The sequence below is a fragment of the Phoenix dactylifera genome, unplaced genomic scaffold (genome assembly GCF_009389715.1).
Source record: "Phoenix dactylifera cultivar Barhee BC4 unplaced genomic scaffold, palm_55x_up_171113_PBpolish2nd_filt_p 000834F, whole genome shotgun sequence".
Taxonomy (NCBI): domain Eukaryota; kingdom Viridiplantae; phylum Streptophyta; class Magnoliopsida; order Arecales; family Arecaceae; genus Phoenix; species Phoenix dactylifera.
Window position 1 is genome coordinate 44,650 of NW_024068199.1, and position 62,654 is coordinate 107,303.

The 62,654-nt window shown below is 40.6% G+C and overlaps 4 protein-coding genes and 1 long non-coding RNA gene across 6 annotated transcripts; 1 reads left to right on the plus strand and 4 right to left on the minus strand.

Annotated features, from left to right (window-relative positions):
• Nucleotides 1-9,764: 9,764 nt before the first annotated feature.
• On the minus strand, nt 9,765-14,192 carry LOC120107352. Its single transcript, XM_039120597.1, has 2 exons — nt 13,577-14,192; nt 9,765-10,065 (listed from the first exon to the last, which is right to left on the minus strand). The coding sequence occupies exon 1, from the start codon at nt 14,009-14,011 to the stop codon at nt 13,619-13,621; it is 393 nt and encodes a 130-aa protein (XP_038976525.1). The 5' UTR covers nt 14,012-14,192; the 3' UTR covers nt 9,765-10,065; nt 13,577-13,618.
• A 2,279-nt stretch (nt 14,193-16,471) lies between these two features.
• On the minus strand, nt 16,472-20,099 carry LOC120107351. Of its 2 annotated transcripts, XR_005509188.1 has the most exons (5): nt 18,251-20,098; nt 17,969-18,065; nt 17,787-17,872; nt 17,626-17,712; nt 16,472-17,050 (listed from the first exon to the last, which is right to left on the minus strand). It is a non-coding gene; the product is annotated as an uncharacterized LOC120107351 (long non-coding RNA). The 2 variants fall into 2 exon arrangements; XR_005509187.1 differs by having other exon boundaries at nt 17,626-17,872; nt 18,251-20,099.
• Nucleotides 20,100-21,979: 1,880 nt separating this feature from the next.
• Nucleotides 21,980-30,901, plus strand: LOC120107349 (pectinesterase-like). The gene is made up of 3 exons (XM_039120592.1): nt 21,980-22,091; nt 28,796-29,596; nt 30,042-30,901. Exons 1-3 carry the CDS (start codon nt 21,980-21,982, stop codon nt 30,731-30,733), a joined length of 1,605 nt encoding a protein of 534 aa, XP_038976520.1. The 3' UTR covers nt 30,734-30,901.
• Nucleotides 30,902-48,278: 17,377 nt separating this feature from the next.
• Nucleotides 48,279-50,561, minus strand: LOC103696168 (pectinesterase-like). Its single transcript, XM_008777708.4, has 2 exons — nt 49,587-50,561; nt 48,279-49,140 (listed from the first exon to the last, which is right to left on the minus strand). Exons 1-2 carry the CDS (start codon nt 50,440-50,442, stop codon nt 48,449-48,451), a joined length of 1,548 nt encoding a protein of 515 aa, XP_008775930.2. The 5' UTR covers nt 50,443-50,561; the 3' UTR covers nt 48,279-48,448.
• A 1,730-nt stretch (nt 50,562-52,291) lies between these two features.
• LOC113461172 (serine/threonine-protein phosphatase BSL3-like) lies at nt 52,292-54,629 on the minus strand. The gene is made up of 3 exons (XM_039120593.1): nt 54,531-54,629; nt 52,559-52,884; nt 52,292-52,376 (listed from the first exon to the last, which is right to left on the minus strand). Exons 1-3 carry the CDS (start codon nt 54,627-54,629, stop codon nt 52,292-52,294), a joined length of 510 nt encoding a protein of 169 aa, XP_038976521.1.
• Between the last annotated feature and the right edge of the window lie 8,025 nt (nt 54,630-62,654).

Sequence of the window (62,654 nt, forward strand, 5' to 3'; positions counted from 1 at the left end):
GAAATCTCCGAAGAAAAAGCTTTATTAATTCAGTGATAAAGCAAAGGTACACGAGGGTAGGGGGAGGGGGGTGTTTATAGGTTCTAGAGCTTTTACATTAATGGAAACTCATATGGACCCTTAGAACTAACCTCAAACTTGAAATAACTAAGTTTTTGAAAACTAGAATAATATATATTGCTTTAAGAATGCTTCTAAAACAAATCTCTTTCAATGGTGATAATTGCTCTATCAGCTCCTATGACTACAATTATTATGTCATTGGAGCATTCAAGTCCCGGTTGGATCAAATTCAGACAAAGTTAAGTTTGATGGTAAGTCCCTCCATTGCATAGTTCTAAAGATAGATCTTCTTCCATCCGTTTACATTTGATAGTGTTATTTTGATCATCAATTCACAGGCTAATTTTTCCTTATACTTCTCCAAAATTTTGAAAAATCTCCTTTATTTGGGCTTCGATCCATGTGATTCAAGTTCTATTGAAAAGCTAACTCAATGTCAAATGTAATGTAAATTATGTCTAATAGAGTTGGTGGAATGTAACGTAGATATCAAATATTTTATAGTTTTAATTTTACCTTGGTTTTAGAGAGATGGCAGGTATTGGGTATTCTCCATCACATACGACCTTCAATAAAGGAGGACTTTGTTTTATCCACTAGTAAATTCATAGCTGGTGTCATTCTACTAGCACGAACTTTGGTTATTAATTTGCGCCCTCCATGCCTTCAGATCATCAGAACATGGTTGGGTAGAATTTGGGTATCAACAGATTGGTGTTAGCAAAAGGATTCGAATCTCCGAACTTGTGGAAAATGATAGCATATCCCACTTTCTTTCTTTTTCAGATCTGAGTGCTTTTAGCAATAATCTCATCAATCAGATGCGTCCCTCTATGACCACCAATAAAAATGCTCTCAAGCGTAACAAGTCAAGTAGGCTATTTAATGACTCTGAGGAGGCAACACCTCCATTTGTCAATTGAGCAACTCAATAGCCCCAACTTGCATACCTTCATGCACTACAACAAATGTGAGTTTTGCCGACTGTGTTTTTCCGATGCTAGAGGAAAGCGTCGGCAAAGGTTGGCGCCCTTAGCGTCGGCAAAGGTTGGCTCAGCGCCAACCTTTGCCGACGCTTTCCCCTAGCATCAGTAAATCTCCAGAAACGACGACGCTTAATAGCGTCGTTAGAAAACATAAAACCCCCCAACCGCTCGCCTGGCCCCCTCTCCTCATCCTCTCTTGGTCGATGCCCTAGCTGCGCGACAACATCTCACCTCCATCCCGAGCCCTAGCTTCCCCGCCGCTGTCGACCTCGCCCTCGTTTGAGGTAAGCCTCCTTCTCCTCCTCCTCCTCCTCCTCTTTGTTTTGTTCTTGTTTTTAATGCTTGCTCGGCCCCCTCTCCTTATACTCTCTTGGTCGATGCCCTAGTTGCGCGCCGACATCAAACTGATCTCACCTCTATCCCTAGTCCTGATCGGCGATCGAAGATTCCGCTTCTCCGCTGCCGTCGACCTCGCTGTCGTCTGAGGTAAGCCTCCTCCTCCTCCTTCTCTTCCTCCTCCTCCTCATCCTCCTCTTTGTTTTCTTCTTGTTTTTAACGCTCGCCCAGCTCCCTCTCCTCATCCTCTCTCGGTCGATGCCCTAGCTGCGCGCCGACATCTCACCTCCATCTCGAGCCCTAGCTTCTCTACCGCCGTCGACCTCGCTGTCATCTGAGGTAAGCCTCCTCCTCCTTCATTACCGGTTTTCTAGAGTGGCATGGAGTTTGATCTCATAGTTTATCCACATTTCCCGAGTCCTTCGAAATGTTCTTCCTTATTTTAGCATTTATTAATTGCATGATCCTCATACCGTTAACATGAAGATTAGTGTCTAACATATAGACTACTCCAACCATTCCTTCTGTATACAATTTTACAAGAATATACCTGTTTAAATATATTCATGTCATTCATATATTACCTATTTGTTGTTTCTAAGGTCAACTCTGGACCATCATTAATCCGTTGCGTTTCTCATAATATCTGGTTTTTGCTGCACTCTGTATAATTAATTGCATTGGTAGATGCTAAAGTGGTGTGAATGAATGGGATGGGGGAGATAAATAAAGATATTGATATAAATTTTTTTTTAGTAATTTTTATATGTTACCCTTGATCGAGCATCAGCACATCCATCTGTGTTTTAACTTTAAAGTGAGATAAAATGAAAGGCATGGTGTGACCTACATAGTAGTCATTAGTCCATAAAATGTTCTCATTCAGATTTTTAAATAGGATGACTTTTTCTTTCTTATTACAAATAAAATACACCCTCTGGAATTCATGAGGATTAGTGGCCTTCAGAATATACCTAATTTAAAAATCTCCTGAAAAATTGGCACAAGTGAACCTACCAAACTATCTAAAATAATTCTTCTTCTTTTTTTTAATCTACAAAAGAATTGAAGACATGGTGGTGGTTAAAGCTAGACTGCAATAAAGAAGATTGGCATTGCCAATTAACCAAACAATAAACTCTTTTGACCACACCTCCATATTCCATCATGAGTTAATCACCTTAGCTTGTCTTGAGGTCAGCTCTGATGATGATCTCCTCCTCCTCTAGAATTTTTTTTAATAATTGTTTGAAAAGATTATTTAAAATGGCCTATGAGATCATTGATGCCTCTATGTTCTCATGCCGGCGTTTTTTTAGAATGACCTGTCCTTAGTGTTTGTAAATGTGAGGACCCGTGCGGGCGTGTGTTTAGTCCCACATCGGTTATTCGCTGGGTAGATCTTGGGTACTTATACAGGATTAAGGAACCCAAATAATACCTTCCGGCTAGCCATTTTGGGTGAGGTCCTGGGTTGTTACAAATGGTATCAGAGCGGACCCAGCCCATAACCTATGTGGACTAGGGGACACTGCAGCACGGATCCATCGGAACTGACCACGGGCCAATCGTGGTGTTTGTGATTAGATTTGAATAGATTTATCCTTAGCCTGACGAGGACGTCAGGGCTTGAACGGGGGGAGTATGTGAGGACCCGTGCGGGCGTGTGTTTAGTCCCACATCGGTTATTCGTTGGGTAGATCTTGGGTACTTATACAGGATTAAGGAACCCAAATAATACCTTCCGGCTAGCCATTTTGGGTGAGGTCCTGGGTTGTTACAGTAAAGGTTGATGATTCATGAGGCCTCAGGCTAAGAATTGGATTTAGTATAGCACCCTTTCACTTTAATATGACTACTTTTAGCAGCACATGCAACAATAATGCAATGGATCAATATCCCTTTTGTGTACCATGAGTTCGTATTGATAATTCATACCCTAATTTTTTTTTATTTTTTATATTAGTTGCAGTTCAATCAGTATTTTAATAGAATAGACAAAAGTTGGATAAATAAGTCGAGATCCAGTGCCGAATATTTGAATGGAGTTCAAAATTTCGTTAAATTTGCTTTTGAGAAATGTAAAATGAATGGGAATATTTTTTGTCCATGTCAAAAATGTGTAAATTGTTTTGCTATCGCTCCACAAACTGTTGAAGAACATTTGGTATGGAATGATTTTCTGAAGGGTTATACAGAATGGATATTTCATAGAGAGTCTAAATTATCGTCTTCATCTAACCAACCCTTAATTATAGAACATATGATATGAGGGGCTTACTCAGAGATGCTCTTGAACAAAATATTAAAAATTTAACAGATTTTAGTGGAGAGCAAGAAGGAGGTGGCCCGTTTTTATCCTCCAAATGTAATCTCTCATCAGTGGAGGGAGCTTGTCCACTACTGGTTTTCCGAGAGAGCTCAGGTTGTGAATATTTTTTCAATACCTTAGATTGTATTTACTATTATTATAGATTAAAAATTTATACATTGAATAAATTATATTATTTATTATTTTTGGGGAAGACATATTCCAACATTTGTAGAGCTGCTCGAGCATCGCAGACTGTTCCTCACACTTCAGGCTCCATAAGTTATGCGAGGCGTAGAGCTGAATTCGTTAGTTTTTTTGAAACTCTTTAAATTTATCTTAAATTATTCTATCATATAGGATTACTCTTGAAATATACTTTTTATTGTAGATGGATGATAATGGGAGGGAGCCTGATAGGGTGGAGTTTTATAAGATGACTCACACCCATTGAGATGGCAGCTTTGTTCGGGACGAGTCAAGAGATATAGTTGTATGTATTCATCTTTGACTTGTGCCGTATTTTTTTTGTTCTATTATTGGCATACATTAATTTGACTTTTTCTTTTGAGAGATATAGGATAGGGCAACAAATCTTATTTCAGAGTGCGTCGGGGAGTCATCATCATCCGACGCGACCAGTCATATTGAAGCTCAAGTACTCGCTGAATTGATGGGCTCAGAGCGTTATGGTCGAGTGAGGGATTACGGTGTTGGAGTTACTTCCACTCAGTTGTCTTCAGTGGGCACGTATACAAGAAATGCCAGAGAAGGTAGTAATACTGCAGAAGTTCGTCATTTTCAAGCAACTATTGAAGAGCTGAAGCAGAACCAAGCAAATTTGCAGTCTCAGCTTGTGAATATTTCATCCATGTTACAACGATTTCTTTCTTCTTAGGTAAATAACTATATAAATTTTAATACTTTACATATTATCAATTATGATATATAAGTTAATGTATCACATTATTCCTAACTTCTAAGGTTTCTCTTTAATTTTTTTTGTAGATTCACGATACTTCAAACGCTCGTAGAGATGATGATGATGATGGAGCTGAATCCCGTCCTTGATGCGTCGAGACTAATTTTAATGAGTTTGATATGCATATATTTCTTATTTTTTAGAGTACATTGTAATTCTAAACTTATTAAGTAAATTTTTAATCAGATATGACAATATTCATATTTCGAATGATCTGAGTATTTGTGTCAATGTATCAATGTAATATAGCTTCATATTGTTATAATGTATGTTTTATAATGTGTGTTTTATAATATGAATTGGTACTTTTATTTTTTTTTAAAAAATACAATTTTCGACGCTTTTAAGCGTTGGTAAAAGACGTCGTGGCACAGTCCCGGCACGCTTATGCCGACACTTCAAACGCTTACATTAGCGTCCGCAAATGCGGATCTCTCAACGCTACAAAGCGTCGGCAATTGTCGATGCTTTAAAGCATTGGGAAAAACCAGAAAGAAAATCGTGAGGAATTTGTCCGTCGGGTTATCGCCGACGCTTTATAAGCGTCGGCAAATCAAAGCGTCGACAAATCACAGTTTTTGCTGATGCTTTCGTCGTGCATTGGCAAAAAGTTTAGCCACTCCAGTATCGCCAACCCTTTAGCGATGCTTCGCGAAGCGTCGGCGGAACTTTAGCCGACGCTTATAAGCGTCGCTAAAGGTCGCAAAAAGCGCCGAGATAGCTTGGTTTTCCTATAGTGATGGCTAGGAATATTTTAGAAAAGCTTCTGTAGGGGCCTACACCTCCGCTCTACCGACCCTTGTGCCAAAAGCTTGGTGAGCTAAATGATCACTCTAGGTCGAAACAACCCAATCTCTAGGTCAAAATGGCCCGAGCGCAATTTCGACCTGAGCATTAAAAGCTTGGAAAGCTAACTGATCTCTTTAGGTCGAAACGACATAAGTAGACTTCCGACCCTCGCGCCGAAGACTTAGAGGGCTAACCGACATCTCTAGATTGAAATAGCCCAAATGGAGTTTCAACCCTCGGGCCAAAGGCTTGGTGAGCTACCGGCCTCTTTAGATCGGGACGGTCCAAGTGGAGATATTGGCTTCCAAGCCAAGGACTTGACGAGCAAGCCAACTTTCTCAGATCGGGATGACCTGGAAGATCCAAGCCATCCATCTCAGTCAAGCAAAGCTAAAAATGGTGGGGGAAGGCAAGCATCTAGTATGCCGATCGATCCAACATGCCGATCGATCTAGCAAGCCGACCTATAGTAGGATGAAAAGCCGACATCCATAGCTCTTAGCACAAAAGGTCGATTCTAGCGGCTTTCAAAACAAATAAGGGTTTAAAGGCTACCAAAAGTTTTCGCACTTGATTGCACTCTCGACTCGTGACTTTAAAAGATGGGTGAGGCAAGATCAGCCCGAACCTATCTACAGTTGGCTAGCTTAACTACTTCCCTCGCCCGAGCCGAAAAGAATGGCTCGTACTCGAAAGTGAGGGGCAACTGATGTGGCCTAAACATGATCCATCCATCATGGGTCAACACGTAGCGAGCATTTTAAAAAGATTTGAATTTCAAAATAAATTGAATTTTTGGCGGTGTCCAAATAAGGAAGGAGATTACAACAAATTTGAATCCAAATAAGGAAGAAAGTTATGGGAATTCCTTGACTTTTGCCTCCAAATCATAATGGATTCATGCTCCCTCCTCTTTATAAACAAGGCCAAGGGATTCCAAATAAAGAGAGAGCAGCCAAAGGAGGGGGAGCAGCCAGACAAGAGGATCAACTAGACGCTCCCAAGCACAGATGGTGAGAATCTCCCAAGAAGAGGCTCCCAAGCTTTCGTGGCGACAAGCTCTAGTGGCGTAAGGCTCCCACAGAGAGGCTTTCAAGCTCTCATAAAGGCTCCCACAGAGAGGCTTTCAAGCTCTCATAGCTACCACTACGCCCGACTTCTCTTCTATAGCCATTGTCGCACACTACCTCCTCTCCAGATGGGATGCACGTCCCTATAGACCAGGATACATATCCCTTGAGGCCATCCTTTCATACCAACCAAGATTGGAGCACTGTGCGTACAGGACCTGCATCTTTGCAGACCGGGATGTGAATCCTTGAAGGCCGTCCTTCCGTGTCCACCAAGCTTCGAGCACCGTATGTACAGGACCTGTATCCTTGGAGATCGGGATACAAGTCCTTACAGGCCGCCCTTCTTCGCTAGCTAAGATTCGAGCACCATGCATACAGGACACACATCCCTGGAAACCAGGATGTAAGCCCTTGGTGATCGCCCTTCCATGCCAACCGAGATTCGAGCACCATGCGTACAGGACCCGAGTCCTTGGAGACCGAGATTCGAGTCTTTAGAGGCCACCCTTCCATGCCAATCAAGATCCGAGCACCTTGCTTACAGGACCTGCATTCTTAAAGACTAGGATAAGAGTTCTTCGACGTCGTCCTTCTATGCCAGTCAAGATTCGAACACAATACGTACGGGACCTGTGTCCTTGGAGACTTTCCTTAGAGGCCACCCTTCCATGCCAGCCGAGATCTAAGCACTGTGTGTACAGGACCCGCATCCTTGGAGATCTAGATATGAGTCTCTGGAGACTGGGATGCACAACCGCTGGCCAGAGCCATGCCGATATCCCAAACCAAGCTTCCGGTCTACGATCCCAGTCCACACATCCTTGGAGATTAGGACGTAAGTTCCTAGAGACTAGGACGCGTGACCTCTAACTAGAGCCATGTCGAGCTCCCAGTCTACACTCTCAGTCCACACATCTTTAGAGATCAAGACACAAGCCCCTAGAGACCAGGACGTGCGACTGCCAACTAGACTCATGCTAAGCTCGCAATCTACGCTCCTAGTCTACACACCCTTCGAGACCACGATGCCAATCCCTAGAGACTGAAACTTGTAACTGCCGACCAGAGCCATGCTGAACCCCAGTCCACACTCTTAATCCGTGCATCCTTAGAGACCGGGATGCGAGTCTCTGGAGACTGAGATGTAAGATCTTCAACTAGAGCCATGCCGAGCTCTCAAGCTAAGCTCCTAGTCCGTGCATCCTTTGAGACCAGTACGTGAGTCCTTGGAGACCAAGATGTGTATTCGTTGACTGGAGCCATGCCGAGCTCCTAAGCCGCGAACCAATGTCGAGCTCCTAAGCCGTGCTCCAATGTCAAGCCCTCCAAGTCGTGCTCCCATGCCAAGCACTCTAGGCTAAGTACTCCAATCTAGACACTCAAGGCTTAATGATCTAGGATAATCACTCTACTCTGATATTTTTTATTCTCTTGCTATTTCATGCTATTATTTCAGAGCATTGCCTAACTTAAGCATCGGAGGAGGCCTGGCTGGAGTCATCCCAACGGCCTTTCGAGGCGGCATTTCTCTTCTCTTTGTGTGCAGATCCACGACTATCCATATCAGTTGGCATTCTGTCTTTTACCACAGTGGATCAAGCGGGTTGATATGCACCCTCCCTGCCATCATCAGAACATGGTTGGGTGGTTATCAAAATTTATGATCATCACAAAACTATGAATCAGGCTAACTGGTTGGCATTCACTAAGGTGAATGGCTGCCTCCTATGAAATGAGCATGAGGAAGGCACAATCAGATTCTCCCTAAGGACAGCAATTGCAACAAATGCATCAAATAAATCCATAAAATATGGTCTTAAGAAGTCCAAATATCTCCAGAGAAAGAACATTGGGAGGCTATTCATTCCTAGTGTTTTATCAACACCAAGAGCACAGACATCAGATTTGTGCACTCCGGTAGAAGGATTGACAAGGTTTTATTTTAATTGGCTTCCCATTGCCGATGTAACTTCTCCCAATCACCTTGAAGTTTGTGAGGAGTGACCGTTTCCAAAGTGATTCCTCAAGAAGTTTGCAAATGAGTTCCTGAGCTCTACCTAATTGGAAGTCTTTTACCCATGAATGTTCATAAAGCAATGTAGCTCCTTCACTTTATAAGAGCTAGTAGTTTTATGAAAGAAACCAATATTAAGGGGAACACGATCAAAACTATGAGTTGACAAAAGCCTTTGAATGGTCAAATTAAAGGTCGAGTCAAATTGACTCAGAAGGCATCCAACACATCAGTATGCACCGAGGGCAATATTTTCTTCGATCTTTGAATGTCCTCTCTTTCTAGCACCGGAATGCTCAAATGCAAATATTTTGGCATCCGAACCAAATTTTAAAATTTCACATGCTTCGAATCATTCACAATCTTGTAGAACATTGTAACAGTATCTAGTTTCTTGGAGACCAACCAAAAATTTGACGTCCAGACATTGGGATGCAAGGTTTCCGGTGTCTGAACTCGTCAAACTCCAGGAGGTGGATGTCAAGAGATTCGGATGCCAAGATTTTTTCATCCAAACTCCTAAAACCCCAAGTATTAACCATCAGAACCTTCTTATTGCCAGGCGCTTCGATTACACCAGAATTTTGAACTATATAAACGTTTTCAATCCCAGCAGATGGTCAAATTCCAAACCATAAATTCATTTTCTAAAAGATTCTTCGATTACAAATGACTATTCGATTACTCCAAACTCCAAATGATTCTCCCTCCAATTCCAAACCATCCAAAGATCTTTTCAAATTAATCCATAAATTCATTTTCTAAAACTCATATAAAACCGCTAATTTTTGGATTGCTAACAACACATCTACCCTCAATCCCAGAGTCATACGTACCTAAAGCTTTAACGCAAGAGAAACTATATCGAACTGGTACATAGAACGTGCTATGCTTTATAGGCGAGGAGAAGAATGGGGAGTCAATCTCTCAGCATCAGCATGGATCCCAATAAACTATAAAAGAGGGGGAAAAAAAAAAAAAAACAAGACACAGCTCCATGCAGAAGCTTCCTGGAGTCCTGCATGGTGCGCCTAACAGCTAGAGTTTCCATTTAATTATAAATTATTTACATTATGGAAGGCGAGTAGTTATAGTAGAGCTGGAAACTCGTAGGACAGGAACACAATGTCGCATGATAGATACTCTCTGTTGGAAAAAGACCATTGCAAATTCCTGCAGAAATTCATAGCAATTGAATGCCACAAGCAAATAGGACGGAGATCACTCACCACTGAAGGGAGCAACAATACGTCATCACTAAGTACCGAGGAGGTGGAGACAAATAAATTCACTAGATTTCGTCTAACATTGGAACAGACAAAGCACACGGTACACAAATTTTACATCAGCACTATATACATCATCACCACTGAAGTAAAATCACAAATTTTATTCAGAACGTCCACATTCTGTTCTAGAATCATACTCTGAAGCTCCAAGAACTGGCAGTCAAACAAATATAAGGGAGAATTTCAGGCAGACTACGAACAGGATGCTTCCAATAAGACCGCCTCTAGATTGCACAGAAAGGACGACATATTAGCAGATGCAATAGCTGTCAATAGTCAAAAGATAGGTTTTGCAGGTTATGTAGCTCTGGTTGATGAGATTAACTGGTGAAATTCTCAACTAGAATAAGGTGATTGATCAAAATTAAACATTTTTCTAGAAAAAAGAATGATCAATTGAAGACATTATATATAAAATAGAACTATGATGGGCCTCAACAAGGGCACAGATTTTGTCATAAGAAATTCCAAAATAAAATAATTCAACTAGTTTAAGATCTAAAATAAGATGGAAGAGGGAAAGAAGAAATATATAGGAAACAAACAATTGATCGGCAATAAATTGTTAGAAGACTAGGTACAGAAGGATTGCACTTTTATGTTACATTGCTAATGAAGTTTATTTTAAAGCATAAAAGAACACTAGTTCTGTATCATATTTGATTATTACATCTCAAGTAGGTTTTGTTAGTAGTGTAAAGAGAATGCCTAGCTGTGAACATGGGATCTGAAAGTCACAAAAAATTAAAGGAAGAGAGAGAGAGAGAGAGAGAGAGAGAGAGAGAGAGAATATAAATCGAATCTAAAACGGATAAACAGGTTTGCAAAGAGAATTTGATAAAGACATTGTGAGAAATTGTTTCCACGCATGCTTTTCACATGATTTGTATGACATCCAAAGAAAATTCAGAGTTTCCAAGTAAAAACAGATTAGCTCAAGATAACCTGCCCTATTAAGAAACCTTTTCTATCAGGGTAATTTAACAAAGCATCTGCTTTAAGGAACTAAGTTAACAATCTTAAGAGCACAAAATAAGAGATGTCAATGCAGTAATATATAGAAAAGAAACATCTTGTTATAAATAACTTAGACATATCTAAATTTTTTAAGTAATTCTCTGTCAAACAAAAGTAGCATAAAAGATCTGTAATACAGTTTACAGAATTACAAGCTCAGATATGAATAGACCTTTCTAATAGTAAATGTACCAAGTAGAAGGATGGGCAACATATTTGAAAATTGTTATCATAACATCCTGAAAGCTTGAATTGGAATGCACTCCAAAGCAAGGTCCTAAACTTAGGGGGGGTCCATAAAAGCTATATGTCAAACCAGTGACAAAAATACATGCGACAATTGGTTGATAAAATCTTCAGGAATCATATGCCACTACACATGATCACAATAAAAAAGTAAAAGTTGGATAGGCATCTTGATACAAGCTAAGGAGTGCTTTATATTTTGTTTACACTTTTATTATGAATATATTATTTAGAGAATTTCAGAAAAGATAAAGGAGTGAATTCCTATTAAGAAATTTGAAATGAACTGTGGGACTTCTGATTAAATGGTCATAGGTGCTAAGGTTCACATATGGTTATAGGATGACATGATGTTTAATCAGAGGAAATGACACTATAGTACACAACCCTGATAGAAGTGAAATTTCAAAAAGAATCAGTTAGATCTAGTTACTAGGGGTGCAAATGGGTCGGGTCGGGTCGGGTCCTAGGTGACCCCGATCCGACCCGGTTTTTTGTTCGGGTCCCAATTTTGGACCCGGACCCGACCCGGTTGAAGATCGGGTTGGGTCGGGTCGGGTCCGAGTCGGGTTCGGGTCGGGTCCGGGTCTGATTCGGGTCGGGTCCGGGTCCGATCGGGTCCAATTTTTTTGTGCTTTTGGGAAAAAATTTGGACAAATCTAATTTGGTCATACCATAATTATGAGGTGCTGGGTGACCCATGACTTTGAAAGACTTTGCAATTGAGCTCCAGTCAGAACAGATGACCCATGACTCACTAACTAAGTCGGTCTACAAGCCAAATTTCATATCACACTATTTTTTATCTATATGACTGATTGGACGGAACTCGGTGTCTCCCAGCTCCCCTCTCACGAGGACAAAAAAAAATCCCAGACCTTCTTCCAAAATCCAATTCCATTACAGAAAACTGGCACATGACCCATATTCAGTTGCAGTGTTCCCTCACTTTCTCCCTTCAAAAGTTAAAAGAAACAAAAACCAAAAAACAGAAGGAAAAACAAAAAAAAAAGGCAGCTACACACCAGAGGTCTCAACAGTGTAATAGATCGAGAGAGAATCCTGACGGGCCGACGTTCCTTTGGATTCTGTGAACCTATGCTTGTTGCTAACTTGCTATCCTCCCACACTGACCAACAGTACCACAACCCACGCCAAAAAAAAAAGAAAAAGAAAAAGAAAAAGAAAAAGAAAAGACTTTCTTTTGCTTTTCCTCTCTCTCTCTTCGGGTCCATTCGGGTCGGGTCGGGTCCGTTTGGTAAACCCAGACCCGACCCAGAAAATGATTCGGGTCCAATTTTAGGACCCGACCCGGACCCGCGGGTCCTAAAATTCGGGTCGGGTCGAGTCTACGCGGGTCGGGTCGGGTCACGGGTCGACCCGACCCATTTGCAGCCTTACTAGTTACAGGTAAAGAAAAGCTATGAATTAAATCGCAAAGTCAAAATCAAAAGAAGGAAGCCTCTAAACTAGAAATTGCAGATGAATTGGAAGCCTCTTGAGTTAGAAATTGAAGGGAGAATGTAAAGAAGAAAATGGAGAAGTGATAAACTTTGCAGTTCAGCAAAAGTTAAAAGAAGAATAAATGTGGAAAAAGAAATTGCTTACTAAAAGACCAGGAAAAAAGGAGGGCGATAGGAACAGGATAAGGCAAGAGATTGAGAAATAGACAATGAGACTCCAGTTTTTGGTGATGTGTTTTCTAGGATCTTAGCAAATTGCACACAGCATGACTAGAAGCAAAAATTATACATAACCCGTCCAATATGTACAAATTACTACCTATACTCTGTAACCTCAATCCAAGTAAACATGCAAAATCTAACTCTCCAAGACAACAATATCATTACTCTAGCCTTTTCCATTCTTAGATCCCTTTACCTGGAAAAGATCGTTCAAGAGAGGAAGAATACCTTACAGAATGACAATTACAAACATCAATTATAGATTCTTTTAACCAAAAAAAAAGCGACAACATTGTGTGCAGTCAAAACAAATCCACAGACACAACAACCTCTTCAACAGATGTAGCAGAAGGATAATTGTTAATCCTGATAGGAGATTTTGGGATTTTTCTGAAAGAAGATAAACTGATTCCGACTACGAAGAATTATGCAGCCTCTTTCTCCCACATTTTATCAAAATTTAGGTTTCAAGCCATGAAATTCCCATCCGCGGCATGCATTGTATTAAAGTCCCACTAAATAAACAAGTCAGACATCAACGAGGAGCAAAACATTTCAACAGATCTGACCAAATAAACAACCGCAAACCCTAAATCCCAAATTCAAGGCGTCATTCATTCGGAATAGCGTATACAAATTAAAATATCCATACACACCATGATATCAAAGATAACAAGAAGAAAAAGAAATATCCCTAAAGATCGAAATCCGAAATAGAAGCAGAGATCATGAAACGGAAAAACTAGCCAAGCCTGAAAGAAATTCAGCACTTATGTTAATGCTACCTATACGCTTCTCCGTAGGAGAGATCAGCAGGCGGTGACGTATCAGTCCTGCCTGTGCTTCTCGAGGCGCTGGTTGAGCTGGTCGAGGCGAACGACGAGGTTGGCGACGGCGAAGAGGAGCCAGTAGAGGAGGAGCGCGGCGGCGATGAGGATGACATTGCGCTGGCTGGTCATGATGGACTTCTCGTAACGGAGGTGCTCAGCCGGGGTGCAGGCGTGCTCCTTGGCGCACATCGGCCGGGTCTCGTACTTCCAGTAGATGTCCATCAGCAGGAAGAGGCAGAACGGCAGCACGGAGAGCAGCGGCTTCAGCGCGTTCCGCACCACCGTCACCATCCCTCTCCGGAGGCTGTCCAGCCCCGGGAGGGTCAGGAACAGAAGCATGATCGCCTCCGCCCCCGCCACGTACCCCAGCACCACCCACTCTAGAGCCATCTCCGGTGACGACGACGAAGAAAACCCTAACCCTAGGACGAGAACTGAGTTCTTTTTAGGAGCTCTGTTTTTCCTCTCCCCCTGGAGGGTGTATGAGAGAGAGTTCGGCGATGGGGAGGGGGAAGGGAAGGGCTTGGCTTTTAAGGCGGACGACGAGGTCGGTGATGGCTAGATGATTGACACAAGGCATACGAAAGTTCTAGACGTGTTGCACTGGGCGAAGTATCGATCTGCCGTCCGGGTTATCCAAGGGAGGATGCGGACGGTTGATTGTTACATAGACATCAGACGCCCAACGGTCTGGGGATCGCAAATTTCACTCTGTCTCCGGTCGCTATCAGATGGCTGGAGCCCACAACACGCGTGTGGCTCAGAGTCAGAGCTCGGGTACTTTTTCCCCCTCGCGCTTTCGCTTCGCTGAGACGGAATGGGCGATTCCATGCCTAAGACCACCCATCCGAGCATTGCTTGTAACTTTCCAATATCACTTTTGTGGCCTACACACCGTCGCCTCTTGCCTCTTGGTTGGGTTAAATTATTATTATAGTATACTTAGAGCGTATATAGAGCCAAGTTAGCGTATTTCTTATTGCAAGACTCGGTGGACTAGGCTCACTCCAGTTGGCCGGCCCGGTCTTTTTTTTTTGGCCCCAAAAAAAAAAAAATCAGCACGTACTGCACACGTTCGTGAAAAGAAAACTCCATCGGAGAGTCTTCTTTCTCTCCGACTTGGTCGGACGGAATCCAACTCTAGACCAGCTTCCGATTGCGGCCAAGCTCTATCTTTACTTTTAACTCTTAGTCACTTTAGACCTCACCCATAATACACAACAATATAGAGGATAAATACTAACATTGGATCGAATAGATGCAAACTATCGCAGAATAAACACAAACTTTACTAGAATAAACATAAACTAGGCTCCAATAAATAGAAATAGATGTAAGAGCTCACTATCTTCCTTAGTCTCGTGTAAAAATAAACACGAACATCTTCAAAACAAATATTTAGAAATTCCTGCAGAATAAATAAAAAATCTCCAAAATAAACATCTAGTTTGCGGTGATAAACAAAAATATTGCAGAAATAAACACCAACTTTACCCTTAATCTTTAGTCTTTTTAGGCCTCACCCATGATAAACAATAAGTATGAAAGATAAATACTAACTTTGGAGGAAATAAACGCAAACTATCATAGAATAAATACAAATTAGCCATGAATAAAGATAAATAGACAGGGTTGCTCATTGCTTTCCTTGCTTTCTTGCAAAAATATACAAACAATAAAGAAAAACTTCACTCCCAAGTCCTAGTCATTTTAGATCTTACCCACGATAAACAATAAGAATGAAGAATAAACACTAACTTTGGATAAAATAAATATAAACTATCATGAAATAAATACAAACCTCTTTAGAATAAATACAAATTGACCATGAATACATGGCAGCTCACTGCCTTCCTTGCTCCCATCTAAAAATAAACATAGATACCTTCAAAATAAATATAAATCACTACAAGAAAACTCATCTTTCCTGACGCTTTTTCTAATCTTTACCGACGCTTATAAGCGTCGGCTAAAGTTCCCGCAACGCAAACAGAAGCGTCGCAAAAGCGTTGGCGATACTAGAGTGGCAAAAGTTTTTGCCGATGCTAAGAGAAAGCGTCGGCAAAAACAAGGCTTTTCCGACGCTTTAAAGCGTCGGTAAATATCATTTTTGCCAACGCTCTCATTTGCGTCGGGAAATCCTTGTTTTTGCCGACGCTTTAAAGCGTCGGTAAATATCATTTTTGCCGACACTCTGATTTGCGTCGGAAAATCCTTGTTTTTGCCGACGCTTTATAGCGTCAGTAAATGTATTTTTGCCGACGCTTTTCTAGCGTCGGCGTAGGTGTGCCACAACTTTTATTTACCAATGCTTTAAAGCGTCGGAATTGCTATTTTTTTAAAAAAATAAAAATACGAATGTAAATTATAAAAACACAGCATTATATAAACCCCTGACAATTAGCCAATACCAAATGTAGTAATAATAAGCCTACATTCCTTAAATGCTGACGAGCCTTGGATGCGTTAGATCACGAAACTGGGTACGATGGAGGAGAACTATTCCATTAGACACAGAAGAAACAAGAGGTCGCCTGGTACCTGGCCCCTGTTATTCTTGAAGAGAGGTTGCTAAATAAAACTGCTAGAAGAGAGGTTGCATATAGGTTTTTCTGCTGGAAGAGAGGTTGCATATAGCATATGGCAATTTCGTTTCAGCTTCGAGTGCATTTCTCCAGCAACATAATATCTACCGCATCAATAGAAACACTACTCATGTGTATTCACTATTGATCATAGGTGTGAATCAAACATGCAGAAGTATATATAATCACAGTCGAAGAAAACAGATTAACTGTAAGGGAAAACACATCACCATAATAAGCCCACTCCAAATAAAATAGCAAATCATAGGCAACTCAAACTTGCTACATTAAGTGATAAGAAACTATTGCTGGTTTGATTACTGAATGTAATCAGAAATCCAATGATTTGCCAACAAATAAAGGCATGGACCTGATACAATAATTTACAACAAACTACAAGACCATCAATCCTAACCTTCAAATTACCTGAAAGATTTGGAGGCTGCAGCTGACTACTGAAATACCAAGAGAAAGCAAATAACATATACATAGCTGAAGCACAGAAGATGTATAATGGGGCAAGCCACTAAAAAAACAATAGCCAGTCATCTCTCTCATTGCGATTCTATGAACTGGATTATTCACAAGCAAAAGCCAAATCAAGCATTTATCTCTGAATTGCATTGGTGTTCTCTATGGCAGCTTCTTCTATTCCAGAAGATACCTGAGCAGCTCGCTCTATCAAATCTCTGCTCTTCCATTTTGTCCAGCTCGTTTGGTGCGCTCCGTGAGTGACAAGGGGATTGTGCTTGAGTTTCTCCTTCAGGTTCGAGTGTTGGGCATGGGTCATCGTCGCAGGTGCAGGAGGGGATGCCAACAGAAGGGAATGGGCTGCAACCTGTTTCTGGTGGCTCCACATGTCAGTGAATAGATGAAGTGACAATTACTAACCAGGAACAAACACCAATTCCCACTATATATATATATATATATATATATATATATATATATATATATATATATATATATATATATATTCATATTCTAAGCAAACAAACAGAACTGAAATAAAAACTATACTCCAAGAACACGGATCTCATGGCCATTCCAGCTAAGATGTAGTATATGGACTATATTGATGATTTCATGGGTTTGATTACCATTAAAAATATGATACTAGCCAGGTCCAATTAGTATATTTTTATGAAACCAGAAATATAACTCAGTGGCACAAAGAAATAATGGAAATGAAAAGGGGAGTAGGAACAGGGGTCAAAAAGATGGAGCATTCATAGCCATACAAGACCTAACCCAACTTTTCAGGATCAGCAGAAAGAATTAAAATCCATTTAATAAATATTAAATGTAGTTGAGAGACCTAACTCTTCATCTAATTAGAAGCTAAATGTAGTAAAATGAATTATATAATGATTGATATGAACAATTAACTTAAAGAGAATCTTGTCAAAAAGATAATACCTGGCACAACATCTAGAAGTGTTTAAATATCAGTACTACAGTCTTTTGTGCCAAGCATGGCAATTTCAATTCTTCCTCTGTGCGCACCTGCAGCAGTTCAATGCAAAATTTGATGGATAAACAAACTGCTCGATGAGGGTCGTAGGATTTTATAGAAATACTTGAGTAATTCCAGCCATCTTCGAATAGGATTGGCTTCGTATGGGGGTGATGGTCTCTTCGGCCCTTGATCAATATAAGAAGGGACCTGCGTTAATATGATGAAATGCAGATAAGGATTCATTTGCAGAAGTGGATGTCATTTGGTTAAAAACTGTACTCGTTGTCCAGAATGAGAACATACCATCATGCTTCATTGCTGTAGAAACAGGAATATGAGAGTCATCAGGAACAAAAATATTCTCAAGTTGTTCCTTGGCTTTTGAGGGCTCTTCCACATCCTTCAGACATAATAAATAAATAAATTCTGTATAAATTATAAGAAGTTCTACGTATTTTTGTATCTTGGATAACCAACTCAAGACATAAAAATTAACATAAAGATATAACGACTCAGAATTAGCAAAGAAAACAAATTGTGGAATACATTACAATCCTGCTACATCGGTGCGGCGTACTCGCATACCTTATTTTCATCTAAAATAAGAACGGCAGGATCACATGACTTCAGATCACCTCCCGCTCTTACATGAGTAGGTTCTAAAGGCAAGGAAGCTGGTCTCCGAGATGCGGCAGCCACAGCTTCACCATCTGAAATGATGTTATTAGAACTGATATTACCTGTTTGAAGTGGACGGAATGCTTCAAAGGACCTTTCAATAGACAATCCAAGGCTTCCAAGTGTACTATGATCTTCAACACATAACTCTGGAGACAAATTTGCAGATGCATCTACAAATCCTTTATCAGGTGCGAAGGAGACTTTGCAAGTTTCATGTTCTAAACATCCAGCAGATAGATCATTTTTTTTTTAGCTTAGAAATGTTTAATACATTTTTTGTTGACTTCAGCCTGACCCTTCGAGATTCATCATAAAAATGATTATTTCTGCACTATCGCATGTCTCACGAGGACTATTAAGTTTGATGGATAAAAGATGCCTTCCCTAAGAAATTCCAGAAACAGTAGACCCAAGATTTAAGAAAACTTGATCTAAGGAAATAATTAGTAGGCATAACTAAAAGAGAATATACGTACAGGTCAAATATGCTTTAATAATTGTTGTTATTTCATTGACCATTCTAAACTTAAGGACCAGCTCAACACATTGCCCAGATACAACTCAGAACAACTGTGACATATTAGATATTGTTCTCTATGATACCCAAGGATAAAATATAATGTGGGAACAAACAAAGGTATTGTATTCTGCATATATACTAGCAATAATATCTGTCTTCCCCTTTCAACATTCCAGCATAACTCAAAATAACACTAATCTTCTATAATGTGTAGAAACTACCCATTGAGAGAGACAGAACCTTAATTTTTTTGTCATAAAAGGAATCGTCAAGCATGATAAAAAAAAAAGTATCTAACTTAGGCTATAAAACTACATGTGATCTGCTCGCATTTGCCTGGGATCAAACCTGAATCACATAGCAGTCTGCCAAACACCAAATTTGCTACCATATTCCAAAAATTTTTAAAATAACAAAACTGATTTTTGTAGAAAGGGACCATCACAGTGCGTTGCATAATTTGGTCATTAGAAAATCCTGCTAATTAGACAACAATTTCGCCACACAGTCATAGAAGTCACACTCTATGTAAAATTTTGTCATAAACCTAATATTTCAGGAAAATCCATAAAACGAATGGAATTAATCTTTTGGAAACAATAAAAGCATTTGCACTGCATTAACATGGTCCAGAACAAGATCACGTTAGTAATTCTTCTGAATCAGACCTCATTCATGATAAAGGCACAGAATATTGAAAGAAGGAAAGTGGCGGAGATCTTGCGGCCGCGGACAGAGTGGGAGAGATCGGCGACGAAGCCAAGGAAGTGGCGGCCGGCGGCAGAGGAGATGGAGGCGGTGGGGCCGCCACAGGCGGAGCACACCGACGACGACGGCGGGCTGGCCTCGGCCGCAGTGGCGGAGGTGGAGCAGACGGCGGCGCATCAAAAGTCGGCGGAGGCGGCAGAGGAGGGGGAGGAGGGCTCGGCGTCGGTCATTTTTTATGGGAGGCAATGCGGGGTTCGGAGGGAGAGGATGAAGAAGAATCGAGGCGACGGGAGGGGGGAAGGGAGAAGAATCGGGGCGAAGAAGAAACGAGAGAGGGCGAGAGAGCGAGAGAGAGAGAGAGAGAGAGGAGGCGGGATGGGTGCGGGCGGAGGGAGAGGAAGAACCGGTTTCTTGCAACAGAAGAAGGCCGGAGGGGAGGGAGGAGGAGGCAGAGGAGGGCTTGATATGTCGATCGAGGATGGAGGAGGGGGGCGGACGCGGGTTTGGTTTTCAACGACGCTAATAAGCGTCGTTTTAGGCCAACTCTACAAAATGCGTCGGCTATTTTTGGCGCTCTGCGGGACATTGCCGACGCTTGCAGCAAGCGTCGGCAAAAACATGTCGTTAAATCCTCTTTTCCCTGTAATGAATCCTCCAGAATAAATAGAAACTATCCAAAATAAACTCTAAGTCTGCAGTGATAAATACTGCATAAATAAATATTACGTTTGGATAACCAACCATGGTTCCTTGCATTAAGTAATCCTTAACTCAATTCAACTTTTATTACAGAGGTTGTCCTATTTTCTAATTTCATTACAGAACAATGATATTTGCTATGAAATGATGTTTGCTTCAGAATTCACCTGTTGTATGTTCCTTTGCAACAATTATACCAAACAAATAGATTCGGCTGCCATATGTTTCTTTGCAACAATTATACTCAATAAATAGATTCACTTTTTGTAAATTTCAATGCAACAATTATACTAAATAAATAGATTCACAATGCTAAATAAGCCCTTTATAATTTCTTGCTTTGAAAAGAGCACCTAGCTTGCTTGATGGAAAACAAAAGTTATAAAATGGATGATCTGTCATAATCAATAATGAGGTGGAATATCCGTTACATGCCATTGGCATACAGTATCATGCCAATCATATACAAAATGTGTTAAATTTCACTCAAATACAAATATGTTCCAAATGACATACACTTTAAGACTCTTACAAAAAAATCTATTGACACTTAGAAAGCGTCGCTAACTGGGGACGCTTATAAGCGTCGACTTTTAGCAACGATTTTTAGCATCGCTAAAGCATCACTAAAAGCCGACGCTTACAAGCATCGGCAATTAGCGACGCTTCTAACTGTCGGCTTTTAACCGCTAATATTGTTATAACAATGCTTTAAAACATCGTTATAATTATTTTTTAAAAAAAATATTTAATTTTTTTAAAAAAACTCTGTATACATACTACACATATCCATCAACGAAAGTTTTTCTTAACAGTTTTTGGTTCTTCATAAACTTTTCTACCTACTCATACTGTACATATTCATGAATAAGTGAAGTTTCTGTAAATGAGTTAGATAAAATTCTCTCTACCACTCTTATTGTATTGAAAACACATCGACGGTACATATTAATGGAGACCCTACTCTATCTCAAACTCATGAATATAGAACCCTACTAAAGAGAATAAAATAGCAAAGCAAATAAAATAAAGTACAAATTGTCACAGAACAAAATAATAAAGTACCAATTGTCACAGAACAAAATACTGTAAAAATTTTAAAAGTTAACCAACTCTATTTAATTACATTCACAATTACCTGCAGGTTAATTTTCCAAGTTGGAGAATGTACATGAGGTAATAAAAACCTTCTCTTATTCAGAGAAAATCTTTCACTAGGAGCAGGAGAAGAAGAGAGAGAGAGAGATCTGAAGAGCCTGTAAGAATGTTGGTCGAATAGAAGATCCGGATAGCCATGGATGATGAGATTGTGGGCGTTGTAGCAGTAGAGCAGGATCTCGAAGGCCATATCGGTGAAGTGGGTGTCGCTGTCTATCCACCAAATCTACTCACCCCTTGGTGCGAGTGCATCAAGTGGCGCATCAGCAGGAGCTTGGCCCAATACTCGGCGACCTCCTGATCCAAGTGGGTCATGTTGTAGACAATCTTGATCCTGTGGAGGCAGTAGTAGTCGATCTTATTCTTGGTGGATTTGAGGAGGTAGTGGTCACTGATGGGGTTGTCGCAAGGTTTGGGCGGCGATCCGGTGACGAGGAGGATCCGTGATTTAACTCCAGCGACCTAGGACGAGAAATTGGGGTTCTCACTCAGCCACTGACGTCGCTATTTGTTCCAGTCGGAGATCTTGGGCGGAGGCCTCTACGACAATGGAGGCTCCAGCAAAAGTCGTCAATGCTGGATCACCATCAGATGAAGAAAAGGGGGTTGGGATCGGGGAGGAAAGGGAGGGTTGGGATGATGGCGGCTGGGTTGGAAGGGGTTAGGGATTTTGTTGGGGAAGGGGGCAGGGAGACAATTAGAGATTTATGGTGGGGTGGGGTGGGGGAACAATTGTCCTCTGACGATGCTTTCTAAATCGTCGTCTTCGTGCGGGGGGGGAGGGGGGGGGGGGGAGGGGGGGGGTCATCTTGGGGGGGAAAGAGATTAGGCCTTCGACGGTGCTTTCTATAGCGTCGCCTTAGCGCACTAAGGCTTCCGACAATGCTTTTAAAAAGCATCGTGTTAGCTTCTGACGATGCTTATAAATATCGTCATAGCTCTCTTCCCACTTTTGACGATTTTAAGCACCGTAATATACCAACACTACTCACTAGTGTCAGCAAACTTGGCGCGGTGACTAAATTAGCGATGCTTCGTTATAGCATCGACGGATCACAACTAGAAATTTCTCTTTTTTGTATAGTTATTCTAAATGAATTATCCAGCAAGCTCTATCTCATTAGAAAGCTCTATGTCTCTACTTTCCAATGCATCAAACAACATGCAATTTGGAGTCTTCTAGAGGAAGTTATATTGATTTTACTGAAGGCTGTGCAAGGCTGGCAAGACGCTACAGAAATTCGTAGTTTCCTTTACTTTCTTTGTTTTTTCAAGAATTAGGTAATCTTAACTAGTAGTTGTGGAAAGTGGTAAGATTTAATTATCCATGCTTGGAGGGTTGTTCCAAGTTTTAATTACCTATGCTTGGAGCGTTCCAAATTTTAATCACCCATGCTTGGATGGTTGTTTCAAGTTTCAATTACCTATGCTTGGAGGATTGTTCCAAGTTTTAATTATTTATGCTTGGAGGGTTGTTCCAAGTTTTCCTATTTAAAACCGTTCATGCTAATAGAATTTTCAAACTTGAGTCGATTATCAAATTGAGCCTTTGGCTTGTGAAAAAGAGCTTCTTCTTAAACTCTTATCCTTTGGTGGATTCCGATAGATGGCGAGTTCTTGCTTTGTATCCCTTGTGAGATTTTTTTGGGTGGTGATTTCTGTACTCCTTTGGCATTCTTGCTCGGTTGGTGAGCTTATTTTCTCTTTCCTACTCTTGTTTTTGTTGATTTTCTTTTGTACTTCTTCAACCATTTGTTTTTTTATGTTCCCACATATTTATACTATTTGAAAATGGTTGGAACACTCTCCTAGCCATTAGATAGGTTGAAAAAGCTATTGTGAGATAAACATAGTCATTCTAATTTATAGAAAAACTAGTTGTTACTATTGTTAGGTGTAGAGGGGTCGACTCACTGTCTACAAGAGTCGACTTGTGAGCTTTAGAGGTCGACTCGAAGTTGTTGTTGTTTTCTCTACAATCTATCTTTCTTCTGTGATCATTATAGAGTCGGTTCTCTCAGTTTTGGGGTCGACTCGTATAGTAAGAAGGGTTGACTGAATATTTTCGGAGGTTGACTCTTCAACAAATTGAGTTTTACTACTTTCTATCGTTCCAATATGGCCGCTTAGGGGCTGACTCGCTTTTTTTTGAAGTTGACTTTTATTTGACTAGAGTCGGCTCGTGATTCATATCGGTTGACTCACGAGTGTGATGAAAATTCTAGCTCTTTGTTTTTTCTCTATGGCCATTTAGGAGTTGACTCGCTTATTTCTAGGATCAACTTGTGTTAGAGTGGAGTGGCTCGTGTTATTCGTGGGTTAACTCGCCAATACAATGAATTTGATAGCTTTCTGTATGCCTTTTGAAACTATTCCTAGGTGGACTGGCGATTTGCTGGAGTCAACTCGTAAGAGCATACTAGCCAGTGACAGTGTGCCAGGGTCGACTCATTGCAAACTGAGGGTGGACTCTTAAAATAGCTTAGAACAAAATTTTTTGTATTTGCATGTGAGCTTCCAAGGATTGCTTCAAGATCTTTTTGGAGTTGTATTTCATGGGGTAGAGCTTCAGATAAATGATCTTCATTAGAGTGTTACTATAGGCTTTCTTCTTGGCTTTATGAATTCAATCAAGCATACTCAAGGCTATAGATTAATGATCCTTTTATTTAATTATTTCACATCATCAAAATTATACTTTTAGTGTCTGTGGACCTGTTCACTAATTTGACCAAATTTTGTATTCAAATTATATTAAGAACATGCATTATCAATATATTTTATATAATATAAAAGTATTAAAAAATTATATATTAGATATCATGTTACTCTATAATTGGAAAGAAAAATAAAAAGAGAATTAAGGAATTACCTATATTTCAAATAAGTTGTAGAAATAAATTATATACAAATATAGGATTGTACCGAAGTTATTAATATATTTAGATATTTTAAACAAAAAGGTCTTGTCATGAAGAATCAAATTAAGTTTTTTCATTTCCATTTTTATCAAAGAAAAATGATTGATTTTTTTATGAAAATAAATAATTCTTAAATTATAAAATATTTTATAAAATGAGTATGCTTTATAACATAAATAAGTTTGAATAATTATAATGAATATATAATTAATTGTTAAATATAAAAATATTAATATATAAATATAAAAATATTTATAGTTAATTATAAACCAACTTCAAATATTAAATAGTTAATTACTGAATATAATATTTGAAAATTTATATATTACACTTTAACTGCAAGAAAAATAAAAAAACTCATGAATCATCTATAGTTCAAAATAACTTGTAAGAAATAAACTATATGCAATTATAGGAATGTATTGAAGTTAGTTAGAAGTTAATTTATCTTTTGTTTATGGACATTTGAAATTATGTAATCAATCAGTACATTTTAGTTAGTTTGATTTAAATACATTAATCATTAATTTTTGGCATTTTTGTGAATATTGTACTTTTTTAGGCCTTACATGATATCTAGGGTTTTACTTTAGGGATTATGTGGCTGTGTCACGTGGTCGACCCGAGTGGCTGATATTGAGTTTGGGGCGTGACATAATGTATCTTAGATATAACGAAGTGCAAATGACAATATCTCTCTTGACTCCAATATCAGGTGTTTCGCCATTATAGTGATAGACAAGAATGAAAACTAAGCTCAACCCACATGGGGTGGGAATGGATAAGCACTAGCCCTCGCATTCAAAAACAATGACGCTTGATTTTATTTCACAGCACGACCCTAAAAATGTTTTCAAACGCCAGCTAAGCTTGTTCTAACTTAGATTGCCATGACGTGCCGTTTTAAGATTTTGGCCTATGGCTATATAAAGAACCCACTCCCCCCTTACAAACCATCCAACATACAAACCTCTAGGTCATTATGGCTAAGTTAATAGCATATTTCTTTGCCCTCTCTCTCATTGTGGCCATTAGTGTGGCAACTAGAGATGGGCACTGGGCCGGGCCGCCCACGGCCCGGCACGGCACGGCACGAAGCGGGCCGTGCCTGGCACGGCCCCTTTGATAGGGCCGTGCTGGGCTAGCGAATCCTGGCCAGCGGGCCGTGCCAGGCACGGCCCGCTTCGGGCCTGGGCCGGCACGGCCCGGTCTAGGCACGCGGGCCAAGCACGGCACGGCCCGCGTGCCAGCACGGCACGGCCCATAAGGGCCTGGGCCGGGCTGGCACGCGGGCCTGGCACGGTCCGGGCCTGGGCCCGGCTCGGCCCGATAAAATTTTTTTAATACATTAATAAATTATGAACACTAAGAAATCTTGATTTATGAATATAAAGCCACCTTAATGGTGGGGGGTTTGGCATAGACCCCTACCAGTTTATTAATTTCAATCAAAATGGTACATGAAGGGAGGTTTGGACCTTGGTCTGACCTCTAGATTCTAGAATACAATAAGAAACTAAGAAAGGGCCGAGGTTTGGACCTTGGTCTGACCTCCAGAATACAATAAAAATGTACAATTATAAAAAATTAAGAAATCTTACTAATCATCAGTGATTCAGTGAATCAGTATTCACTCTTCAGTCTTCAGTCTTCAGTCTTCAGTCTTCAGTCTTCAGTAGTGTTTGTATCATCATCATCAGAGGATGTTGTATTATGTCCACCTTTATCTTGAAGTCTTGCCTCAGCATCCAGCCAATCCTTGAAGCAGAGAAGCATCTCCACCGTTTCGCCCGTCATCCTACTTCTCTTTTCATCAAGAACACGCCGACCTGCACTAAAAGCGGATTCCGATGCTACCGTGGACATCGGCACAGCTAAAATATCGCGTGCAATTGCAGACATAACAGGATATTGATTTCTAACACTCTTCCACCAAGATAATACATCTAGATTCTCTATTTGATTTTCATCATATGCAGACTGAAGATCATTTTGTAAATAAAATTCTAGTTCACTACTTAAAGATGAAGAAGATGAAGAGGAACTTGAAGCATGTGTGTGTCTTCTCTGTGCAATGAATGAAAAAATAGATGACGAACGAGAACTACTAGAAGGAGGAATAGAGGTTTGTATTTGTGTTCTAGATCCACGAATTTTTTCATCATATATAGCATAAATATCATAAAGAAGTTGTCTTACCTCATCTTTAGCAGATTCAGCATCTTGATTCATATTTTCAGCGTATGCATCAAGTAAAATTAGCACGCCATTTAATTTAACTCTAGGATCAAATACAGCAGCTAAGTTATGCATAGGACATATCCTGTCCCAATACTCATTCCATTTAGATTCCATTAGGTGAATAATAGGCATTAAAACATCATCATATCTATGTTCTGCAAATTTTTGACTAATTATATATGCTTGTTGTAAAAATGAACATGAAGTAGGGTAATAAATACCAGAAAGAACATTGGTAGCATTATAAAAACTAAGCAAAAAATCTTCCAAAATTTTTCCTTTATTCCAATCAGTTTCAGTCAATGTAAATCCTAATCCACGATCATTAATATATGTACTTAATAAATTTTTATATGGGTATGCATCATGTATCATGCTATATGTGGAGTTCCAACGAGTAATTACATCAAGTTTAAATTTTTTAAAACGTTTACCATGATTTATGCATAATTCCTTAAATTCTTGAAGTCTTGATCTAGAAGCATGAATAAAAGAAACTGCATTTCTAATTTTTGAAATCACATCTTGAATCATGCCCATGCCAGCTTGAACAGAAAGATTTAAGATATGACATGCACATCTAATATGCAGTAAATTTCCATCTAATATGGGATGCAATGAGTCTCTTAATAATACAACAGCAGAATTATTATTAGATGCATTATCAAAAGTAATAGACATAATTTTATCATTAATATTATATGAACATGCAGTTTGATAAATTATATTTGAAATTTGTTGCCCAGAATGTGGAAAATCAAAAGCACGAAAAGCAAGAATACGTTTATTTAATTGCCAATCATTATCAATATAATGAGCAGTAATGGCAATAAAAGAATTACTACCTACAGATGCTGACCAAATATCAGAAGTTAATGAAATTTTTACATTTAAAGTAGAAAGTGTTTCAATTAAATTTTGTTTCATTGCTAAAAAATTGGTCATAGCTACTCTTCTAAATGTACGCCTACTAGTTCTTTTGTAAGCAGGTTGTAGGTTTAATTGAACATATTCTTCAAAATTAAAAGATTCACATAAACTAAAAGGTAATTCATCCTTGACTATCCATTTTACAAGTGCTTTTCTTTGATTTTCATGATTATATGCAAAATTACCTACAAGTAATCCCCCTTGTATATTAAGGCTACTTTGAGTTTGAGCATGAGAATCATGCATCCTATGACTCTCTTGATGTCTTTTTAAATGCCCTGTTCCCCCACTACTACTACAACTATAAAGTTTGGCACATTTTTTACATTTAGCTTTCCAGACTCCCTCAACCATAACTCTATCAAATTCATTCCATACAGTACTAGTCCTCTTACGAGAAGAGGTTTGACCTTCACTCGGTTCACCAGTTCTAGAGGAACTAGGAACAGGGGGTTGGGGATTAGTTTCTTCCCCCTCAGAAACAGGAATGCCAAACTGACTTTCCTCAAAAGATGACATATCTATGATTAATTCAAAAAATAAAAACTAACCGCAAGGAGGAATTGAGTAGAGGGTCGGAGGGCAGAGGCAGCGCCGAGATTCCGAGCTTCCTCTTGTGCTCTCAACAGAAGCGACCTTCTCTTCTCAACAGGAACCTCCTCTTGTGTAGCACTTGAACAAACTAAAAATTAAATTGCTAGAAGAGCACTTTAGAAGAGAGAAATAATAGCAGTAGAGAAGGAGAGAATGAGAGGTTTGGTGTGGTGAGAATGAGGGAGGAATGGGCTATTTATAGAAGCCCAAAAAATTTTTTTTCCCAAAATACCCCTCAATTCAGCCGTTATAGGACTGTTGGGAGGGGCAAAACCGTCTTTTTCCCGAAAATAGCCGTTGGAAACGGCTATTTTCTTCCCGAAAATAACAGGCACGGCCCGTTTAGAGACGTTGCGGGCCGTGCCTGGCACGGCCCGTTACCGCCCGTTACGGGCCGTGCCAGGCACGGCCCGTTTAGAGACGTTGCGGGCCGTGCCTGGCACGGCCCGTTACCGCCCGTTACGGGCCGTGCCTGGCACGGCCCGTTCCGTGCCGTGCCCGGCCCGGCCCACCAATAGAGGGGCCGGGGGCCGGGCCGGGCTTGCCTTCCGTGCCTCACGGGCCGTGCCAGGCACGGCCCGCTTCATAAGCGGGCCGTGCCAGGCACGGCCCGTTTAGAGTTTTGGCCCGGGGGGCCTGGGCCGGGCCGGCCCGGCACGGCCCGTTGCCCAACTCTAGTGGCAACAAGTAACCCAATATTATCATGCAGCGAAACCCCTTACCCTCATGTGTGCAGTTCCGTCATAAGCACTAGCCCTCTAGCTGCCCAAACCAAAACACAATCCGGGTTCCGTAACCTAGCCCTCCAGGCAGCCATGGACCGAGCAGCACGAGCCCTTGAGCTCGTGTCGGCCATGGACGTAAGCTCGTTGGATGGGCTGGCAAAAGCTGCATGGGCTGATTGCTTGGAGCTCTGTCAAGACACCATTGGCAAGCTTAACAGCTCCATGAGCTCACCATCGTATGATGATTCTCAGACCAGGCTAAGTGCGGCAAGGGCCAATCACCAGACCTGTCGAAACGGATTTATTGAGCTTGGTTCTTCCTTTCCCTTGGATTCACTACCCTTCACGTCATATAACATATCGGAGTTGCTCAGCAACTCTCTGGCCATTAACAAAGCGATGGCACCAGCCAAGTCAGGTGGTAATCGTCGGTTGCTCTCCGATGGATTCCCCAACTGGCTATCTGCCGCCGATCGTAAGCTTCTTCAATCTTCGTCAATAAACGCCGATCTTGTTGTGGCCAAAGATGGCTCCGGAGATTATGATACCATCTCAGCAGCCATTGCAGCTGCTACGAAGCAAAGCAGCGGCACATCAAGATTCGTGATCCATGTCAAAGCCGGTGTTTACAATGAGAATGTCGGAACATCGATGAGGAATCTAATGATAGTTGGAGATGGAATAGATGCTACCGTTGTTACTGGTAGTAAGAACGTGCAAGATGGCTCCACAACGTTCAGTTCTGCAACTTTCGGTGAGTTCTTCTCCATAGTAGCTCTTCGACATATTTACTTCTACAGTTCAGTTTGCACCACCACAGTACGTCTAAGTTTTCGCAAGGACTATCTCTTTCATTACGTGACAAAAAGAAAATTTTCAATACTTATATAACCTTTACATAAAGCTTAAATTCCACCAATTTTTATACATAGACGGTGATAGAATTATTTTATATGATCTGATAACTCTCTCTTCAATTATTATGTATATAGGACAACTAAGAGCTAAAGCACTAGACAATCCTAAACCGCCCATCATAGGTGACCTCCAAAGAACGTAACGATGGAGAAAACCTCTAATTCAAAAGTAACACGTCGCAGCATCTACCACCACAATCATATACATGCACAGGGCCTATCTCTGATTAAATTCCCATATCTCTAAGCCTGCTTACTTACGAACCCTCCTAATGGTTTCAGCGGTCACCGGGAATGGCTTCATCGCTCGAGGCATGACCTTCCAGAACACAGCAGGGCCCCAGAAGAACCAGGCAGTTGCCTTCCGGTCAAGCTCAGACCTCTCGGCCTACTACCAGTGCAGCTTCGAGGGCTACCAGGACACCCTCTACGTCTACTCCCAGCGTCAATTCTACCGCGACTGCAACATCTACGGCACGGTCGACTTCATCTTCGGCGACGCCGCGGTGGTTTTCCAGAACTGCGACATTTACGTCAGGAAGCCGATGAGCGGCCAGAAGAACACCGTGACAGCCCAGGGGCGTACCGACCCGAATGATAACACTGGGATTTCGATTCACGATTCGACGGTCACAGCCGCATCGGACCTCAAGCCGGTGCAGGGATCATTCCAGACCTACCTCGGCCGGCCGTGGCAGAAGTATTCGAGGACGGTATACATGAAGACGTCACTAGATAGCTTAATTGATCCGGCTGGATGGCTCGAGTGGAATGGTGACTTTGCTTTGAGTACTTTGTACTACGGGGAGTACATGAACACCGGCGCAGGGGCCGATACTAGTCGCCGGGTGAACTGGCCCGGGTACCATGTTATCACGAGCGCGGCGGTGGCCAGCCAGTTCACAGTGGGGAACTTCTTGTCCGGGGGCTCATGGATTCCGGCCACCGGAGTCCCATATACATCTGGTCTTTAAGATAATTTTTATTTTTCACTATGTAAGTCGATGAATAATGATGCGTACTTATGCAAATTTTATTGGTTGGGGAGCAATAGTGGCGTCACCGTCCGAAGGACTAGATATGTAACCAGTTGTTTTCTTATTATTAAATTCGATATCCAGATGGTCTTATGATAACTTCAATACGGTTGTCTCTTGCTTATTTGTTTGTTGTTGAATAAATCATTAAGATAAATTATATAATATAATTAAGACCAATGGTCTTGCGACTATATATGTTTAAAATTGCATTAGGTATACATGGAGCAAATAACTGAAGAGTTTCACAGTTGAAACTCTGATACAACTGAACAGTAGCTGGCACGGTGAGATGCTAGTTACTGTACATAGGAAACAGAGAGGAAAATAAGAATGAAATGAAGAAGAAGAATATATTGATCTCTCACCCATTATTGAACTGTGATACAGTATTTATAGAGCAGAAATGAAGGTTCCAGAATTAGGTAAATGAGCTGTTAGATCTCAACTGTATTTGTTACAAGAAACAATTTCAAAACTAATCCTGGTAAACAGTATTCAGAACAGTTCTGGGAGATAGTTTCAGAGAAGAATGATGTGGCATTCTAACACCCCCCTTCAAGCTGATGGAGGCACTTGAACCTTCAGCTTGGAACAGAGATGATGATGTCGAGAAATGGAGTTTGGTTTAGTGAACAGATCAGCTGGTTGATCCTCAGTGGCTATATGAGCCAAGCAAATTTCACCGGAATGAACCTTTTCCCTGACGAAGTGATAATCCACTTCAATGTGCTTCGTCCGGGCATGAAAGACTGGATTGTTGGCCAGAGCAATGGCAGAGATGTTGTCACAATGTAAAACTGTAGGTGCAGAAGACAAAATCTGAAACTCGGAGAGAAGACGTCGTAGCCAGATGAGTTCAGAAGTGGTGACTGCCAAAGCACGGTACTCAGCTTCCATTGAAGATCTTGCTACGGTTGGTTGCTTTTTAGCATGCCAAGAAACCAGATTGGGCCCAAGAAAAATGCAATAACCTGAAGTAGATCTTCGATCAGTGGAATCACCTGCCCAATCGGAGTCGGAAAAGGCAACCAACTGAAAAGACCCGGGTTGAAATTGAAGAGATGAAGATAGAGTTCCTTTCACATAACGAAGAACCCGTTTGATCAACTGATAATGATAATCAAGCGGGGAATGCATAAACTGACAAAGAAAATTTACTGCAAATGATATATCAGGACGAGTAACAGTGAGGTATTGAAGAGAACCGGCTAAGCTTCGGTACAGCTCTGGTTTTGAAAACAGGCCAGATAAATTCGTTGGGACCTCACGTTTGGTGGGTAATGGAGAAGAAACTGGTTTGCAATCCTGAAGACCAGCTTTCTGAAGAAGTTTTAGAGCATAGTGTTGTTGACTAAGAGAAACACCAGTGGCAGAGAAAGTAGCCTGAAGACCAAGGAATTGGGAAATATTACCTAGATCTTTCATAAGAAAAGTACTCTGCAGTTGAGAGAAAAGAAGAGACATAGCTGTAGGATTGTTCCCGGTGAGTAGAATATCATCCACATCAATGAGAATGTAAAGAACATCCTTATCTTTCTGATAAAGAAACAAAGATGGATCTGCTTCACTGGACTTGAAACCATAATTCAATAAAAATCCTGAGAAGGTTGCAAACCACTGCCTGGGAGCTTGTTTCAACCCATAGATGGCCTTTTTGAGATGACAAACATGATCAGGATAGAGAGGATTGACAAAGCCTCTTGGTTGTTCCATGAACACAGATTCATCCAAACTACCATGAAGAAATGCATTGGACACATCAAGCTGTCGAATACTCCATTTGGATGTAAGAGCAAGAGCAAGAAGAACTCGAATAGTGGGAAATTTAGCAACAGGGCTGAACGTCTCAGTGTAATCAATGCCATATTCTTGCTTGAATCCCTGTGCAACAAGCCTGGCCTTGTACCGAGCAAGTGAACCATCAGAGTTATGTTTAAGTCTGTATATCCATCGACATCCAAGAACATGCTGAGAGGAAGAACGAGGAACCAGTTCCCATGTGTGTTGAACCATTAGAGCATCAAATTCTTGAGACATTGCCCATCTCCAATGGAGATATTTTGCTGCCGAGGTGTAGCAGGAAGGCTCGGCATGATCCGTAGTAGTTTGATGCAGAGAAAATATGTGCTTAGGCCGTAGAGAGCCAGTTTGGAAACCTGGTAATCATGTGATGACGAGGAACTGGCACACGAGACAGAACAGGTGAAGAAATAGAGGATGGGAGTGATGGTGAAGAAGGGGAAGTAGCAGTAGCAGGGGAACGAGTGGACGCAAGAGAACCAGTATCGGAAGAAGATAACAAGGAATGAGAGGATGAAGACCGTAGCAAGATGGTGGTACTAAACAAGGAAAAGGGAGTAAAGGTGGACGAGACGAGACAGTAGCATTGGAAGATGAAAATGGGAAATTGGTTTCAGCAAACTCGACATGACGAGAGATAATAACCTTTCCAGTGGAGGGATTAAGACATCTATACACCTTATGCTGAGAAGAATAACCAAGGAACACACATGGAGTAGACCGAGGTGAAAGTTTTGAAGAAACATAAGGTTTAAGCCATGGATAACAACGACAATCAAAAGTTCTTAAGAACTTGTAGTCTGGTAACCGGTGATATAGCATTTCAAAAGGAGATTTGTGATGAAGTAAAGGTGTAGGAAGACGATTAATGAGATAGGTTGCAGTGAGTAAAGCTTCAACCCAAAATTGAGAGGGAAGACAGGAATGCAGCAGCAGACTCCGGACTACGTCAAGCAAGTGCCGGTGTTTGCGTTCAGCAACACCATTCTGCTCAGGCGTGTAAGGAGCAGACATTTGATGAATAATACCAGTTTGAGCAAAGAGAGAAGTAAAACGGCGATTATGAAATTCACTTCCACCATCAGAGCGAAAAATTTTAATGGAGGATGAGAATTGTTTTTCAACTAGTGTTTTGAACATTTGAAACGTGGGAAATACATCAGATTTGCTGGCTAGAGGATATACCCAAGAAAAGCAAGTGAAATCATCAAGAAACAACACATAAAATTTGAATCCCTTTACAGAAGAAGAGGGAGATGGTCCCCATACATCAGAATGAATTATTTCTAAAGGTTGAGAAGAAGATATGGAAGACAGTTTGAAAGAGCGTATGTGACTCTTTGCCATACAGCAAGATGAACACGAAGAAAGACTTGAAACAAAGGGAAGATGAAGCTGCTTGGAGACGTCAGATTGAACAGAGATCGCAGGATGTCCAAGTCGATGATGCCAAAGAGATGCAGAGGAGGACACGGAAGCAGTAAGTGCATGAGACGATGATGAAGTCGAAGAACTTTGAATAGGCTGAAGAGGAACTTTGTAAAGCCCCTCAGTGCAAGGACTCTGAAGAAGAATCTGTTGGTAACTTTGTCCTTGACAGTACAACCATTAGAGTCAAAAATTAGGATACAGTTGTTATCAGTAGCAAATTGATGAACAGACAAAAGGTTATGAGAAATATGTGGAGCATGCAAAAGTTGTGAAAGATGAAAGGAATGTAATGGGGTGTGAATAACACCTGTACCAGACTGACAGATTGAAGTAGAAGACCCATCACCAAGCATAATTTTCTCAGAACCACGATATGACACCGGATTTTGTAGTAAAGAAGAATCCGACGTCATATGTGCAGATGCACCACTATCCAAAATCTAATCATCCGAAGTAGAATCAGAGGAGGAATGCACAATGAGAGCCTGAGGACGAGGAGCAGAGGACACATGATAGTTGGGATCCATTCGGAACCAACAATATGAGGCTGTGTGCCTCCTTTTGGAACAAATCTGACACGCAACAATTGATCTATGATCCCTGTTCGGTGCAGAAGAATTCCAACTCCCAAATCGAGAGCATGCTCTGCCCCTGCTAGTATAGGCAAAACGTCCCCGGCCTCGTCCTCTGATAGCCAACATAGCAAAAACTGAATCTCCTACAGTGGCCTGCTTGTCTTTAGTAGCTAGAATAAGTTTTTCACTGCATAAGAGAGCATAGAGCTCATCAAGAGTAATGGAGGATGATCGTGTCCGAATTGATGTAGCAAAGGAGTCATATGTAGGCGGAAGTCCATTGAGAATATAAAGAATTACATCTTCAACATCTGGACTCGAACCAGCTGCAGTGAGAGCATCTACCTTGTCACGAACCCCATGAAGATATTGATGCATGGAAAGTTCATTCTTCCTGATATTATGAAGTTCATTTTTAAGCTGAATTATATGGGATCTGGTGGTAGAATTCAGACGAAATTCCAAAGTAGACCAAATTTGAGCACAGTGATCAAGATTAATCACAAAAGGTAAAACAAAGGAAGAAATGGTAGAATTTAATGCAGTAGCTAAAAACTGATCAGTGAAGGACCAAGTTTCAAACTCAGTAGGGGTAGATAGAGAAGAAGATTTAGTAGTTCCATCAAGAAAACCAAAGAAGCCACTAGCCTTAAAAATCCTAGTAATCTGGGATTTCCAGGTTAGATAGTTATCAGATGTGAGATGATTAGGTACCAAGGACTGTATTCTGGTGACCAAAAATTTGAGATTGGGAGATATAGTCAAGGTAGAAGAACTCCTGGCAACCTCATCGAACCTGTTGACGGAACCAGGAGACGTCATCAATTGATTGCTGAGGGAGGGCAGAACTACTTCAAGTTTGAAGCAGTCAGACATATAATCCGTGCATGAGATGAAGCACTGGATTCCCGCTCTGATACCATGAAGAGTTTCGCAGTTGAAACTCTGATACAAATGAACAGTAGCTGGCACGGTGAGATGCTAGTTACTGTACATAGGAAACAGAGAGGAAAATAAGAATGAAATGAAGAAGAAGAATATATTGATCTCTCACCCATTATTGAACTGTGATACAGTATTTATAGAGCAGAAATGAAGGTTCCAGAATTAGGTAAATGAGCTGTTAGATCTCAACTGTATTTGTTACAAGAAACAATTTCAAAACTAATCCTGGGAGATAGTTTCAGAGAAGAATGATGTGGTATTCTAACAATAACAAGGTGCCTAGCTTTGTCGTCCTTATGTTTACAGGAACGGTGCTAGAGCATGCACGGATGGCCTGTGATATTTTAGCTGTGGAAGTTCAGAAGTTCACAATAATACTGTTTTTCTACCTAGGTGACAACCGAAAAATTTGAACTCACTGATGGAAGGTTTCTTTGACCCATATGGAAGATGACATGGACATTTAGAAACAATCCTATCCTTCGGTACCAGAACTAAGAAAATACCAATTAGCATAATAAAATTTACAGGGTGGTCCATGAATGATGACCAAGAGTGGTGTCAGGGTCAAATGACTAGGGATGCAAGCAATTGGTTTCTTTAGTATTTCAATGTGCAAACACAGCCTATCATATTTGAATATATGGTTGCCGACAATAATTTTCATTTAGATAGATTGGACTTTCAGAACAAAAATCAGATATTATCCATTCTTTTCCTACAATAACTAACAAAAGTACTTCTAGTTCATCCAAGTAATTAATTCTTGGCATAATATAGGAGAGGATATGGCCTCTTTAATTCTTTTTTGTTCATAACATGGGGCCAATTACGAAATATAGCTGCTCAAGGTTACACATAACTTGGGGCGAAAAAAGGCAATTAAGGAAAACTAGTTAAGCCATTTTTGTGATAGATGTTTACTTTTATCGAACTAGTTAGTTTGCCTTTTACAGAGGTGTATACATTTGTTTAATGGCGTCTCTTAGCTTTTTAAATGTTGAATTTTTGTGGTGTCCCTGTCGAAATTTTCACCAGTTCTAATGGTAGATGCAGCGAAAGTGATCCATTAAGATATTGTAGTCACCTTTAACGGTCACAATCAAATTGATGTAGCATGTTCAAAATAGCCACTAAATGGCCGACATAATAGCCAGGGAGGACAAGAAGGAACCTTGCCTACTCAAGAAACGTTAACGTGAAAGGCACGTCCAAAACCCTCTTTTCTTCGGCAAATTAATAGCTGGTCCTTTCATTAACCGGATTATAATTTTTAGACTCTGATGATTGGGACTTTATCACCTCCAATAATTTCAAAATCTTTTTAATGCTTGATCCAAATAACTGTATACATATGCTGTGAGGATCCGTGCAGGCGTGTATTTAGTCCCAAATCAGTTATGCGCTGGATAATTCTAGGGTACTTATACAGAATAAAAAAATCCAAATAATACCTTTCGGTTAGCCATTTTGGGTGAGGTTCTGGGTGTTGCAAATGGTATCAGAGCGGACCTGACCCATAATCTATGTGGACTAGGGGACACTGTAGCATGAATCCATTGGAGCTTACCACAGGCCGATCGGGACGTTTGTGATTAGATTTGAATCTTTAGCCTGACGAGGATGTCAGGGTTTGAACTGGAGGAGTATATGAGGATCTGTGCAGACGTGTGTTTAGTCTCACATCGGTTATTCGCTGGGTAGATCATAAGTAATTATACAAGATCAAGTAACCCAAATATTACCTTCAATTTAATTTCATATAGGGAGAATACAATTATATACAAAAATTAGTATAAATGTATATAATATAAGTGTAAGTGCGTGTAAATCCTTTATGCATGTGCCTGACTCAAATTTAATTAATAATGGTTAAGGGACCACATATCAAAAGCCGTCTAAGAAAGGATCGGGTATTAAGTTCTCCTAAGGTTTTTTTCCACATTTGTTTGCAAACCTCATGGTTAACACCAAGTCATACACGAAAAAAAGCCATGCATTTGGTAAGGAAAATGGAAAAAGGAACTCTTAAGCCGTACGCACGTGTTGATAGGCATATAAGTACATATTGACAATGGCATGCTACCAAGATTGAGAATGATGGCTACATTGTAACATTATAGCACTCGTTAAAATAGTTTTGGATGCATTTTTTCTATTTAAGAAATATGGGGCAGCTCAAATGGCTATTTATATAATAAAATTGTAACAACCCAGGACCTCACCAAAAATAGCTAGCCGAAAGGTATTATTTGGGTTCCTTAATTCTGTATAAGTACCCAAGATCTACCCATGAAATAACTGATATGAGACTAAATACACGCCTGCACGGATCCTCATATACTCCCCATGTTCAAACCCTGACGTCCTCGTCAGGCTAAGGGTTCAAATCTATTCAAATCTAATCACAAATACCATGATGGGCCCGTGGTCAGCCTCAATGGATCCGTGCTGCAGTGTCCCCTAGTCTACATAGGTTATGAGCCGGATCTGCTCTGATACCACTTGTAACAACCCAGGATCTCACCCAAAATAGCTAGCCGGAATGTATTATTTGGGTTCCTTGATCCTGTATAAGTACCTAAAATCTACCCAGCGAATAACCGATGTGAGACTAAACACACGCCTGCACGGGTCCTCACAAAAATAATAACCAAATTTTCTAAACATAGTTCACCTAAATATGATAATATTTTATTCTCTAGAATAAATGAACAATAGGTTTAAAATCCAAATCTCTTTAAACATCTACATCCAATATTTTTTTGTACAATCATAAATAGAGGTCATTGTTTATTATAACCGTAAGAACAGCATCAAGGGATCGTGATTTCATAATTTCGAACACGAAGGGTTATTTTCGCCTCCACACCAATTTGTACTTAAAAGGATTGCGATCAAACTCGTAGTCGACTGCGATATGGATAAATGGCGTGAGGTCACCTCTTACGGTATCTTGGTGTGAATATTGGCTCTTCGTTGGCCAACTCAACAACTACATGCTGCTATCCACCAATATCATCTTAAACTGGGTATCGATATTAAAGGTGACTTGGACATCAAATGCATGCATGTGGTTCTTATCCATGGAATAAAGCGTTGGACAACCCTTAAGTCGCCTTCATATTTGCCGTCCAAAGAATATAACCGAGGGGAAAACCTTAACTAGTTCCAAAGCAATACACCACCGCAAGAGCAAACATATATAGCTTCAGCAGTCACCAGTGATGGCTTGATTGCTCCAGACATTCCAGGACATCGCAAGTAGGGCTGAAAATAGGTTAAATATTATCCAATCTCATATGTTCCTATATTTGATTGTATTTTGTTTTATGATCATGATTTATTATAATTATTCAAATATTATTTATGTTATAAAACATACTCATTTTATCATTTTTTTTATTTTAATTTTTAATTCTTTTCATGAAAATTCAATCATTTTTCTTTGGTAAAAAATGGAAAACAAATAACTTTATTTTATTCTTTATGATACACCTTTTTTGTTTAAAATATTTACAAATATCAATAACCTAGCAGTCTGACTCTAGATCGATCTCACTTCTCGTCCCATCCGACGGATTCTACAAATCCAGTGCTTCTGAAAAAGAAAAAAGTTTAGTATGAGCTTTTCCAGCCCAGTAAGAATCCCAACAGCCACACCAGTAATAATAAGAAACTAATCCGAACAACAAATAAGTATTATGTCATCATTCGAAAAGCTCAATAAACAACAAGTATATATAAACCAGTACATATACATAAATACCTTTTTGTGTTATCCACTTTCGTATTAATCTGATTTCCAAGTTTCAAAGTTTTTCACTTCTGGCTTGGACTAAACAAGATCATGCATGACCCAGTCCAAGACTGTACAAATCCCACGCATAAGCTCGTGACAGCTATCTCACGCGTAAGCCCGTGGAGGCTATCCTACGCATAAGTTTGTAGAGGCTATCCCACGCGTAAGCCCGTAGAGGCTATTCCATGCATCAGCTCGTGGCAACTATCCAACGCATAAGCTCGTAGAGGTTATCTCATGACAAGGCTAGTCCAACCCATTTTACATGTCTAATTTTACATGTTTAATCAAATTTCAATCACATCACATATTTTCATGTATTCTCAAAGATATAATTATTCTTCCTAATTTAATTATTTCAATATTTTCATAACAAACAAGATGCACACCTCATATGTGTCATACCAGCTTATAAAACTAATAATAACATACTGGTTAATATATCCAACGATAAATCCAATATATGCATAAATAGAGGTGCTCAGATGTAAGGATTCTTACTGAAATTTGTAGACTGACTCAAACACAGATCCAAATCACAACCTACAAGCTGGGGTGCTGAGTCCCCTGATCAAAACCTCCTGGCACCGCTAACTCTCCTCCTACTACAAATCACAAACTAAATCATTTAATAGTTAAATATTCTAAACCATAATTCACATCTACTATGGGGCCCATCATCAAGTCTCCAAACATCTTAATCCCTCCATATCTAAGGGCAGTCGGGGTGGCCCGTCTTCCACCCTTGTACCACCGGCCTATGTCGTCGCCAACCGTGGCCACTGCCATGCCGAAGACGATGGCCGGTCCCAGTGAAGAGACCAAGAGAAGGGTGAACGAGAGAGAAGGCTTCTCTCTTCACGGATAGGAGTACATCTCCCTTCCTCCACTTTCTTTGGTCCAAGGGCAACAGCCATGGTGGCTGTGCCCTCACCTTCCCAACCCTTGACCACCACTGGCTGAACCATCGCCGGCCGCCACTATTGTAGTCACCGGCGATGGTGGCCGGCCAAGAGAGGGAGGGAAGAAGAGATCTCCTCTTCTTCATCTCCCAAGAACTGGAAGAACTCCCCCCCTCCACCATCATCGACAGAAGGCCACCATGATGGTGGCTCGGCCCCCACCCGACGGCAGCCACAGTGGTTCACGACTCATTGTCGTCGCCGCCGGTGACCATCCGACGAGAGGAAGAGAAGAAGAGAATGGAATCACGAGGAAGAAAACCTCGGATCCACCACTCCCCATCTTCAATTAATCCTAGAAATCCCTCACCAATCCTCACACAATCCCGATTCACCCCCAAATGGCATGGATCCTGACCTACCCGGCGGCCGGTGGTGGCAAGATCCGGAAGAGAGGAGCCGAAACAGGGGTACCCTATTTCGGATCCTTCTCCGATGATTTCACCGGCTAAAATCCTGCCAACATAGCCCTAAATCTAGCAAATGAAGCACAAGGGAACGAGCCATGATTACCTCAGTCCGATAAGGAGCTCCGGCAACCTTTCCGGTGTGAAATCGGAGGAGAATCCTTGAGCAAACTCGGTTCACAACCCACGGATCCAAGGCACCTTCACCAAATTTGTGGGGGAGATCTTCGCTGAAGGAAAGAAGGCTTTAAGGCATCCTCCATAACCGGCCGGCTCGCAGAACCGTCCCCTCCCCGGTGCTCGGTCTCCTCCAACGAGTCACCTCCCCGCCCCCCCCCCCCTCCCCGGTGCTCGGTCTCCTCCAACGAGTCACCTCCCCGGCCCCCCCCCCCCCCCCCGATTCAGCTCCCCCTGTCACTCCCTCTTCCACGATCGTAAATGGAGATGGGCCAGGCCTCTTCAGGCCGGCCCATCAATCCTAAAGGATTTTTTTCCCCTGGTCCTCACACATTATATCCAGAATAAGAATATAGTCTAATTTTCAACAGGTAGTGGCCACTAAAAGTGGAGTGTATGACAAAATAATAAAACTACTTTAAGAATTAATATATTTGCTTATATTCTTAAGTCATTAGAATTAGAATTGAGAATACATAAAAAGTCTCCTTGATATATATCAAGGGAATTTCTGGTATTACATAGCCAGTTATACCCATCAATTTTTAATCATTGGACCATAATATAACAAATATGGTGATCTTACATTATTGGAATTAGGTTACCCTAGGATAAAGATCATCTGTGGTCTTAGATCAACATCAGGATTTCCTTGAGACCCTGTTTTCCATGCCGCGAACTTGAAGCCGTGGCGGTTTCATGGAAATTGATCATCTTGATGATTTGTTTTCCATGTCCAATTAATGCTCTACTGTTTGATGTTGAGTTGGGAACTGTTTTCTTCTCGAAAAAATCTTGAATTTTAAACTTTTGTTGGTAGTGACTTTGACATTGGGGATGCTATCCAGTTGGGTAGTTCGAATATTGCCTAAAACCTAATCTGATCCGTTTGGAGGTTCGAGCCTATATTTGAAATCAAATATAGTTCCGGTAGGATTGATAGTGACCGCAGTTAGTCCTGCTTGGATCAGGTGCAAATCGAGGTTGGATTGGGTGTGATCTGAGACTAACTTCATGTCTCAAGCAGCCACTATTAATTGTTTTAAAAGCTCAATTGCTTTTATGCTCTCAGAATTATTCACTAATAGCATCTATCGGAAAACTATCTGGTATATATGAGTCAGGTCCATATCTAAGTTGGATAGGGTCCTTCGACATACAGTCGTTCAGTGATTAAGTTTGGTGTCAGTTTTATAAATGTTGACTCAAGTCTGAAATATTGCCAAGGCGGTCAATCTTTGGATATATACTTAAACCATAGGTATATAAGTCCTGATCTGGATCCAGGTTGGATATGGGGTCCCCGAGATTTATGGAGTACATGACATGTATGGGCCTTTCATGATCTTTCTTGCAACAAGAAATTGCTCTTATCTAAAAGATATACACTAGGAGTTGCAATCGGTCAGGTTGGACCAAGAAACTCTTACTACATGCGAAATTTATTAATAATTAGGTTGAAAAACACTAAATGCTCGAGAGTGTGCAATGACTCCTGCTTAATTTAATGGAGGTGTTTCCTAAAAACCATTATGTAGGGTCCCCATAAAATAACAGGTGGCAGTCACTGAGGCACTTTATAAGAGATCTCGGTACGTGGAGCGGCATAAAGCATCCAATGAACAGCAGCGACCGAATGCTCCTTGCTCGAACAAGGGGTCTGGAAGGGCGTATCACTCTGCTAGTAGCCTCGGTGGTGCCAGGTGTGACGTACTCACACGTGATATTCGTGTCGGAGCCCAGAGGGGTAACCGAGCCGGGCCCATGGATGGGGAGGGTATGAGTAAAACCGGCCGGGGTGCCCAACACACGGTCATTTTTGCCCGCATCGAACATTCTCCTGGCGGGGTGGGGGCCCAGTGGGGGCTGCTACGTGGGGATGGGCTTGTCCCTTCCCCATCCCTTTTCCTTTTGCTTTAACAAAAAAAAAAAAAATGGCGGCGACCGAAAGGCTTGAGGAACGTGTTAATTGACACTACATACCAAGAAGTGTTCGCTTTGAAGTTTGATGCACAAATCAGGATTTCCTTGAAACAATGTTTTCCATGCCGCGAACTTGAAGCCATAGCGCGCGGTTTCATGGAAATGAAACGTGTTATTTGACACTCCATACCAAGGAGTGTTCGGTTTGAAGATTGATGGGCACATATCAGGATTTCCACATGGATGTTGAGTTGTGAACTGTTTTCTTCCCGAAAAAATGTTGAATTTTAAACTCTTGTTGGTAGTGACTTAAGAAGTTTCTGCTAGGAGCCTGCATGCATGATAGACTTTCACATTAAGGATGCTATCCAGTTTGGTGGTTCGAATATTGCCTAATACCTAATCTGATCTATTTGGAGGTTCAAGCCTATATTTGATTTTATATCGCACCCATCCAGATTAAAAGTCAAAATGGGTTAGGTTCCGGTAGGATTGATAGGGATCGCAGTTGGTGCAGATCGATTTAGTCCTGGTTGGATCAGGTGCAAATCTAGGTTGGATATTGGGTGTGATCTGAGGCTAGCTTCATGTCTCAAGCAGCCACTATTTATTGGTTTGAAAGCTCAATTGCTTTTATGCTCACAGAATTATTCACTAATAGCATCTATGGGAAAACTATCTGCTATGAATCAGGTCCATATGTAAGTTGTATAGGGTCCTTGGAATCGAAACCCATGCCCTGACATACAGTCGTTTAGTGATCAAGTTTGGTTTGAGTTTTAGAAATGTGGACTCAAGTCTGAAACATCGCCTAGGTCTATCTTTGGATCTATACTTACCATGGGTATGTGAGTCCTGATCTGGATCCAGGTTGGATATGGGGTCCATGAGATTTATGGAGTACATGACATGTATGGGCCTTTTCTCGATCTTATTTGCAACAAGAGCTTGTTCGTCTAAAGGATATACACTAGGAGTTGCAATCGGTCAGGTTGGACCAAGAAACTCTTACTACATACCAAATCTATTAATAATTAGGTTGAAAAAGATAATCTCTACCCTTTTAATTTATAGAAAAACTAGTTATTACTATTGTTAGGTGTAGAAGGGTCAACTCATAATCTACAAGAGCCGACTCGTGAGCTTCAGTAGTCGATTCGAAGTTGTTGTCGTTTTTTCTGCACTCTATTTTTCTTCTGTGATCATTATAGAGTCGGTTCTCTCAGTTTTAGGGTCGACTCGTGTGGTAAGAAGGGTTGATTGAATATTTTCAGGGCTTGACTCTTCAACAGATTTGAGTTTTACTATTTTCTGTCTTTCCAATATGATCTTCATTGGAGTGTTACTGTAGGCCTTCTTTTTGGCTTTATGAATTTAATCAAGCATACTCAAGGCTATAGATTAGTGATCCTTTTATTTAATTGTTTTGCATCATCAAAATTATAATTTTAGGGTCCGTAGACCTGTTCACTAATTTGACAAAATTTTGTATTCAAAATATATTAAGAACATGAATTATCAATATATTATATATAATATAAAAGTATTAAAAATTTATATATTAGATATCATGTTACTCTAATTGGAAAGAAAAATAAAAAGAGAATTAATGAATTATCTATATTTCAAATAAGTTGTAGAAATAAATTATATACAAATATAGGATTGTACTGAAGTTATTAATATATTTAGATATTTTAAACAAAAAGGTCTTGTCATGAAGAATCAAATTAAGTTTTTTCATTTCCATTTTTATCAAAGAAAAATATTGAATTTTTTATGAAAATAAATAATTCTTAAATTATAAAATATTTTATAAAATGAGTATGCTTTATAACATAAATAAGTTTGAATAATTATAATGAATATATAATTAATTATTAAATATAAAAATATTAATATATAAATATAAAAGTATTTATAGTTAATTATAAACCAGCTTCAAATATTAAATAGTTAATTACTGAATATAATATTTGAAAATTTATATATTACACTTTAACTGCAAGAAAAATTAAAAAACTCATGAACCATCTATAGTTCAAATAACTTGTAAGAAATAAACTATATGCAATTATAGGAATGTATTGAAGTTATTGATATTTGTAAATATTTTAAACAAAAAAGATGTATCATAAAGAATAAAATAAAGTTATTTGTTTTCCATTTTTTACCAAAGAAAAATGATTGAATTTTCATGAAAAGATTAAAAATTAAAATATAAAAATGATAAAATGAGTATGTTTTATAACATAAATAATATTTGAATAATTATAATAAATCATGATCATAAAACAAAATACAATCAGATATAGGAACATATGTGATTGGATAATATTTAACCTATTTTCAGCCCTACTTGCGATGTCCTGGAATGTCTGGAGCAATCAAGCCATCACTGGTGACTGCTGAAGCTATATATGTTTGCTCTTGCGGTGGTGTATTGCTTTTGAACTAGTTAAGGTTTTCCCCTCGGTTATATTCTTTGGACGTCAAATATGAAGGCGACTTAAGGGTTGTCCAACGCTTTATTCCATGGATAAGAACCACATGCATGCATTTGATGTCCAAGTCCCCTTTAATATCGATACCCAGTTTAAGATGATATTGGTGGATAGCAGCATGTAGTTGTTGAGTTGGCCAACAAAGAGCCAATCTCCACACCAAGATACCGTAAGAGGTGACCTCACGCCATTTATCCATATCGCATGCGACTATGAGTTTGATCGCAATCCTTTTAAGTACAAATTGGTGTGGAGGCGAAAATAACCCTTCGTGTTCGAAATTATGAAATCACTCCCTTGATGCTGTTCTTACGGTTATAATAAACAATGACCTCTATTTATCATTGTGCCAAAAAATATTGGATGTAGATGTTTAAAGAGATTTGGGTTTTAAACCTATTGTTCATTTATTCTAGAGAATAAAATATTATCATATTTAGGTGAACTATGTTTAGAAAATTTGGCTATTATTTTTGTGAGGATCCGTGCGGGCGTGTGTTTAGTCCCACATCGGTTATTCGCTGGGTAGATCTTGGGTACTTATACAGGATCAAGAAACCCAAATAATACCTTCCGGCTAGCCATTTTGGGTGAGGTCCTAAGTTGTTACAAGTGGTATCAGAGCAGACCCGGTTCATAACTATGTGGACTAGGGGACACTGCAGCACGGATCTATTGGGGCTGACCACGGGCCCATCATGGTATTTTTGATTAGATTTGAACCCTTAGCCTGACGAGGACGTCAGGGCTTGAACATGGGGAGTATATGAGGACCCGTGCAGACGCATGTTAAGTCTTATATCGGTTATTTGCTGGGTAGATATTGGGTACTTATACAGGATCAAAGAACCCAAATAATACCTTTCAGCTAGCCATTTTGGGTGAGGTTCTGCGTTGTTACAATTTTGTTATATAAATAGCCATTTGAGCTGCCCCATATTTCTTAAATAGAAAAAATGCATCCAAAACTGTTTTAACGAGTGCTATATTGTTACAATGTAGCCATCATTCTCAATCTTGGTAGCACGCCACTGTCAATATGTACTTATATGCCTATCAACACGTGCGTACGGCTTAAGAGTTCCTTTTTTCTTTCTCCTTACCAAATGCATGGCTTTTTTTCGTGTATGACTTGGTGTTAACCATGAGGTTTGCAAAGAAATGTGGAAAAAAACCTTAGGAGAACTTAATACCCGATCCTTTCTTTGACTGGCTTTTGATATGCGGTCCCTTAACCATTATTAATTAAATTTGAGTCAGGCACACGCATAAAGGATTTACACACACTTACACTTATATTATATACATTTATACTAATTTTTGTATATAATTGTATTCTCTCTATATAAAGTTAAATTGAAGATATTATTTAGGTTCCTTGATCTTGTATAATTACTTATGATCTACTCAGCGAATAACCGATGTGAGACTAAACACACACACGCCTGCACATATCCTCACATACTTTCCTAGTTCAAGCCCTGATGTTCTCGTCAGGCTAAGAATTCAAATCTAATCACAAACGCCACGATCGGCCTGTGGTCAGCTCCAATGGATCCGTGCTACAGTATCTCCTAGTCCACATAGATTATGGGCCGGGTCCGCTCTGATACCATTTGTAACAACCCAGAACCTTACCTAAAATGGTTAGCTGAAAGTTATTATTTGGGTTTCTTTATCCTATACAAGTACTCAAAATTTATCCAGCGAATAACTGATTTGGGACTAAATACATGCTCGCACGGATCCTCACAGCATATGTATACAGTTATTTGGATCAAGCATTAGAAAGATTTTGAAATTTGAGGGAGGTGATAAAGTCCCAATCATCAGAGTCTAAAAATTATAATCCGGTTAATGAAAGGACCAGCTATCAATTTGCCGAAGAAAAGAGGGTTTTGGACGTGCCTTTCACGTTAACGTTTGTGAGTAGGCAAGGTTACTTCTTGTCCTCCCTAGCTATTATGTCGGCCATTTAGTGGCTATTTTGAACATGCTACATCAATTTGATTGTGACCTTTATAGGTGACTCCAATATCTTAATGGATCATTTTCGCTGCATCTACCATTAGAACTGGTGAAAATTTCGACAGGGACACCACAAAAATTCAACATTTAAAAAGCTAAGAGACGCCATTAAACAAATGTATACACCTCTGTAAAAGGCAAACTAACTAGTTCGATTAAAGTAAACATCTATCACAAGATTGGCTTAACTAGTTTTCCTTAATTGCCTTTTTTCAACCCAAGTTACGAGTAACCTGGAGCAGCTATATTTCGTAATTGGCCCCATGTTATAAACAAAAAAAAAATTAAAGAGGCCATATCCTCTCCTATATTATGCCAAGAATTAGTTACGTGGATGAACTAGAAGTACTTTTGTTAGTTATTGTAGGAAAAGAATGGATTAGATCTGATTTTTGTTCTTAAAGTCCAATCTATCTAAATGAAAATTATTGTCGGAAACCATATATTCAAATATGATAGGCTGTGTTTGCACATTGAATTACTTGCTTGCATCCCGAGTCATTTGACACTGACACCACTCTTGGTCATCATTCATGGACCACCTGTAAATTTTATTATGCTAATTGGTATTTTCTTAGTTCTGGTAGCGAAGGATAGGATTGTTTCCAAATGTCCATGTCATCTTCCATATGGGTCAAAGAAACCTTCCATCGGTGAGTTCAAATTTTTCGGTTGTCACCTAGGTAGAAAAACAGTATTATTGTGAACTTCTGAACTTCCACAGCTAAAATATCACAGGCCATCCGGGCATGCTCTAGCACCGTTCCTGTAAACATAAGGACAACAAAGACACCTTGTCATTTGCTCCATATATACCTAATGTAATTTTAAACATATATAATCGCAAGACCATTGGTCTTAATTATATCATATAATTTATCTTAATGATTTATTCAACAACAAACAAATAAGCAAGAGACAACCGTATTGAAGTTATCATAAGATCATCTGGATATCGAATCTAATAATAAGAAAACAATTGGTTACATATCTAGTCCTTCGGACAGTGACACCACTATTGCTCCCCAACCAATAAAATTTGCATAAGTACGCATCATTATTCATCGACTTACATATTGAAAAATAAAGATTATCTTAAAGATCAGATGTATATGGGACTCCGGTGGCCGGAATCCATGAGCCCCCGGACAAGAAGTTCCCCACTGTGAACTGGCTGGCCACCGCCGCGCTCGTGATAACATGGTACCCGGGCCAGTTCACCCGGCGACTAGTATCGGCCCCTGCGCCGGTGTTCATGTACTCCCCGTAGTACAAAGTACTCAAAGCAAAGTCACCATTCCACTCGAGCCATCCAGCCGGATCAATTAAGCTATCTAGTGACGTCTTCATGTATACCGTCCTCGAATACTTCTGCCACGGCCGGCCGAGGTAGGTCTGAAATGATCCCTGCACTGGCTTGAGGTCCGATGCGGCTGTGACCGCCGAATCGTGAATCGAAATCCCGGTGTTCTCATTCGGGTCGGTACGCCCCTGGGCTGTCACGGTGTTCTTCTGGCCGCTTATCGGCTTCCTGACGTACATGTCGCAGTTCTGGAAGACCACCGCGGCGTCGCCGAAGATGAAGTCGACCGTGCCGTAGATGTTGCAGTCGCGGTAGAATTGACGCTGGGAGTAAACGTAGAGGGTGTCCTGGTAGCCCTCGAAGCTGCACTGGTAGTAGGCCGAGAGGTCTGAGCTTGACCGGAAGGCAACTGCCTGGTTCTTCTGGGGCCCTGCTGTGTTCTGGAAGGTCATGCCTCGAGCGATGAAGCCATCCCCGGTGACCGCTGAAACCATTAGGAGGGTTCGTAAGTAAGCAGGCTTAGAGGTATGGGAATTTAATCAGAGATAGGCCCTGTACATGTATATGATTGTGGTGGTAGATGCTGCGACGTGTTACATTTGAATTAGAGGTTTTCTCCATCGTTACGTTCTTTGAAGGTCATCTATGATGGGCGGCTTAGGATTGTCTAGTGCTTTAGCTCTTAGTTGTCCTATATACATAATAATTGAAGAGAGAGTTATCAGATCATATAAAATAATTCTATCACCGTCTATGTATAAAAATTGGCGGAATTTAAGCTTTATGTAAAGGTTATATAAGTATTGATAATTTTCTTTTTGTCACGTAATGAAAGAGATGGTCCTTGCGAAAACTTAGACGTACTGTGGGTGGTGCAAACTGAACTGTAGAAGTAAATATGTCGAAGAGCTACTATGGAGAAGAACTCACCGAAAGTTGCAGAACTGAACGTTGTGGAGCCATCTTGCACGTTCTTACTACCAGTAACAACGGTAGCATCTATTCCATCTCCAACTATCATTAGATTCTTCATCGATGTTCCGACATTCTCATTGTAAACACCGGCTTTGACATGGATCACGAATCTTGATGTGCCGCTGCTTTGCTTTGTAGCAGCTGCAATGGCTGCTGAGATGGTATCATAATCTCCGGAGCCATCTTTGGCCACAACAAGATCGGCGTTTATTGACGAAGATTGAAGAAGCTTACGATCGGCGGCAGATAGCCAGTTGGGGAATCCATCGGAGAGCAACCGACGAATACCACCTGACTTGGCTGGTGCCATCGCTTTGTTAATGGCCAGAGAGTTGCTGAGCAACTCCGATATGTTATATGACGTGAAGGGTAGTGAATCCAAGGGAAAGGAAGAACCAAGCTCAATAAATCCATTTCGACAGGTCTGGTGATTGGCCATTGCCGCACTTAGCCAGGTCTGAGAATCATCATACGATGGTGAGCTCATGGAGCGGTTAAGCTTGCCAATGGTGTCTTGACAGAGCTCCAAGCAATCAGCCCATGCAGCTTTTGCCTGCCCATCCAACGAGCTTACGTCCATGGCCGACACGAGCTCAAGGGCTCGTGCTGCTCGGTCCATGGCTGCCTGGAGGGCTAGGTTACGGAACCCGGATTGTGTTTTGGTTTGGGCAGCTAGAGGGCTAGTGCTTATGACGGAACTGCACACATGAGGATGAGGGGTTTCTTGGCATGATAATATTGGGTTACTTGTTGCCACACTAATGACCATAATGAGAGAGAGGGCAAAGAAATGTGTTATTAACTTAGCCATAATGACCTAAAGTTAATTTGTATGTTGGATGGGTAGAGGAAGGGGGGAGTGGGGGTTCTTTATATAGCCATAGGCCAAAAGATTAAAACGGCATGTCGTGGCAATCTATGTTTGAACAAGCTTTGGTGGCGTTTGAAAACATTTGGAGGGTCGTGCTGTGAAATAAAATCAAACGCCATTGTTTTTAATTGCGAGGTGTCGTTTGTAGCAGCATCCACGGTTTGGATGGCGGACAAGGTTTCTTAAGGGCAATTTCGTCGTGATCGAGCACGCAATAGAAACCGATCTCGTATCACGTAGGGGACCATTCACTCGCGGTGGCGACGAGGTTGGTGGTTGCGTGGGAACTCTGATGACTTGGGATTTGGGGGGCATAATTTATATATATATATATATATATATAGGATATTAGATGCATAGGTTTTTTTAATAGAATTTTAGATGCATAGATTTTTTTTAATAGAATTTAGGATTTGGTGTCTATTTCTTAAATGTCTGATCAGAACAAATACTCAATTAATAATAAAAGCTGAGTGGCATCTTACCTCCCTTATCATCAATATACATACATACATATATATGCATATATACATATACATATATATATATATATATATATATATATATATATATATATATATACATATATATATATATATATACATATATGTATGTATACATCTATATATACATCTATATATATATATATATACATCTATATATATATATATATACATCTATATATATATATATACATCTATATATATATATATATATACATCTATATATATATATATATATATACATCTCTCATTGAGATTAGATTATTTTAGGATGAAGATCATCTGTGGTTTTAGATCATCATAGTGATCCCATTTGGATCGCTAAATGCTCCGGAGCGTGCAATGACTCATGCTTAATTTAATGGAGGTGTTTCCTAAAAAACACCATGTAGGGTCCCCATATAAGATAACAGGTGGCAGTCACTGAGGCACTTTATAAGAGATCTCGGTATATGGAGCGGCATAAAGCATCCAATGAACAGCGGCGACCGAAAAGCTTGAGGAACGTGTTAATTGATACATACCAAGAAGTGTTCGCTTTGAAGTTTGATGCACAAATCAGGATTTCCTTGAAACAATGTTTTCCATGACGCGAACTTGAAGCCATAGCGGTTTCATGGAAATGAAACATGCTAATTGACACGGTTTCATGGAAATGAAACGTGTTATTTGACACTCCATACCAAGGAGTGTTCGATTTGAAGATTGATGAGCACATATCAGGATTTCCATAGATGTTGAGTTGTGAACTGTTTTCTTCCCGAAAAAATGTTGAATTTTAAACTCTTGTTGGTAGTGACTTAAGAAGTTTCTGCTAGGAGCCTGCATACATGATAGACTTTCACATTAAGGATGCTATCCAGTGTGGTGGTTCGGATATTGCCTAATACCTAATCTGATCTATTTGGAGGTTCAAGCCTATATTTGATTTTATATCACACCCATCCAGATTAAAAATCAAAATGGGTTAGGTTCCGGTAGGATTGATAGGGATCGCAGTTGGTGCAAATTTAGTCCTGGTTGGACCAGTTGCCACTACAAAAGAAAGGATATCTCCTGGCGGTTTTTTTGGTCTCTACCGACGCTTTTAAGCGTCGGCGAATTTCCAGCCCACGCACCCCAAAGCGTGGGTCAGACGTCGGGCAGGTGGGCGTGGGTCCGATTTTTGCCAACGCTAAAAGAAAGCGTCGGCAAAAATAGGGCTTTTCCGACGCTAATAAAAGCGTCGCTAAAAGACTCAAAGCCGACACTTATAAGCATCGCTAAAAGCGGCGTTAGCCATCTGTTTAAAAAAAAAACAGAGTAGCACTAATTGCCTCAGCCTCTGCTGCCGAGGCTTCAACCAAATATTCCACACCTTTGCTCAGTCTCCTGCACCAAAATCAATCCTAAGTGACATATCCCAATCAATTCTAGTAAATTCCACTAGATTTTTTAAAAATAATTGAAGGAATTGGCTAATTTTCATTCAAGACCCAAAAAAATCCTGCCACAATAAGCTAAAACAAAACCAGAGCAGTCATAAGACATTCATATCCTCACTGATAGACTACCTTGGTCCCTGCAGCATGGCATTTTCAGTGCTTATGTCGGTGTACATATCCCCATTAACAGGAGGGGCAACAGGAGTACCAAGCACAACTGCACCATCAGGAACGGCTTCTGGAATAGTTTGTTTTGATCTTTCATCAGCATATGTGAATCTTCCAGGTGTTCCAGGTGATCTTCCTGCTTGTACATTGGCAGCTGCTGCGGCTGCTGCAGCATGGGAAGCTGCACTTGTTGTTTCGGCAGCAGCCAGATCTTCAGCAACAAGTAGGTCATCAAGAAGCACACCTGCATCAGAAATCACTATCCATTTAACAACCAAAGCAATCAACTTATGATGGTCAACATTAACTTAATTATCTCAAACATCTAGCATCAGAGAAAATGGATAAATTTCCAGATAACAGAAGCGTGAGTTTTTAGAATATCAAAAATATAATGTCATTATCCACTTGCTCCACTGATGGTAGTTCCTAATGTATAAACTTCATCTTAAGAACAATAATACAATGACGACCTTACACAAATATTTAAAAAAAAAAACAGAGAAAAGCACAAGTCAATTATGCAGGAGGTGACTTCTATTCAGGGCCGGCTCGGGCCTTAGGCGACTGAGGCGGTCGCCTAAGGCCCCCAACCTGGGGAAGGCCCCCATCCCACTGCACTTTTTTTTTATTTAATGCATAGCAGCATAGGCTGATAGCCTGATAGGCCGCTACAGTGCATAGGCTACCGCCTACCAGTACCAGGTAATCAGGCTACGCCGCTACAGTGCATCCTCTTCGCCCTTCGGCGTCTCTCCGACGACAGGCTGGCTGGGCTGGGCAACGGCTACGGCAGTTGACAAATGACAAGCAACGGGAATTTTCTCCCCCCTTCTCAGTTCTCTGCTGCCGGTGCTTTCTTTTTTATTGGTTCAACCTTCTCCCAAATCCCAATCTCCCGTTCTCTGGTTCTCGGCAGACTCGGAAGCTCGGTTCTCAGTGCTCCGAAGTCCTCTCTAGGCTCCACCGCAGCACGCCAGCACCGCTCCATCTTTCCTCGCCGACGCCGTCCTCGACTCCTCCGACTCCGACCTCCGAGCCTCCATCTCTCCACGACTCCACCGTCCTCGCCCCTCGGTGACTCGGTCCTCCTCCTCCAGCTCCAAGAAGGCAGAACCCGGCGAGTGGCGAGCCGCCGGCCGGATCTCCTCTCTTGCTCTTGTTGGACCGCCGGCCGGATCTTTTCTCCTGGCCGACGTCGCCGTCCTCGGCTCCCTCGTCCTCCAACCTCCGGGCTCCGGCCGATGGAAGACCCGGCGAGTGGCGAGTTGCCGGCCGGATCTCCTCTGAGAGGAGTCCTCTCCAACTCTCCACGCCGTCCTCGGCTCCTCCGACCTCCGGGCTTCGCCGCTCCGGCCTCCTCGGCACTCGGCAGCTCGGCTCTGCAGCCTCCGCTCCTTTGGTCCACCGTCCTCCGTGAGCATCCCACATTCCCAAATCCCACTAAATCTGAACTCTGATCCCAGCCTCCCACTCTCCCAGGCAGTGGTGACCGGTGAGACATTTCTATTGATTTTTATTTAGTCAAGACTCAAGACTGTCAAGTTAGATGATTATCCTCTGTTAGCTTCTAAGCTAGTTTACTAATTAATCTTTTAAAATATTTTTATACTTATTAAAAAAATTTATTATTTAAATAATAATAAAAAAGGCCTCTTTTAATTAGTTCGCCTTGGGCCCCCAAATGTATTGAGCCGCCCCTGCTTCTATTCCCTTATCTTGATCTTACTTTTATCCCTTCCTTCCTCACCTGCTCTTCTCCCTCCTACTTCCTAAAGAATTTGATGTGGCCATGCCTAGAAGGAACCAGGGCAAAGATGAACCATAAAGGAACCATAAAGCAAAGATCTAAAGGAACCATAAAGCAAAGATGAACCTGGGAACGGTCGATTGATGAGGATGAGAGAGAGAGGAACCAGGGCATGGCGCTCACCGGCCTAGAAGGAGAGTTGGCCGCGCTGCAGAAGATGGAGTAGAGCGTCCGATCGACCTCGTCGAAGTGCGTCGCGTCCGATTTCCGCTTCCACGCCATGGATTTGATTCCGAGGAGAAGAAATAGAAACGATCGCGAACGATCCGTAATGGAGGAGGAGGAATTACAGAAGAAGAACTCCTCTCTGTCCTATCTAAATCCCTAAGCCGCTTCAGAAACGACAAAGGAAGCGCCTATAATTTTTAAGGCCCGGAAGCACCTACAATCACCAAGAAAGGAAAGGGATCTGCAAAAACCCCCAAAAATCAACACAAAATATTAGAAGCACCAAGAGCAAAAAATGCAAGAAACGAGAGAAGAAGAAGGGAACCGGAAGAGGGCGAGGTCGACGGTGGCGGGGAAACGAGATGGGGAGGCGTTGGATTAATGTCGGCGCGGGACGCCGATCAGAGCTCAGAAAGCGAGATGGGGAGGCGATGGATTGATGTCGGCGCGGGGACGATGATCGGAGCTCGGGAAGCGAGATGGGGAGGCGATCGGAACTCGGAGACGCCGATCGGAGCTCGGGAAGCGAGATGGAGAGGCGATCGGAGCTCGGGGACGCCGATCGGAGCTCGGGAAGCGAGATGGAGAGGAGAGGAGATGGGGACCCTTTTGAATGAGAGGAGAGGAGACAAGACGAGACTTTTTAAGGCAACTAGGGCATCAATCGAGAGGGTTGGAAAGGATTTGGCCTACGACGACGCTCCAGCTTACAATAACACTTAAAAAGCGTCGTCGATTCTAAAGATGTACCGACGCTTTTTAAAAGCGTCGGTAAAATTTGGCGCTGATCAAAACTATCCCGACGCTTTTTCCTAGAGTCGGGAAAAAAGCGTCGGGAAATCTACCTTTTCCTGTAGTATGCAAATCTAGGTTGGATATTGGGTGTGATCTGAGACTAGCTTCAGTCTCAATAAGCAGCCACTATTTATTGGTTTGAAAGCTCAATTGCTTTTATGCTTTCAGAATTATTCACTAATAGCATCTATGGGAAAACTATCTGGTATGAATCAGGTTCATATGTAAGTTGGATAGGGTCCTTGGAATCAAAACCCATGCCCTGACATACAGTCGTTTAGTGATCAAGTTTGGTTTGAGTTTTAGAAATGTGGGCTCAAGTCTGAAACATCGCCTAGGTCTATCTTTGGATCTATACTTACCATAGGTATATGAGTCCTGATCTGCATCCAGGTTGGATATGGGGTCCATGAGATTTATGGAGTACATGACATGTATGGGCCTTTTGTTGATCTTATTTGCAACAAGAACTTGTTCGTCTAAAGGATATACACTAGGAGTTGCAATCGGTCAGGTTGGACCAAGAAACTTTTACTACATGCGAAATCTAGTAATAATTAGGTTGAAAAAAATAATCTCTACCCTTTTAAATGTTGGGAAAAATTTAAATGCGCACGCGGCCCGAAATTTGGCCGCGTGCGCGTTTGAGAGAAAAAAAAAAAAAAAAAGGTAACGCCCAGCGGGCGTTACGCATTTCATTCTGGAAACGGCCACAGCCGCGGCCGCGTGCTCGTTTGAAAACGAAAACGCTCGTTGGCGTTTTCGTTTGCATTAAATGGGACGCGTGCGCCCGTTGGCGCACGTTTGCGAGAAGAGCGCGGACGCGTCCGCGGAAGGCGCGGACGCGTCCGCCGAAAAGACCATATTGCCCCCGATTAAATCCCTATATAAACCCCTCCATTTCATCTCTTTGTGAGTACGAAAAAAAAAATATAGAAAAATAGTGGAAAAACTCTGGAAAAATTCTTCTTCTCCTTAGCCACTTCCGATTTTCATTTTTACATTTTTATTCAGTTTTATTTTATTCTTTTCATACTGCTCTTTGCTGGATCTGCAAGTCCGATCGGATTCGTTTTGACTTCTTTCGAGACGTGCCGAAGAAGAGGTTGTAGGGTCGTCGTATCTCCGAGAAGGATTGCCGGGTGACCCGTACGTGGGGGCAAATACTTCTTTGGGACAGCGTCTACGCGCTTCGACCTGCTTTCAATCAGGCTACTTTCTTCTACCTTTATTTTTAATTTAATATTAGTAGATTGGTAGGATTTGAAATTCTATGATATAAACTTATTAAATGCATAGATTTATTTTGTGCTAGAATAGATTTATTTTGTATTAAAATAGAATTATTTGGATGCCGAATGATATGCATGTATATTATTTCCTTTAAGATTTTTATTAATTGAATTTATAGATTTATTTATTTAGTTAGGAGATATATTGCTAACAATCCAAAGAAGTATTTGTTTTTTGTTAGTAATATATAATTAATTAAATTCTTTATTACAATTGTGGCATATTAGATTTTAATTGCAATAATTGTTTTTGCTAGCACGTCATTAATAATAAATTATTCTAAAGAGTTAATAATTTGGTTAACCTCCAAGAGGTTTATTATACCTCCATTTGGACTCCTCAAGGAGTAATTTCCAGATCCCATTCAAACGGGAAATTCGGAAATTGGTTGATATATAATAATTAATCTATTGAATTGACTTATTAGATCTTAATCAATTATTCTAATAAAGAAATAAATCTTCTAATTCATCGAATTGACATCTTAATTACAATAATTGATTTGCTACAAAATTAGTAATTAATTATTCTAATAAGAAAATAAATCAATTCTACTATATATAATTTATTGAATTGATAAATTAGATTTCAATTACAATAATTGTTTTGCTAGAATTAAATTTAGTAATCAATTGTTACTAATTCGGAAAGGTCAAACAAAAAAAATTCAAAAATTAGTTAATTCGTTTAAATTTGCATTTAGGTTATTTTAAATATTGAATTTGTGTGATTTCTAGTGATTATATCCACTAACTAATAGTGTCTAAGAAAAGCTTGTCAAAAAGGCATACGTGCCTAAGAAAGGCTGGTACTTAAGTGAGCCTAGTGCTCCACCACCGATCTGGAGCTGATCTGGCTATTAGTTTTTAGATATATCAATTAGACATCCAAAGTTCAATATAAATATTAGTGCAATCTTTTGACATAGATTTTTTGCCTTCAATCAGGTTTCTGTCACTATTCTGTAACCCTGATCCTATGGCCTCAAACACTAGTGACCATCTTAGTGCCAAACCTGAAAAATTTGATGGCCATAACTTTAGGAGGTGGCAGAACCAAATGCGGTTCTGGCTCACCACATTAGGGTTAATCTCAGCCATAGGTGAAAGTACGACCGAAGTTGATAACGGATCCAACCCAACTACCTCTTCCAACACTGAACATTCTGCCTCCACTAGCACACCCTCTAGGACACCTGATGAGATAGATTATCATTGTATCCATAGAATCCTAGGTGCTCTTTCTGAGAGGCTGTATGATATCTATTACACAGCCAAGAGTGCCAAAGAACTCTGGGACACCCTAGATAGCAAATATGGTCTTGATGATGCTGGGGTAAAGAGGTTCAAGGCCTCCGATTTCAATAAGTTTAGGATGGTGGACTCAAAGCCTATGAATGACCAAATTCATGAATTTGAAACCCTGATCCACCAGCTTAGGGCTAATGGAACCAATTTGGATGAATCATTCCAGGTAGCCTGTTTGATAGATAAACTACCTACTTCCTGGTCTGATTTTGCTAAGACCCTGAGCCATACCCAAGGAATTCTCACCCTAACCCAAGTCTTAAACTCCATTAGGATTGAAGAGCAGCATAGGCTTAGAAATAATACCTCTACTGGACCTAAAAATAATGCATATAATGTAGAAGCTCCTCCTAAGAAAAATCAGAACCGACCCTTCCGTAAGAATTTCAAGAAGAAACCCTACAACCCTAGAAACCCTAACCACCACTACAATGGGAAGCCTATTCAATCCCAGGAGCAGAGGAAGAAGAAAGAGGAAGGTGGTGCTCGTTTCTGTTATGTGTGTGGTCGGACCAACCATTTGTCTCCACAGTGCTTCTATAAGAAGACTGCACCTCTTCAATCTAAGAAGAAGGGTCCACACACATCCAGTGCTCAAGTCAACATGGTGACTTCCGGCGCTGGCTCCTCTGAGACAGCTTTCAGATCTCAAGTGGAGGAGCTGTGATCATGGCAAACAGCTCGGAGGCACGTGTGTTAGGAGTAGGACGTGTGGACTTAAAGCTTACCTCTGGAAAAGTCCTGTCACTGCACGGCGTCCAACATGTTCCAGTTGTTAGGAGAAACCTCATTAGTGGTTCTTTGCTTGTCCAGCAAGGCTTTCGTCTTGTTTTTGAGTCCAATAAGGTTGTAATTTCTCATGGTGTTATGTTTATTGGAAAAGGATTCCTTAGTAAAGGATTGTTCAAATTGAATGTAATAGCTCCTTCAATAAATGAAAATCCTTTGATTATGAATATAGAGCCTCCTTCTATTTGGCATGGTAGATTAGGTCATATAAATTATAATTCAATTAAGCAACTTATGAACCTAAATCTAATACCAAAAAGTGATCTCAAGAACCATGAGAAATGTCAAACTTGTGTAGAAGCCAAACTCCCTAGGAAGCCTTTTAAATCTGTTAATAGGGATTCTGATCTATTAGAGTTGATTCATAGTGATGTTTGTGACTCTGGTAGAACTTCTAGGGGAGGTAACAGATACTTTGTAACATTTATAGATGATCTATCGAAGTTCTGTTACATCTACCTAATTAAAACCAAGGATGAGGTGCTCAGCAAATTTAAAATTTTTAAGATTGAAGCTGAGAACCAACAGGAAAAGAAAATTAAAATTCTTAGATCAGATCGGGGAGGTGAATATACATCAAATGACATAACTCAATTCTGTGAAGATCATAGAATCATTCATGAAGTGACTGCACCCTATTCTCCCCAATCAAATGGAGTAGCAGAAAGGAAGAATAGGACTTTAATGGATATGGTGAACTCCATGATTATAAGCTCAGGAGTGCCAGAAAATTTGTGGGGGGAAGCTCTTGTTTCAGCCTGTTATATCCTTAATAGGATTCCCTCTAAAAATAATGATCTAACCCCATATGAAGTTTGGAAACATAGAAAACCTAATCTTAGCTATTTAAAAGTGTGGGGGTGCTTGGCAAAAGTAAAAATACCTGATTTTAAGAAAAAGAAAATAGGCCCTAAAACAGTGGATGCCATATTCATAGGTTATGCAGCCAATAGTAATGCCAATAGATTTCTGGTGATAAGTTCAGAAGTAAATGATATTAGTAACAACACTATCATAGAAGCTAGAGATGCAACATATTTTGAAGACACCTTTCCACTTAAGACTAGAGTAGATAGCGGTATAGCTAGTAGCTCTAGTAGAATAAGGACAAGAGAAATAGAAGTAGAAGCAGAACCTAGGAGGAGTAAAAGATCCAGGGTAGAGAAAACATTTGGAGATGATTTTTATACCTTCCTAATAGAAGACTCTCCAACTACCTTTGAGGACGCAATGAAATCTTTGGATTCACCTTTTTGGAGAGAAGCTGTGGACAATGAGATGCAATCAATTATCCAAAACCATACTTGGGAATTGACTGATCTTCCTCCTGGTTGTAAAACAATAGGATGCAAATGGATCTTTAAGAAAAAAAACTTAGGCCTGATGGCTCTGTAGATAAATTTAAGGCTAGATTAGTTGCCAAGGGTTTTACTCAGAGACCTGGTGTAGATTTCTTTGATGTTTATGCACCTGTAGCTAGGATTACTACTATTAGGGTCCTTATAGCATTAGCCTCCATTCATAAATTAGTGATTCATCAGATGGATGTTAAGACAGCTTTTCTAAATGGAGACTTAAATGAAGAAATTTATATGGACCAGCCAGAGGGATTTAAAATCCCAGGCTAAGAAAATAAAGTTTGCAGACTAGTCAGATCTCTTTATGGTCTTAAACAAGCACCCAAGCAATGGCACTTGAAATTTGATGAAACCATAATGACATTTGGATTTGAAATCAATAGCACAGACGAATGTGTATATCATAAGAGAGTTGGACACAAATTTGTGATCTTGTGCCTTTATGTAGATGATATACTGATCTTTGGGACAGATCTTCAGATAATTGATGAAGTAAAACAATTTTTAAGTAATAAGTTTGATATGAAAGACTTGGGACAAGCTGACTTAATTTTAAATACCAAAATAATTAGAAGTGCAAAAAGTATTGAGTTATCCCAAAGTCATTATGTTGACAAGATACTTAATAAATTTAATTATTCCGATTGTCAGCCTGTCTCTACTCCATTTGATCCCTCTACACATCTTAAGAAGAACTTAGGAACTCCTATCCTTCAAAGCCTATATGCTCAAATCATAGGCTCACTAGGATTCCTAACAAACTACACCAGGCCAGACATAGCATATGTTGTAAATAGACTTAGTAGATATACTATTAATCCAAATAGAGATCACTGGACAGCATTAGAGAGAATTCTTAGGTATCTTAAGGGTACCAAGTCCTATAGTTTGCACTTTAGTGGGTTTCCTGCTGTTCTAGAAGGCTATAGTGATGCCAACTGGATCAGCGATACCTTAGATGTTAAATCCACCACAGGATACGTCTTTCTCCTAGGAGGTGCTGCTGTGTCTTGGAAATCCACCAAACAAACCTTAATATCTAGGAGTACCATGGAATCTGAACTGATAGCTTTAGACACTACTAGCACTGAGGCTGAGTGGCTCAGAGATCTACTTATAGACCTTCCTATAGATGAGTCACCTTTACCACCTGTCTCCTTACATTGTGACTGTAAATCTGCAATAGATAAGTGCAACCAAGAAAATGCCAATGTAAAAATGAACAGGCACTTAAAAGTACGTCATAAATCATTGAGATATAAATTGAAAAATAATGTTATTGCCTTGAATTTTGTAAAATCAGAAAATAATTTGGCTGATCAGCTTACAAAAGGTTTATCTAGAACAGTGGTTCTAGAGTCGTCGAGGGGGATGGGGCTTAGCCCATAAAGATAGATCACCACGGTGGGAACCCAACCTTAAAAGGTTCAATGGGTAGAAACAAACCGAAGTGTGACTAAGAGGAGCACTATTTTATGTTGTCCTCATCCCTATGGCGCTAGTGCTCATAAAAGCAAGCGGTAGGATGAGTTCGTTTGTATAACTCTTAATGAGTCCGAGACCCAAGAGGCAGGAGCTTCCTTGCTAGCCTCCTTATTAGGACTCACCTATATGTGCAGTCGTGAGGCCGCGATTATGGGAAATGGGCGATTCCCTAAAAAGCACATGAAAGATACATGCGCATGGCCATAATAGCGCAACCCGCTTAGAACCCAGATCGGGCTATATTATGTGTGCTGTTGATTTAATCTGAGCCATGGACCGAGGTTCAAGGTTAAGACCACCTTGGCTCCACAGATGTAATCAATTGTCACTAAGTGAAGGTTCAAACCGAAAGGTACCTACACCTATTACATAATATAAGATATCCAGCATTTTATTTTGATTTTAAAATTATTTAAATTTTTGTGGGGGATTGTTGGGAAAAATTTAAATGCGCACGCGGCCCGAAATTTGGCCGCGTGCGCGTTTGAGAGGAAAAAAAAAAGGTAACGCCCAGCGGGCGTTACGCATTTCATTCTGGAAACGGCCGCGGCCGCGGCCGCGTGCTCGTTTGAAAACGAAAACGCTCGTTGGCGTTTTCGTTTGCATTAAATGGGACGCGTGCGCCCGTTGGCGCACGTTTGCGAGAAGAGCGCGGACGCGTCCGCCGAAAAGACCATATTGCCCCCGATTAAATCCCTATATAAACCCCTCCATTTCATCTCTTTGTGAGTACGAAAAAAAAATATAGAAAAATAGTGGAAAAACTCTGGAAAAATTCTTCTTCTCCTTAGCCACTTCCGATTTTCATTTTTACATTTTTATTCAGTTTTATTTTATTCTTTTCATACTGCTCTTTGCTGGATCTGCAAGTCCGATCGGGTTCGTTTTGACTTCTTCCGAGACGTGCCGAAGAAGAGGTTGTAGGGTCGTCGTATCTCCGAGAAGGATTGCCGGGTGACCCGTACGTGGGGGCAAATACTTCTTTGGGACAGCGTCTACGCGCTTCGACCTGCTTTCAATCAGGCTACTTTCTTCTACCTTTATTTTTAATT

What these genes read in the sequence shown, in the direction of transcription:
- LOC120107352 (XM_039120597.1), bottom strand. Translation starts at nt 14,011, where the DNA reads ATGGCTCTAGAGTGGGTGGTGCTGGGGTACGTGGCGGGGGCGGAGGCG.
- LOC120107349 (XM_039120592.1), top strand. Translation starts at nt 21,980, where the DNA reads ATGGAGGCTCCAGCAAAAGTCGTCAATGCTGGATCACCATCAGATGAA. An exon ending in TGGCGGCTGGGTTGGAAGGG is followed by an intron (nt 22,092 to 28,795) that starts GTTAGGGATTTT and finishes GCCCAACTCTAG; the next exon opens with TGGCAACAAGTAACCCAATA. An exon ending in GTTCAGTTCTGCAACTTTCG is followed by an intron (nt 29,597 to 30,041) that starts GTGAGTTCTTCT and finishes TAATGGTTTCAG; the next exon opens with CGGTCACCGGGAATGGCTTC.
- LOC103696168 (XM_008777708.4), bottom strand. Translation starts at nt 50,442, where the DNA reads ATGGCTAAGTTAATAACACATTTCTTTGCCCTCTCTCTCATTATGGTC. An exon ending in GTTCAGTTCTGCAACTTTCG is followed by an intron (nt 49,141 to 49,586) that starts GTGAGTTCTTCT and finishes TAATGGTTTCAG; the next exon opens with CGGTCACCGGGGATGGCTTC.
- LOC113461172 (XM_039120593.1), bottom strand. Translation starts at nt 54,629, where the DNA reads ATGGCGTGGAAGCGGAAATCGGACGCGACGCACTTCGACGAGGTCGAT. An exon ending in CCAACTCTCCTTCTAGGCCG is followed by an intron (nt 52,885 to 54,530) that starts GTGAGCGCCATG and finishes GACCATCATAAG; the next exon opens with TTGATTGCTTTGGTTGTTAA. An exon ending in GCCATGCTGCAGGGACCAAG is followed by an intron (nt 52,377 to 52,558) that starts GTAGTCTATCAG and finishes ATTTTGGTGCAG; the next exon opens with GAGACTGAGCAAAGGTGTGG.